General features: G+C 41.7%; 1 protein-coding gene across 1 annotated transcript; it reads right to left on the bottom strand.

The window, feature by feature from the left end:
* Positions 1-37,894: 37,894 nt before the first annotated feature.
* On the bottom strand, positions 37,895-46,186 carry LOC106090047 (paramyosin, short form). The gene is made up of 2 exons (XM_013256094.2): positions 46,047-46,186; positions 37,895-39,210 (listed from the first exon to the last, which is right to left on the bottom strand). Exon 2 carries the CDS (start codon positions 39,006-39,008, stop codon positions 38,145-38,147), a length of 864 nt encoding a protein of 287 aa, XP_013111548.2. The 5' UTR covers positions 39,009-39,210; positions 46,047-46,186; the 3' UTR covers positions 37,895-38,144.
* Between the last annotated feature and the right edge of the window lie 17,281 nt (positions 46,187-63,467).

Raw genomic sequence — 63,467 nt, 5'->3', positions numbered from 1 at the left:
GAATGTTTACATTTGCTAAATGAGAAAGGTTCTCAAAGATATGAGAACCTAAAGTGGAAATCCTTCTGACTGCCAGTGTGGGACACACACACAGAAGGTGTTCTAAAGTCTCTTCTTCTTCGATGTCCTCACAGCTTCTGCAAAAGTCGTTGCTGGCAACCTTCAGTCTTTCAGCATGTTTTCCGATTACACAGTGACCTGTCATGAAGGGCACAATGACTGAGACGTCTCTTCTAGCCAAGGACAGCAAAGCAGTAGACCTCTTCAAGTCTAGATGAGGTCACATAGTTTTGGAATGCTCACAACCCCCTCTTTGTGACCATCTATCATTCAATGCCCTTCGGGCCTAGTCCTGAAAACGTAGCTTAGATATCGCTAGAGGCAACCCACAGACTCCAGTATCCCTAGAATGTGTAGGGTAGTTCCTAGTCTCGCAAGCTCGTCCGCTTTATAATTCCCTGTGATATCTCTGTGGCCCGTCACTCAGAACAGGAGAATTTTGAACTGTTCAGGCATCTCGTTGAGAGATCTGCGTGAGGTAGTTCCTAGTCTCGCAAGCTCGTCCGCTTTACAATTCCCTGTGATATCTCTGTGGCCCGGCAACCAAAACAGGTGAATTTTGAACTGTTCAGCCATCTCTTTGAGAGATCTGCGACAATAGAGGGCGGTTTTTATGTTCAGAAATTCGTTCTCCAGAGAATTAATGGCTGCCTGGTTGTCTGAGAAGATATTTATGTCAATTGTCTTTGTGACATTATCTCCACCACTTCCTTAATTGCAAGGGTCTCCGCTTGATACACACTGCAGTGATCGGGTATTCTTTTCGATAGGACCAGTTCTAGATCTTTAGAGTACACCCCAAAGCCCATCTGGTCGTCTAGTTTGGAACCATCCCCATTAGAAGTCTATGTAACTTCTATTACCAGGGATATTGTAGTTCCAATCGGTTCTATCAGGAATAGTGATACAGTACTTTTCATCAAAAAGCGGCTCAGGTAGGGTATAAACCACACTGCCTGGAACATCGGACTTTGTATCAAGGATAACACCAAAGAGAAAGTATCCTTAGACTTACGGCAGTGGTCGCAGCAATTTATCTAGCCACAATGTCCACAGGCATTAGATGTAGCATTAAATTCAGTGCATCAGATGGTGTCGTCCTCAGTGCGGCTGTGAAGCACAAACAAACCATCCTTTGGATCCGGTTAAGTATTGAGCAGTAGGTGAACTTTTGAAGCGCCGTCCACCAGACCACAACGTCATACGGCATTATAGATCTGACAACTGCAGTATATACCCAGTGCATGACGCGCAATCTAAACCCCCAAATTTTGCCAATGGCTCTCTTGCAGGTGTATAGAGTAAGAGTTGCCTTTCTTGTCCTTTCCAAAATGTTGGATTTGACGTTCAATTTCCTGTCCAGCAAAACACCCAGATATTTTGCGCTTTCTGTAAATTCAACATTCTCTCCTCCCAAGGAGAGAGGTGCCTTGGGAGGGAGGTGCCAAAATGGGCACTACCTGCCCACTTTGCTGTGGCAGGTATTGCTTCCTGAAGTATATCTCTTAGAGTGCTGGGAAACTTTCCCCTAACCGCAATTGCCACGTAATCAGCATACGCGACCACTCTTACATCATTTTATTCCAGAGACAATAATATATTGTTAATGGCTATATTCCAAAGTAGAAGAGACAGTACACCTCCTTGAGATGCTCTGCTGACCCATCTTTGAAGATCCGCAGATCCCAAGCCTATAGTAATGCATCTTTTAGTTAGTGAGTTATTAATAAACTTTCTTAGGGAAGATTTGATGCCTAGAAACTCCAACTTCTTCATGATTGACGTCGGTTTTACATTATTAAAAGCACCTTCAATGTCAAGGAATATACAATGGTAGCAGAACCCTCTATGAAGCCGACTAGGTCCTGAAGGGCTGTTTCAGTGTATCTTCCTGCTTTCGAAATGAAAATGACCTTCGTGTCCCTCCATCCCACAGGCATATTTGTCATGCTGATACAAGCAGAGTATATCTCCCTAAGCTAGTAAAGCAGTCTATCAGACACAGCTTGTAATTCAACCGGCGATACATCATCAGGGCCTGGCGACTTAAAGGAATCGAAACTTTTTTCGCCCAAATAATTTTCTCAGCTCAGACACATTACCTCCGACGAATGCATACCAGTGACAACCTCTTCTGGCGCCAAGTTGGCTGTTGTAGAATTTCCCGGGAAATGTGTATTTAGTGTTTTCTCACTAGACATTGTCCATACATTCTCTGTCTTCTGAATATACTCCACCGTAATAGATCTCAAGGACTGAATCTTCCATAGTCTAGAGGCCTCAGATGCATCCTCCACGGAGCTACAGAATTCCACCCAGGATTTGTTCTGAGCTTTTCCCGGCTCACCCTTATATTTTCTTAGCTCAGCCTTATAGATCATAGCAGTTCGGGCTTGCTTTCGTCTGCAACCGCAAGTTGGTGCCACTAGCCGAACATAAAATAGCGTTTCAAGCGCTTCGATCTTCTGCGCTTAGTTTATAATCTCCTACACAAAGTTTCAAGGTGTTTCCCACCTCGTGATCTTTCCATCGGGCTTTTGGTCGTCCCGGTTTGCCTGTACCCTCATGTTTGACTTCACAGGACTTTGCTGAAGCTTCTTCATCCCTTCTGACAACATGATCTTGACAACGTAGCCCTTGTATTTTAATACGTCTAACTATGCTATCGTAGTCATACAGCTCATGGTTCATACGACGCCTATATTCTCTAATAACGCAAACTGGTCCATATATATTCCCAAGAATTTTTCTCTCAAAAACTCCAAACACTGCCTCGTCTGTTAAAAATACAAAATTTTCAGCTGAAGCTGAAGCACAAATTCTTTTTTTTTTGTCCATAGGCAGGTTCAGTTCAAAGATGGGCTTTATCTTGATATAGCTGCCATATAGACCGATCCGCCGATTTGGATATAGCTGTCATATAGACCGATCTCTCGATTTAAGTTTTGGGCCCATAAAAGGCGTATTTATTGTACGATGTTACCAAAATTTTAGATGGTTCGATGTGTAAGGCCCCTCGACATCCTTCTTCAATTTGGCCCAGATCGGTCCAGATTTAGTTATAGCTGCCATATAGACCGATCTCTCGATTTAAGGGTTGGAGCCTATCAAAGGCGCATTTATTGTCCGATTTTGTCAAAATTTGGGACAGTGTGTTGTGTTAGGCCCTTCGACATCCTTCTTCAATTTGGCCCAGATCGGTCCAGATTTAGTTATAGCTGCCATATAGACCGATCTCTCGATTTAGGGTTTTGGGCCCATAAAAGGCGTATTTATTGTACGATGTTACCAAAATTTGAGATGGTTCGATGTGTTAGGCCCCCCGACATCCTTCTTCAATTTAGCTCAGATCGTTCCAGATTTGGATATAGCTGCCATATAGACCGATCTCTCGATTTAAGGGTTTGAGCCCATCAAAGGCGCATTTATTGTCCGATGTCGCCGAAATTTGGGACAGTGTGTTGTGTTAGGCCTTCAACATTTTCTTTAATTTGACTCAGATCGGGCCAGATTTGGATATAGCTGCCATATAGACCGATCTCTCGATTTAAGGTTTTGGGCCAATAACAGGCGCATTTGATGTCTAATGTCGCCAAAATTTGGGACAGTGAGTTGTGTTAGGCCCTTCGATATCCTTCATCAATTTGGCCCAGATCGGTCCAGGTTTAAATATAGCTGTCATATAGACCGATCTCTCGATTTACGGGTTTGAGCCCATCAAAGGCGCATTTATTGTCTGATTTTGTCAAAATTTGGGACAGTGTGTTGTGTTAGGCCCTTCGACATCCTTCTTCAATTTGGCCCAGATCGGTCCAGATTTCGATATAGCTGCCATATAGACCGATCTCTCGATTTAAGGGTTGGAGCCTATCAAAGGCGCATTTATTGTCCGATTTTGTCAAAATTTGGGACAGTGTGTTGTGTTAGGCCCTTCGACATCCTTCTTCAATTTGGCCCAGATCGGTCCAGATTTAGTTATAGCTGCCATATAGACCGATCTCTCGATTTAGGGTTTTGGGCCCATAAAAGGCGTATTTATTGTACGATGTTACCAAAATTTGAGATGGTTCGATGTGTTAGGCCCCCCGACATCCTTCTTCAATTTAGCTCAGATCGTTCCAGATTTGGATATAGCTGCCATATAGACCAATCTCTCGATTTAAGGGTTTGAGCCCATCAAAGGCGCATTTATTGTCCGATGTCGCCGAAATTTGGGACAGTGTGTTGTGTTAGGCCTTCAACATTTTCTTTAATTTGACTCAGATCGGGCCAGATTTGGATATAACTGCCATATAGACCGATCTCTCGATTTAAGGTTTTGGGCCAATAACAGGCGCATTTGATGTCTAATGTCGCCAAAAGTTGGGACAGTGAGTTGTGTTAGGCCCTTCGATATCCTTCATCAATTTGGCCCAGATCGGTCCAGGTTTAAATATAGCTGTCATATAGACCGATCTACGGGTTTGAGCCCATCAAAGGCGCATTTATTGTCTGATTTTGTCAAAATTTGGGACAGTGTGTTGTGTTCGGCTCTTCGACATCCTTCTTCATTTTGGCCTAGATCGGTCTAGATTTAGTTATAGCTGCCATATAGACCGATCTCTCGATTTAAGGTTTTGGGCCCATAAAAGGCATATTTATTGTACGATGTTACCAAAATTTGAGATGGTTAGTTGTGTTAGGGCCCTTGACATCCTTCTTCAATTTAGCTCAGATCGGTCAAGATTTGGATATAGCTGTCATATAGACCGATTTCATGATTTAAGGTCATGGACCCACAAAAGTGCCATTTATTGCCCGATTTTGCCAAAATTTGGCACAGTGAATAAGGTTTTGAGCCCATCAAAGGCGCATTTATTGCCAGATTTTGCTAAAATTTGGCATAGTGAGTTGTATTAAGCCATTCGTCATCTGTCTGCAATATGGCCCAGATCGGTTCAGATTTGGATATAGCTGCCATTTAAACCGACCTCTCGATTTAAGGTTTTGGGCCCATATAAATCGATCTTACTTTATGGGGTCTTAGGCGAATTTTTCGATGAGCTACAAACGGAATGACGAAAATAGTAAACCCCCAGCCTTTGGCGTAAGGTTTGAAAATTGATGAATAATCCGATGTATCACCAATTTGGTATGCAGACATTTATCCTGATTGATTCTTTGGCTAATTTAAACTTTTATTCTACAATTGGTGACATCAACTAAAAAGGTGATGAGACTGTAATGAAAAGTTGTTGAGGGGAGGCCATTACTAGCATAAATAATCATAGTCCAACCACAAGTGTCTTTTATGACTTGAGAATATAAAAAAAAAACATTTTGCCATTATCTTGTCTTGGTTTTTCCATTTGACCTAAAGCATCTAAAAATGACAAAGTCGTATGGCAACAATGGACTTGAATGAGGTGTAAAATTACGAGCACTTACTTTGGAAAAAAAAAACTCCCATACCATGCCGTATCTTTGCAAATTGTGTGTAAGTTGTTCGCTAATTGTGATTATGTGTCCATATCTATCATTCTGTCGCTTTTTGCGGCACAAAACCCATTTGCCGTTGAGTGGTTTATGGTGCAGAGATTTCATGCAAAAGATTGATAAGTGCAATAATAATCTTTAAACACCACCTTAGATACACTGAAGTTTAGTTCTTAATCTTCAAGGCCATTTGCAGTAATGGTTACAAATATATGTTCCTTTTTCTCCCAGTCGACTTTTACAACATCTTTCCAATGGGTAGATTGGGTTTAGAATGTACATTTGATATAATGGAATTGAAATGAAGGTGGTTTTGGTTTAGGTTAAGCTGGCACCAGTAGGAGAGTTGTCATTGAAGTGCATTTATTGGGCAATATCGAGAAAATTGTGACAAGACAAGAAAGAATTACCCAAGCAACACTAGCAGAGAATTCGATTGGGAGTTATGTGCTTAGAGGAATCTCAGAAAATCAGAAAATAGAGATCGGACAGGAGGAGAAAAGGCAATGGGTCAAGAGGGGCCAGAATGCGATCTACTCCTCTTGCAACACCCCGCCTTTCTCTTGATCTTCAGCATATTTCGGCGGGTTTAGTTTAACGAATAAGGAAGACCTGGTATATGTGTGGCAATTTTCAAGACAGATGGTAATCTTGAAAGTCCTGAAGACAATACTGAGACAGGAGCGATATCTCACGGTCAGAATTTCATGATCAATAAGCTGAGGTCAGGAGAATCTTCAATAATTCGGAAGTTTATGATATTTTTGAGCCAACAGAAAACGACTGATGAACTGGCTAGCAAAGAATTCCTGTAAGTAAGGTAAGGTTTAAGTGGCAGTCTGCGTCTAGGTTTTCGTCCATTGTGATATCACGGGAACAGAAGAAGGAACCATCAGAATCGCTTTAAAAAGCCCAATAACTTGCGAATGTTCACATCCGCTAAAGGCTGGTACTATGTTCGTTTTTCACAGTTGAAAACACATATTTTTCACGGTTACTTTTTTGAAACACTACAAAAATCTCAATGAAAACTACAAGCGATCAGCAAGTTTTTTTGCTTCAAAATCTATTATCCAAAAAATGTAATTGCGAAAAAATGTTGGGAAAAAAGAACATAGCACCAGCCATAAATCAGACAGGTTCTCAAAGAAATGAGAACCTAAAGTGGAACTCCTTCTAATTGCTATAGCGGGACACACACACAAAAGGTGATCTATAGTCTCTTCTTCTTCGATGTCCTCACAGCTTCTGCAAAAGTCGTTGCAGGCAACTTTCAGTCTGTCAGCATGTTCTCCGATTAGATAGTGACCTGTCGTGACGGACACAATGACCGAGACGTCTGTTCTAGCCAATGACAGCAAAACAGTAGACCTCTTCAAGTCTAGATTAGGGCACATAGTTTTGGAATGCTCACTGCCCCTTCTTTGTGACCATTTATTATTCGTTGCCCTTCGGGCCTAGTCCTGAAAACTTAGCTTACATGTCGCTAAAGGCATACCCACAGATTCCATTATCCCTGGATAAGTTCCTAGGTAAGTTCCTGGATAGTTCCTAGTTTCGCAAGCTCATCCGCTTTATAATGTCCTGCGATATCTCTGTGGCCCGTCACCCAGAACAGGTGAATTTTGAACTGTTCAGACATCTGCGACAGTCGAGGGCGGCTTTTGTAAAGAGGACAAACTGACCTTTATTACCAGGAACAGGCAGGAGGAACTAGATATTACCTTTATATCGGAAGATATAAGTGGAAGAATATGACCACAGCTTCTCTGATCATCGATATAGTAGTTTCAGCCTTGGATAAAATACTGAAGTAGTGGTCGCTCGGCTAAACAGAAGAAATATTTAGTTCCACTCCCTTTAAGACACAAATTGTCTTGGTGAGCAAATACGTCCTATTTGGGGGTTGTTATGGTGGTGGGACGTCCCCTAGACAATTGGTCCCTAATGTTTATATCAGATACGTGGTCTACTTCCAAATATCCTTCATTTGAGCCCCATTTTTCCATATCCAGCAAACATGACCAGTTTGGAAGATGGTGTGGCCACTCAGTGTCTTTGCTTTGCAAATATGTATCACATTCGCGTTTTACTCTAAAATACCTCTTATTTGAGCCTCATATTGCAATGGCCAGCAAATACTTCCTATTTGGGTGGTGTTATGGAGGTCACTTTTCCTGAATATTGATATCAGATTCGTGCTTTACTTCCAAAGACCTTTCATTTGCGCTCCATATTGCTATGGTCTTAAATTTGTCTTCTTTGGGGGATGATATCAGATTCGTATTCTACACTCAAATACCTTTTATTTAAGCCCCATATTCCCATGGTCAGCAAATACGTCCTGTTTGAGGGGTGTTTTGGGGAAGGGGTGGACCCCCAGGAACGTTGTGCCAAATTTGAATATCAGATTCGTATTTTACTCGCTAATACCTTTCATTTGAGTCCCATATTGCCATGGTCGGTAAATAAGTCCGATTTAGGGGTGTTTTGGGGGCTGGGGTGGTCCCCCAAACACTTGGTCCGACAATTGAATATCAGATACGTTTTCCAATCTTCAATACCTTTCATTTGAGTCCCATATTGTCGTGATTGGTTAATATATATATTTGGTAGGTTTTGGGGTGGGGCGCCCCCTCTCTAGGTACCCCATCCGAAATTGGGATACTAAATTTTTGTTTGTAGGTAACTATAAGAGAGCACACAAAAATTCGCATAAATCGCAACACCCATCTCCGAGATCTGGCGTTTCGAAAAATTAGAGTAAGGGGGAGGGTCCGCTCCCTCTTCAGATATCAAAAAATTTAGTACCCTATTTTTACCACGGGATCATTATGCACCATCAGTGAAAATTTCATGAAAATCGATTCAGTCGTTTCTGAGTCCATAAGGAACACACAAACAAACAAACCTACAAACAAACACAAATTGATTTTTATACCCTCTACCATAAAAGGGGGTATACTAATTTCGTCATTCTGTTTGTAACTACTCGAAACATTCGTCTGAGACCCCATAAATTATAGACATTCTTGATCGTTGTGACATTTTATGTCGATCTAGCCATGTCCGTCCATCTGTCCGTCCGTCCGTCTGTCTGTCTGTTCGAAGGAGTAAAGCTAGCCGTTTGAAATGTTGCACAAATACTTCTTATTAATATAGGTCTGTTGGGATTGTAAATGGGCCATATCGCTCCATGTTTTGATATAGCTGCCATATAAACCGATCTTGGGTCTTGACTTCTTGAGCCTCTAGAGGGCGCAATTCTTATCCGACTGGAATGAAATTTTGCACGACTAGTTTCGTTATGATATCCAACAGCTGTGCCAAGTATGGTTCAAATCGGTCCATAACCTGATATAGCTGTCATATAAACCGATCTTGGGTTTTGACTTCTTGAGCCTCTAGAGGGCGCAATTCTTATCCGACTGGAATGAAATTTTGCACGACGGGTTTTGTTATGATATCCAACAACTTTGCCAAGTATGGTTCAAATCGGTCCATAACCTGATATAGCTGTCATATAAACCGATCTTGGGTCTTGATTTCTTGAGCCTCTAGAGGGCGCAATTCTTATCCGATTGGAATGAAATTTTGCACGACGTGTTTTGTTATGATATCCAACAACTGTACCAAGTATGGTTCAAATCGGTTCATAACCTGATATAGCTGTCATATAAACCGATCTTGGGTTTTGACTTCTTGAGCCTCTAGAGGGCGCAATTCTTATCTGACTGGAATGAAATTTTGCACGACGTGTTTTGTTATGATATCCAACAACTGTGCCAAGTATGGTTCAAATCGGTTCATAACCTGATATAGCTGTCATATAAACCGATCTTGGGTTTTGACTTTTTGAGCCTCTAGAGTGCGCAATTCTTATCCGATTGGAATGAAACTTTGCACGACGTGTTTTGTTATTATATCCAACAACTGTGCCAAGTATGGTTCAAATCAGTCCATAACCTGATATAGCTGTCATATAAACCGATCTTGGGTCTTGACTTCTTGACTCTCTAGAGTGCGCAATTCTTATCCCATTTGAATGAAATTTTGCACGACGTGTTTTGTTATGATATTCAACAACTGTGCCAAGTACGGTCCAAATAGGTTCATAACCTGATATAGCTGTCATATAAACCGATCTGGGATCTTGACTTCTTGAGCCTCTAGAGGTCGCAATTATTATCCGATTTGTCTGAAATTTTGTAAGACGGATCCTCTCATGACCATAGCCTGATACAGCTTGACCATAGCCTGATTGAGCCCCCAAAGGGCGCAATTCTTATTCGAATTGGCTGACATTTTACACAGGTCTCCAACATATATTTTAATTGTTTTTCTTTGGCAGCCAATTAAGTTGGACACAAACGCTCAAATACCCTTTCGCAAAGCAAAGTATGAAGGTGAACATTGCAGCTAGTGAAGTGCATATAATTTTGATTAATGCTGCAACTGTAATGCCAGATACCAATGTGGTCATTTTGGCAAAAACACGATGACTACATGCTCAGCATTGGTAACAAGTAATTGCCGCTTATAATGTAATAACTCAATATTAAAAATTCCTAAGCGTTTCTCAGACAATGCGCGAATATGGTAGTTTCTAATGCACTCAGTCTTCAGTGTATAGCCCCTCAGCAGCTTATCACATGCAAAAGTACATACCTATGAATATGGTAAAAAAAAAAATCATATATTTTTTTTCATTATTTGCAATGATTTTTTCTCTGGCAAAATTGTTTAGACTTTCGTTTAAAGACTGCATAAGCCATGATTTGCATAATAAATCATTGAGTTGCAATATTGTCGCCAAATTGATTTCAATGAAAACTACACAACTACCAGTACTGCGGACCATGGACTCTGGACTCTGCTGGACATCATTGGCATCGGTTTGGGCATCATCATTGTCATCCTGAGCCTCTCGCGTGGGTTTTAACAATGCAAACAGTTACGGTTCACAAGGGTATTTTTCGTCAAAAAAAAAAAAAAAAAAAATGCCAACAAAACCTCTATGCATATACGGTACTGGCCAACTTCTACTAACATCAAGTCCGTAGGAATGAATACCTACCATGTGTCCGCCGCCAATCTAGCTGCATGTGGTGGCTCGATTATTCGCCACATTCATTGAATGAATGAATGAATGTGAATCTCTGGCCAAATAGTATTACATTGCGCATGTGTAACATACTTATTTCATAAGAGACGAGTCTACTTTCGGGCATACAAATTTGCACAATAATACGAGGGAAGTTGATGAGGGCACAATAAGATAATACATGGCTTATAGGGGAAAATCATAGAAATCGACCAGGAAGGGAAAAAAGGCAACTTTTCGTCCATAAAACTGCAATAATTGGCGATTCAAACCGCATGTAGCGCTTTATGGTTGTTGCAGAAGCCACATTTGCATGTAGAGGTGAGCAAGCTCTCTCCAGTCCATAGGACCGATCTCCGCGGAAACATGATAGCCCTAGGTTTATCAAAGGCGCCATTAACTCGCCACCACCACCGTAGCGCAGAGGTTAACATGTTCGCCTAAGACACTGAACGCCTGGTTTTGAATTCTGGCGAGAACATCATGCAAATTTTCAGCGGTGTTTATCCCTTCCTAATGCTGGGGACATTTGGGAGGTACAGTATCATTTGGTTGTTGTTGTTGTAGCAGTTTGTTGTGTTCTATCTTTCGTCTGCTTGGGATCTGGGTTTGAGTCGAGTGGGTCTGGCTGGGCAGTTAAACAGGTGTATCGTGCGTTCCCTGGTTACAATAGGGACATAGATCTTGCACATCGGCATCAATCCTTGCTGTGTAGGAGTTGAGGCGGCTGCATCTGCCGGAACGGTTGTTGTTGTTGTTGTTGTAGCAGTTTATTGTGTACTATCTTTCGTCTGCTTGATTCTGTTGAGTGTCAAGACCCAGGAACTCCGCGACTAAGATGGGGTGCGTCCACAGGGATCTGGGTCTGAGTCGAGTGGGTCTGGCCGGGCAGTTAAACAGGTGACGTGTATCGTGCGGTCCCTGGTTACAGTCGGGACATACATCTTGCACGTCGGCATCAATCCTAGCTCTGTGGGAATTGAGGCGGCTGCATCTGCCGGAACGTAATTGAGCCAGAATCACTCTGGTTTGCCGGGGGAGGTCGATTTCTTCGGGTGCAATGGGTGGCGGTCGTTCTCCAAGGACTACATTCACCCGGTAGCCAGTTAACGCGTCTGCTACCGTGTCTGCATGAATGTTGTTCAGACCCGCTTGATATGCCGCTTGATCTAGAGGTTCTCTCTTGTAGCGCTGGACCTCACGCTCTAGATCATGTAGATCTACCTTAAGGCTTCTGGGCGGTGGGTATCTATCCACAAGATGATGATTTGGATGATTTCTGCGATAACAGCCCAAAAGGTATTGCTTAGACAGCATGTAGTTATGTCTTCGCACTGGTAGGATCTTTGTCTCCTGGTGGAGGTGGTCCACATGAGAACTAAGGAGGCAGCCCGTCGCAGTTCGGAGGGCGGCATTCTGACAGATCTGAATATTATTCCACTGCGTGTCACAAAGCTGACGTGACCACACTGGCGCTGCATAACTTACCACAGACCGGCCAATTGCTTTGTACGTGGTCAACAAGGTTTCTTTGCCGGAACGGTAATTGAGCCATAGCTACTCTGGTTTGCCGGGGAGGGCAATTTCTTCAGGTGCAATGGGAGGCAGTCGTTCTTCAAGGACTACATTCACCCGGTAGCCATTTACCGCATCTGTTACTGTGTCTGCATGAATATTGATATGCCGCTTGAGGTTCTCTCTTGTAGCGCTAAACCTCACGCTCTAGATCATGTAGATCTACCATAAGGCTTCTGGGCGGTGGATATTTATCCACAAGATGATGACATGGATGGTCTCTGCGATAACAGCGCAAAAGGTATTGCTTAGACAGCATGTAGTTATGTCTTCGCACAGGTAGGATATTTGTCTCCTGATGGAGGTGGTCCACATGTGAACTGAGGATACAGCCCGTCGCAGTTCGGAGGACGGGTACAGCGTGTCACATAGTTGACGAGACCACACTGGCGCTGCATAATTTACCACAGACCGGCCAATTGCTATGTACGTGGTCAACAAGGTTTCTTTGTCTGCACCCCAAGTGCTGCCGGCAAGTGACTTAAGGACCTTGTTTCTACTTTTGACTTTATCGCAGATTGCTGTGGCATGTGGGGAGATAGTGTAAGAGCTGTCAAATGTGATGCCAAGTATTTTGGGACACTTGATGGTCGGAATCATATCTCCCTCGACCATCACAGTCAGCTCAGTATTCACCTCAAGCATATTTGTAGTGAACAATGTGGCTGAAGATTTGATGGCAGATATCTTTAGATTTCTTGCAGCGAAATATGAGGCAAGTTCGTTGAGGTAGACGTTCAACCCATCGCAGATGTCAACAATGGGTGGGGGGCCTGATGCCATGATCATACAATCGTCCGCATATGATACGAGGGAATGGAGGATAGTTGGAAGTTAAACAGTGCCGGAGATATCACCCCACCTTGGGGAACTCGCTGTCTACGGAACTTCGACCTTATCCCTAAATTCCACAAATGACTGGCGACTACACAGATAATTCGCGACCCAGCGTTTCAGACCTGGCTAGAGGGACGTGTTGGCGATGTCTTCAAATAATTTGGCATGGCTGTCAAATGCCTTCGATAGGTCCAGTGCTACGAGGACCGTCCTATCACATGGCCTGAACTGACTGAAGCCACGGCAAATGTGTGCGGTGATGGCATGCGAAGCTGTTGTTGTGCTGTGCAGTCTTCGAAATCCATGTTGATGCTCGGCGAATGGAAACTCTCCTACGAGGCTCGGGAGGAGTAATGCCTCAAGCGTCCTTGCTACTGGTGAGAGAAGGGAGATCGATCTGTGCGACTCCCCCAAACTCCGGTCTTTTCCAGGCTTCAGTATCGGGATCACTTTGCCCATTTTCCAGACATCGGGAACTATAAGAGTGTTCAAAGACAGTTTGAGGACAGTGGTAAGGTACTCAACTTCAGGTAAATCCAGATTCTTCAACATCAATGTAGAGTTTCCGTCGGGGCCCAACGCTCCAGATAATTTGGCGTCACGGATGACATTCGTAATTTCGCCCACGGTAAATTGTGATGGCTGTCCATCAGCTTGGAGACCACGAATACGGCGAATGCCTCTCCTCCTTGCCCTGTCATTCTAGGGATGCACAATAAATTGACAGTTGAACAACCTGGCGCATCTCTTCGGATCAGTCACGGTTACTTCGCAAAAAGTGACTGAGGTCCTGGCATCCCGTCTACCGGGGTTCGAGAGTGACCTAACAGTAGACCACAGATAGCCTAAACCGGTGCCTAAGTTACATTGCTCCAAGTGTTCCAGCCACAAATTCCATCTTTGTTCGTTGACTACCCTGTTTATTTCCAGATTCAGCTCGCTGATTCTGGGGTTACTGGGGTCCATACCACGAATCCCATCACGCTCGTCTACGAGTACCGCTGCCTGTGCCGGAAAATTGGGCCGCACTTGGGGTATTCGACTGGATGGTATAAAGCGAGCGGCTGCTGCGTAAATGATGTCTCGGAATTTCCTCTCGGCCACTAGCACATCCGAGGGGGGTGGCAGTTCACTGAAGCGGCGATTGATATACTCTCTCAAACCAGCCCAATCGGCCTTCTTCTGATTGATAAACGTCCGGCGCTCAGAGGTTATGAAGTCGGGTGGTCGTTCGATGGTGAGAATTATGAGGAGGTGGTCTGACCCCAAAGGGATGGTGGCTTGCCAGGATACGTCACTCAGGAGATCGGGGAATGCAATATAAATGTCTGGCGAATTTCTGCACCTCCTCGAAATCCTAGTGGGGGCATCCTCATTCACCGTGCAAAACGTGGAGCCTTCATTCTGCTCTGCTACAACTATGCCACGCTGGTCGTTACCTAGGGGAGAATGCCATGAAGTGTGATGCGCATTAAAGTCCCCTAGAACCAGACGATTATGGCCGCTTAGTAACCCACTTATGTTGGGGCTGTAAGCTTGGCAATTAATCAGGACACAGCTACGAACCGGCGGAATGTACACGTTGTATAGCTCCATCTCAGCAGTACCGGACCTGACTATTATCTCCATGCCTTCCATGTAGGGGTCACTAGCACCAGGCGCAGACGAGATGGGACTATATTGCACGGAATGGTGTATCACGAAGGCTAATCCCCCACCTCCATTCCTTGAGCGATCCTTACGTAGCACATTTTATACGGGGCAACTGTGCAAGCTGTAGGTCTTGGTCAGCTTTGTCTCCTGGATCGCTGCGACCAATATATCTTTCCGACTTATAAAATACACAATCTCATCGATCTTGCTACGGAGTCTGTTGCAATTTAGTTGCAAAAATGATATATTTCCCGGCACTGGTCTGAGAATATTGGGGCTGGGATGATGCTGTTGCGTATATTTCCGTACAGGAGAGGTTGGGGGGGGGGGGTCACATAGACCGACGACGAGGACGCAGAAGGCGACGACGACGAAGCTTGTGACCAACTGCTGGCAATGTTCGCACAGCACCTTGCGACATAGCCAGTATGACTATACTCCCGTAGTGAAGTGAGGCCAGTGCAAGATCGGAAATGTACCCACTCCATGCACCGGTTACACCTCACCGACACCGACCGATGATGGAGGCGGTTTTGGCAAACCGAACAGAACCAAGATCCGGGGTTCTTTTCAATCCCAGCACGGACCAGAAGCTTGCGGAGAAGGCACTCCGGGATGTGCCTCTCCCATGACGAAAACAAAGACGAACACGTACACTGAGGCAGCACAGTGGTGCACAAAATGAAATTTATCTTTACGCTAGCGTTGATGCTCAATTCACATGAATTCTTATTCTCTTGGTGTAAGGGGGAGGGTCAGCCACCATCCGAAAAATTATATAACCTATGTTTCCTTTTTTTTTTTGATTCTACGGAACAAACAAACAAACAGAGTTTCATATAGTCATGATGGGTCATATGCCCATTTGGAGAGTTTTGGGGCGACCCCCTACACTTCGATCTGATTTTGTATGCCAGATTCGTAATCTACTCCCAAATACCTTTGATTTAAGCCCCATATTGATATGGACGGCCAATTTGTCTGCTTTCAGATATGTTGGGGTTAGGGCGACTTCCTGGGTATTTCGAGCCAATTTGTAATGCCATATTCGTAATCTACTCTTCAATACCCTTCATTTGATATCAATATTGTCTTTATCGGCCCACTTGTGAATTTAGGTGGTACTTTTGGGGTAACGGGGAGGGTCCGCCCCCCTTCCGATATCAATAAATTATAAAGCATATTTCTTCTTGCTGACCATTATCGTAATCTTGTCTTGATCGTCCAATGAGCCTATTTTAGGGGGTTTTGCAGTTGAGGCGGACCCCAGTTATTTGGACCCAATTTTTAATATTTTTTAATATGAAATTCGTATTCTACTCCTGAATACCTTTCATTTGAATCCCATATTGTCCAGATCGGTACACTTTTATTTTTGGATGGTATTTTTAGGGTAAGGAGGAGGTTTCCTTCCAGACCAACCCACACAATCTGTGAAAATTTCAAGATATTCGGTTCAGCCGTTTTTGAGTCTACGATGGGGGTATACTAATTTCGTCATTCTGTTTGTAACACCTCGAAATATTCGTCTGAGACCCCATAAAGTATATATATTCTTGATCGTCGTGACATTTTATGTCGATCTAGCCATGTCCGTCCGTCTGTCCGTCCGTCCGTCCGTCCGTCCGTCTGTCTGTCGAAAGCACGCTAACTTCCGAAGAAGTAAAGCTAGCCGCTTGAAATTTGGCACAAATACTTTTTACTAGTGTAGGTCGGTTGGGATTGTAAATGGGCTAAATCGGTCCATGTTTTGATATGACTGCCATATATACCGATCTTGGGTCTTGACTTCTTGAGCCTCTAGAGGGCGCAATTCTCATCCGATTTGAATGAAATTTTGCTCGTGGTGTTTCGGTATCAATTCCAACAACTGCGCTAAGTATGGTTCAAATCAGTCCATAAACTGATATAGCTGCCATATAAACCGATCTTGGGTCTTGACTTCTTGAGCCTCTAGAGTGCGCAATTCTTATCCGATTGGAATGAAATTTTGCACGACGTGTTTTGTTATGATATCCAATAACTGTGCCGAGTATGGTTCAAATTGGTCTATAACCTGATATAGCTGTCATATAAACCGATCTTGGGTCTTGACTTCTTGAGCCTCTATAGGGCGCAATTCTCGTCCGATTTGACTGAAATTTTGCACGTAGTATTTTGTTATGATATCCAATAACTTTGGTATCACTTCCAACAACTATGGGCCTCTAGAGGGCGCAATTCTCTTCCAATTTGGCAAAAATTGAAAGACAACAGATGACAGATGGTCACAAATTGGGAACTGTGAACTCTCCAAGATTAAGTAGCTCAACCAGAACTTTACTTTCCTATCCTTGGTAGGAACAGAAGTCTTGCTCATCGTATACGTTATTCAAGTAACGATTTCGAGGAAGAGAGCCCTAACCTACTCAAATCTATGAAGAGTTGTCTGAATTAGTGAACGTAAACATTAAGCTTTCTATAGCGATCTGCTTGGTTCAACGATAGAAACTAGAAGGCGTTCTCACTTCTCTGGCTCCTAAGCCACTTCGGCCCAACCTAATCACAAACAATTTTAAAGCTTATCCTAAACGTTCTTCCTTTCTCAAATGTAATTCATCTAATTGATGGCTCAATTTGTTCACTGAATGAAGCTGCTCCCCGAACAAAGAACAAAAAGAGATTGGAAGTAATTTTGTGGGCGAAATATGAATTGCAGCCATGTTTAGCAATAACGGAGTACATAAATTATGACAACTTCTTACGTATGATTTGAAACAAACTGAGTATACGTCCCACGCATTCGATAATCGATTCGTTTGCAATGTTTGATTTTCATACTTTAGTTGAGGCAATTGTTGGATTTGATTTCTGTTGGCGGTGGTGCGGGTATTACTTGCTTGCCGTTGCCTTCTGCTGGTCGTCTTTTGTTCCTTTCGGTGCCTCCATGATGCGCCACTTCGAGTCAAAAGCCGCTTAAAGTCAGCAGAGATCATAAGCGACAGAGGAGTCATGCACAAAGATGGTAGTCAAACGTTGGACAGACGGACGGACGGACGGACGGACACTAAGAGTTGGAACCCTAACAAAAGTTTTGGCCGGGGACACAGCTAAATGGCGAAACAAGCTAAGTAAACAAACAGACGGCAGTATGTAGTAATTTGCAAAATACATATTCCACTACTGACTCCATGGGGTAAAGGTATGTGCAGTTGCTATTGCCAGTGTAACATACTCTCAAATACCACGATTGTTTGTTAAAGGCGAAAGGAATTTGTGGGTCTGTCTGTCGGTCTGCCTGTGCCTTCATATAATAGGCTGATCGACGAGGGTAGGGCAAGGAGTTATGAATAAGTAAAAAGGCGTTTAGTTCGGCCGGGCCGAACTTTGGATACCCACCACCTCGGGTATGCATGTAAATCACCTTTCATCAAAATCCGGTGAAAATTACATACCTTATGTCCCATTGCAGTTATATCGAAATATGTTCCGATTTGGACCAAATAAGTACAAGTCATTGTTCAATTGTGTTTAACAAAATATTGGTGATTTTAGTAGCTACATTTGAAAATAAACCGATCTCATCCATATACGACACGGATGTCGAAAAGCCTAACATAGGTCATTGTGTCAAATTTCAGTGAAATTGGATTATAAATTCGCCTTTTATGGGGCCAAGACTTTAAATCGAGATATCGGTCTACATGGCAGCTATATCTAAATCTGGACCGATTTGGACCAAATTGAAGAAGGACGTCGAAGACCTTAACACAACTCACAGTCTCAAATTTCGGCAAAATCAGACAATAAATGAACCTTTTATGGCCCCAAAACCTAAAACCGAAAGATCGGTCTATATGGCAGCTATATCCAAATATAGACCGATCTATGCCATATTGCAGAAGAATGTTAAGGGGCTTAACTTAACTCACTGTCCAAAATTTTGACGACATCGGACAATAAATGTGCCTTTTATTGCCCCAAAACCTTAAATCGAGAGATAAGTCTATATGACACCTATATCCAAATCTGGACCGAACTGGGCCAAATTGACGAAGGATGTCAAAGAGCCTAAGACAACTCACTGTACCAAATTTCAGCAAAATGGGATAATAAATGTGGCTTTTATGGGCCTACGACTCTAAATCGGAAGATCGGTCTATATGGCAGCTATATCCAAATGTGGACCGAACTGGGCCAAATTGACGATGGATGTCGATGGGCCTAAGCCAATTCACCGTTCCAAATTTCAGCAAAATCGGATAATAAATGTGGCTTTTATGGGCCTAAGACCCTAAATCGGAGGATCGGTCTATATGGCAGCTATATCCAAATATGGACCGATCTGTGCCATATTGCAGAAGTATGTCAAGAGGCTTAACTTAACTCACTGTCCTAAATTTTGGCTACATTGGACAATAAATGTGCCTTTTATAGGCCCAAAACCTTAAATCGGAGGATCAGTCTATATGGCAGCTATATCCAAATCTGGACCGAACTAGGCCAAATTGACGAAGGATGTCGAAGGGCCTAACCCAACTCACTGTCCCAAATTTCAGCAAAATCGGATAATAAATGTGGCTTTTATGGGCCTTAGACCCTAAATGGCAGCTATATCCAAATCTGGACCGATCTGGGCCAAACTAAAGAAAGTTGTCGATGGGCCTAAGACAACTCACTGTCCCAAATTTCAGCAAAATCGGATAATAAATGTGGCCTTTATGGGCCTAAGACCCTAAATCGGCCGATCGGTCTATATGGGGGCTCCATCCTTCGGTGGTGGGTATAAAATGGTAGTATTACTGTCTCCTGATTCATGCTATTGAAGGATGCTGAGGGAAATAGAACCTCTTTTTTATACCCACCACTAGAGTATTGGGGTGTACTTATCTAGTCATTCACTTCGAAATATTGATCGCCGACCCCATAAATATTCTTGATCATCTTGACATTCGGAGTCGATCTACTCCGTCCGTCTATCGAAAGCGCGCTAACTTTCCATGCACTGAAGGTAGCCGCTTGAAATTTTGCACAAATACTTCTTATAAGTATAGGATTGTAAATGGTTCAAATTTAGATATAGCTCCCGTATAAACTGATCTCCCACTGCTTACACTTCTTGAGTGCAATTTCAACTCGATTCGGCTAAAATTTCGCCAAATCGAATTTTATGGTAAAAATTTCATACATCTATAGCTTAATGTGATAAGCCATATGCTAAGAAACAGGTGGATAAGAGGGTCCTCTGACATAAAGATAAGGAAAAAGGTGGCACAGGGCAGGGCCATGAGTCATTTTATCGCAATTTTCAAATAACGGATGCTGACTGAGGAGGCATTTGAACCCATCTGCTATGAAGACGATTTTATAATACTTCAAGGATATGGATCCGAATCAGCTATGCCGAAAGGCGAAAGGGTCTTGAAGATGGAATACGACTTGGCTAGATCTAAGAGTATGAATGTTAACCTACAGGAGGCTGAGGAAGGCTAAGGTGGATCAATTTGACACCCAATTTTTACCCAACTTTTTGACACCCAACTTTTACCCAACAAGTTCAAATACTTAGGAGTGATCTTGGACAGTAAACTGAACAGGAAGTGTCACATTAGGGAGCATACCGATAAGGCTCTCAGATGTTGGGTACAATGTAGAGGGACCGAAGAACCGAAATGGGGCGTGAATCCAAGGATAATTCGCTGGCTTTACAGGAGAGTGTTTAGACCAATACTTACTTACGCCTCAGTAGTTTGCTGGACTGCGATGGAGAAAAAGTGCAACGTTAGGTTATCCTAACAGTTCGGAGAACGTGTTGTCTGGGCATTGGCAGAGCGATAAGCACTACGCCCACTAGGGCACTGGAGACTATTCTAGATATCCCATTGACCCATTGACATACAGATTAAGTGTGAGGCAGCCTCTGTGGCTATGAGGTGTAATAGGAGAGTGGATAGAGAATAAGAGCAGGTCACACCATCGCAGTATATTAGAGGCCATGATAGGAAACATGGGAGGAATGGAAGAGGTTTCCGATCGGATACCTGAGACGACAGTTGAGGTCGATTACAAGGCACTGCTGCCAGAGGCAAAGTCGTGGATTGACGAAAACTCTGGTATTGCCATCTAGAAGTTCAGGGTACACGGATAGATCAAAGCTAGGAGACTGAGTGGGCCTGAGGCTACATTGAAAACACAGGGACTGAGATCTATTTCCGACTGTCTGACCATAATACGGTCCTGCTGGCAGAGATCCGGGGGATCACGGAATGCGTGAGGTGGTATGGTGTTGACCCGAGGAAGAGGACGACTGCGAACACCTTTAAGGACAGTAAACTGGTACATTCTCCTGTAGAGACAAAGAAGGAAATCTACACAGAAAAAAATAACTGTTAGAAAAATATAACTCTAAGAAAAACTACCAAATTTGTATGTGACTCTTTAAATTCTCGAACAATTTTAGCATTGAATCGAAGACATTATTTGATGAAGTACGTCAGTGAGTCTCTACAAGAGACTTGACAGACAAAATTGTTGAAATTTTGTTGACTTTCAACAAATTCTTTAGTTGAGGTAGTTGTTAAAAAAGGCATAGTACCATGAAGCGCACAAAACTCCCATGCCTTTCGTGAATTGCAAACCCACCACCCGAAGCAAAGCACATGTGGTGGCTGGTTGGATGGTTTTTTGCCTTGCTTATGGATATATTGTTGTTGTTGTTTTGTGTTAATATGCAAAGAGTGCCTGTCAACAACAAATTTGTACTTTGGGTCGTTAGGATACAAAATAAATTGTTGCAGGAAAATTAACAATTTTCGTAGTCGTTTTTTCGACCAAAGTTGTTGTTTTTCAAAATTATTCTTATCTGTGTAGTAACTGATACAGATAATGTGCTGAGAATATGGAAAGAAAATGTTACCAAGCTGCTAGTGTCGGACGATGGCGCCAAAGAGGATACTGAAGAACCAATCCTTGGTGATGGTATAGAATGTTAACCTCCTGGTCAGAATGAGGCCCAAGTAGCTGTGAACCGACTAAAGAACAATAAGGAGCTGACGGGTTGCCCGCTGAACTATTTAAGACCGTAGGCGACACGCTGATAGAGGAGAATAGAGGTGGTCATACCCAACGATTGGAACCTCAGCATACTATGTCCCGTACACAAGAAGGAGACAAGACGGAATGTGACAACTACAGAGGTATAAGTCGCCTCCCCATCGCTTACAAGATACTCACGAGCGTACTGTGTGAAAGATTAAAACCTAAAGACAATGAGATAATTGGGCCCTATCAATGCGGCTTTGGACCTGGTAAAACCACCATAGACCACATCTCGTTGTTGACTACGCAGCCGCTTTCAACAGCGCTATACTTCAAAGGTATTTCAAGCCATGTCTGAGTTTGGTATCCCTGCAAAATTCAAAAGACTCTGCAGGATGACACTTGCTGATACACGTTCCTCAGTAAGAATAGGAAAGAATCTCTTCGAAAAAATCTCTTCAATACCAAACGAGGTTTCAGACAAGGGGGCAGCCTATTGTGTGATCTCCTGTATATACTGCTGGAGAAGATTATACGAGATGCAGATGTGAATAGATATGACACACTTATCACAAGAGAACATAACATTGATATAGCTGAGCCTCTAGAGAACGCAATTCTCATCTAATGTGGTTGAAATTTAGCAAGAAGTGTTTTGTTATGGCTTCCAAGAACTGTGATAAGTTGTTGTTGTTGTGACCACATTTTCATGTATAGGCGGCAATCCTCGTCAAGCTTCAAAGGGCCGATCGCCGCTGGTAAGGTAGGCCATTGGTTACTTAAAGGCGCCAATAACTCGCCTTGTCACATCGAGCATCGTAGGCACTCAGTATTTGTGCAAGAGCCACTGCCACCCGACTTGTCACTGAGACTTTCCGCTCTATACCGCTAATTGTCCGCGACTGCAGTTACAGCTACTCCGGATGGAGCATTCCACTATCCGCAAACTGTGGAAGCGCACGGCAGCTCTCAGCTAAGCTTCTCGTGATAGCAATAAACATCACACATATCGGGCCTCAATGTTCCAGCTTGTGTGGTGCTCTTAGCTATCCCGTGCCGGGATAAGTATGGTTTCAATAGGCTCATAATCGGATATAGCTGCCATATAAACCGATCTGGGATCTTGACTTATTGAGCCTCTAGAGTGTGCAAGTTTTATCCGATTGGAATGAAATTTTGCACGACGTGTTTCGCTATGACTTTCAACAACTGTGCCAAGTATGGTCCAAATCGGTTCATAACCTGATATAGCTGCCATACAAACCGATCTGGGATCTTGACTTATTGAGCCTCTAGAGTGTGCAAGTTGTATCCTATTTAGCTGAAATTTGGCATGAAGTGTTTTGTTTCGACTTCCAATAACTATGTCAAGCATGGTCTAAATCGGTTTAAAACCTGATATAGCTCCTTTAGAGACAGGTCTTCAGATTTGATTTCATTGGCCTCTAGAGGGCGCGATTCTTATAAGATTTGGCTGAAATTTTGAACAATGACTTATCCTATGACCTTCTACACACGATTCAAATCTGATCTGAATCGGTTCATAACCTGATACATCTTTCATATAAACCGATCTATCAATTTTACTTATTGAGCCTTTATAGGGCCCAATTCTTAGACGATCTGGCTGAAATTTTGCTCAATGACTGCCACTATGGTCTCCAACAGCCAAACCAAGTAAATAACCTGACATTGCTTTAATAGCATGGCAATTTTTATCCGTTATCCTGTGTGTGCCCGGTGAGATGCCGGTCAAAGAACCTAACAAATGCTATAAATGGTGGAGGGTATATAAGATTCGGCCCGCTCGAACTTAGCACTCTTTTACTTGTATTCAGAATCTTGCCAGGATTCGAACACAGGCTTTGAGAGTTATGCTAACCTCAAACAGATGTCTCTAACGTTGTTTCCCATATAACGGGCATAGGTATTACATGAGAAACTTGCGATACAAAGTCACTATTTCGCTAGAACCATGGTATTGTGTAAGATTTTTTACCCTACCCACGTACTTAGCAAATCTTGATGTATTCGAACGTGTGTTTTCCTCAATGGGTCATTGTTTTGTTTTGTTGTTTTGCTTTTTTTTATGTAGTGAACGCGTTCTGCAATTTTGTATTTTTTTTTTGTCATGCCTTTCTTCATCATCCTCGAGTTGTGCCGGTTTTCCTTGTCTGCAGCCAAAGTAACGGCAAAAAAAAACTTCTGTTACGTTTAGACCATGTAAACAAATCGCGTGTACTGCACTCGTGTTCCAAATCCAATAAGGAGCGTGAGAAAATCGATCGTTCCAAAGGCAGATGTGGACATACTCAACTGAAGTTGAAGGAATCCAATGGAGATGGATAGAAGTGAATTAACTAAGCAATACGCGTTCATTGGAAATTTATTTTTGATTCTTTTTTTACTCATAGATAGAAGGCATATGGGAGGTGATATGCAGCCAAAAATTGCGAGGGTTAGGCATATTGGGTATAGTATTTACCAATTATAGTTATCAACAGTCAGTTTCGGCTTTGGGGCTCCTCCTTAAGCGTTTGCGTTGCCTAGTATTTTGTGGGCGTCTTCAAATTTGTGTCTGACCCTTGTTCCAATGGCTGAAGCATCGATCTACGATTTCCACATCATCATCATGGGCGAGTAGCAAGTGTTTATGCCCTGCACCACAACTATGGAACAGGGTATTATTACTTGGGGCAATATTTTGCCATGTATAAACTTTTCCCCAAAGAGGTGGCGCACTGCGGTATGCCGTTAGGACTCGGCTATAAAAAGGAGGCCCCTTAGGAGGAGTGCTGTGAATCGCACAGCACTCATTGATATGTGAGAAGTTTCCCCTCCGTTTCCTTATGGAATGTTCATGGGTAAATTTGCATTTGCTTGCAACGATAAGAAGGAGGCGAGCTAGATCCATTGTTTAGAACACCGATCGGCTTCGAATTAAGTTCTGATCTAGCATAGCTTGGTCCTTCAGACCGTATTTAAGTTTGTTTGTCTTTCCATGTATTTTCGTATTCAATATACGGGTCACATTTGTTGCCCGATTACAATCAGATTTTGCGCATTTAATTTTTTTGGCCCAAGGACGAACCCTTTTGTAAAAAGTCGGTTCAGATTTAGATAAAGCTCTCATATATATATTTTCTGATATGTTCTATTATGGCTGCTCTTTTCATCAAAATCGGTCCAGTTTAAGATACAGTTCTATTATGGCTGTAGTTATCGCAATTTTGGTCCGATATTCACATTAGGGTTGTGCGCAAAATTTCATCGATACAGGCTCAGAAAGTTTTTCAAAAAAAAAACCCCATAAAATTCAGAAAAATGCATGAAATCTTTTTTCTTTGAATCGATAGTTCGGTCCTTAAAATTTAATGTTTGAAGATTATTTCATGCAAATGTTGACCGTGACTGGGCCTAAAATGGTCCATCCGCTTAGTCCGATTTCCGCATACTCTTTTCAACATTTCGGTCGATATCTCACGAATAAATGCTCCAATATTGCCTTCCAATGCGTCGATTGAAGCGGGCTTGTCTGTATGGACCTGAGCTTTAACATAGCCCCACAAAAAATAGTCTAAAGGCGTTAAATCGCACGATCTAGGCGGCCAATTGACCGGTTCCGAAGGTGACAAAAAATGTCCACCGAACTCGCCTCTCAATAGGTCTCAATTAGTTCATAATTATGCGTGCTGTGTGGCATGTGGCACCGTCTTGTTGAAACCACTTGTACTGCAAGTCTAGCTCTTGCAATATGACCAAAAACAAGTAAAAAGGCGTTAAGTTCGGCCGGGCCGAACTTTGGATACCCACCACCTCGGGTATATATGTAAACCACCTTTCATCAAAATCCGGTGCAAAACTCATACCTTATGCCCCATAGCAGAAATATGTGGAGGGCTTAAGTTAACTCTTTGACCCCAAAACCTAAAACCGAGAGATCGGTCTATATGGCAGCTATATCCAAATCTGGACCGATCTGTGCGATAATGCAGAAATATGTCAAGGGGCTTAACTTAACTCACTGTCCCAAATTTCGGCGACATCGGACAATAAATGCTTTTGTTTTATGGGCCTAAGACCCCAAATCGGAGGATCCGTCTATATGGCAGCTATATGCAAGTCTGGACCGACCTGAGCCAAATTGACGGAGAATGTTAAAGGGCCTAGCACAACACACTGTCCCAAATTTCAGCCAAATCGGATGATAAATGCAGCTTTTATGGGCCTATGACCCTAAATCGGAGGATCGGTCTATATGGCAGCTATATCCAAATGTGGATCGATCTGAGCCAAATTGACGGAAGACGTCGGAGGGCCTAAGACAATTCACTGTCCCAAATTTCAGCAAAATCGGATGATAAATGCAGCTTTTATGGGTCTATGACCCTAAATCGGAGGATCGATCTATATGGCAGCTATATCCAAATCTGGATCGATCTGAGCCAAATTGACGGAGGATGTAGAAGGGCCTAACACAACTCACTGTCCAAAATTTCAGCAAAATCGGATAATAAATGTGGCTTTTATTGGCCTAAGTCCCTAAATCGGCGGATCGGTCTATATGGGGGCTATATCAAGATATAGTCCGATATAGCCCATCTTCGAACTTAACCTGCTTATGGACAAAAAAAAAGAATCTGTGCAAAGTTTCAGCTCAATATCTCAATTTTTGAAGACTGTAGCGTGATTTCAACAGACAGACGGACGGACATGTCTAGATCGTCTTAGATTTTTACGTTGATCAAGAATATATATACTTTATAGGGTCGGAAATGGATATTTCGATGTGTTGCAAACGGAATGACAAAATGAATATACCCCCATCCGTCGGTGGTGGGTATAAAAAGTTGGATATCATCTCACGGTAGCGCTCACCATTCATGGTTACATTACGATTCCCATCATCTTTGAAGAAGTACGGTCCAATGATGCCGCCAGCCTATAAACCGCACCAAACGGCGACTTTTTCTGGATGCATTGGTAGCTCTTGCAACGCAATAATAAATATCCACCATTGTAAGGCCGCTTCGGCGGCACTAAAGGTCCTCCTGATGGCACGGGGATTTGACATGGAACTATGGGTGCGTGAAGGAATGGTTCGTGGACTAAGAATTTCGGGATTTAAACTTCTCAAGGGTATGGGGAATGGGAGACACAGAGCCTGTATTCATGCAAAGAGTAGTCTAAATGTTTTTCTTCTTTCGTCGCTAAGCACTGAGGATTTAGTAGAAGCTAACCTTGAAAGAAACAAGTCTCGTTACTGGTACCCAGCCTATATATGGCACACGATTCAGAGATGCCGCCTTTAAACCTAAAGTCGTTGGTTGAAGCACTTTTTGTAGGGAAGGGAAGCCTCATTGTAGGAAGTGATGCTAATGCACAGGAACAGGCAGGAGGTACTAGATATTATCTTTGTATCGGAAGATATAAGTGGAAGAATATGCGACTGGGAAGTGTTGCATGACCACAGCTTCTCTGATCATCGTTATATTAGTTTAAGCCTTGGAGAAAATACTGCACTACCCCTCGGCTAAACAGAAGAAAGGCGAATTGGGATAAATTTCGGCACAAATTCTGTACGTCTATTCCTTGTACACTAGAAAAGGAAGTGGAAACTACGCAGGATATAGACATAGTAGTCAAGCGGATCACGAAGGCCCTGAATGACTCGCTTGTGTCTGCATGCCCTAGTGCCAAGCCAAGCGGCAAACAGCGAACGGCATGGTGGACCCCAGCGCTGGTTGATCTAAGGAAGGACTGCAGAAAACTGCAGAAAGATTCTGTCCTCGGTTCCCCTATTACGGTGGGGTATATTCAGAATTCAGAGAATGTATGGACAATGTCTAGTGAGGAAACACTAGAACTACTCGTTGATACAAATTGCCCGGGAAAAGCTCTAACGGACAACGTGGCACCAGAAGAGGTTGTCACTGATATGCATTCGTCAGAGGCAATTAGGGAAATTGTGTCTGAACTGAAAATCCTTTGGGCGATAAGAAATTTCGACCCCTTTAAGTCGCCAGGCCTTTATGATGTATCACCGGTTGAATTACAAGCTGTGTGTGATAGACTGGTTCCCTGGCTTAGGGAGATATACTCTGCTTGTATCAGAATGTCACATATACCTGTGGGATGGAGGGACACGAAGGTAATTTTTATTCCCAAAGCAGGAAAACCTTACCACACGAAGGCGAAAGATTTTCGTCCTATTAGTCTGTTATCCTTTATGCTGAAGACCGTTGAGAGGTTGATAGAAATTTCATAGGGCAAAGATCCCTGGAGATTGCTTGTCGCGGCAGCAGCATGGCAAATGTAAAGGCAAATCCACTGAAACAGCCCTTCACGACCTAGTCGACTACAAAGAGGGTTCAATCGCTGTCAAGGAATATAGAATGGTAGCATTTCTTGAAGGTGCTTTCAATAATGTAAAACCGACGTCAATTATGAAGGAGTTGGAGTTTCTAGGCATCAACTCTACCGTAAGAAAGTTTATTAATAACATGATGCATTACGGTATGCTTGGGATCTGTGGATGTAAAACGATGGGTCAGCAGAGGAACACCTCAAGGAGGTGTACTGTCTCCTCTACTTTGGAATATAGCCATTAACAGTGTAGTATTGTCTCTGGAAGAAAAAGGTGTAAAAGTGGTCGTGTATGCTGATGACGTGGCAATTGCTGTTAGGGGAAAGTTTCCCAGCACTCTTAGAGATATACTTCAGGAAGCTCTACGTGCAGCAGCAAAGTGGGCTACCGAAAGTGGTCTAAGTGTAAATCCGTACATGGCAGAAGTTGTTCTTTTCAGCAGGAGATATAAGCTGCCTACTGTGGAATCTGTGTCCTTGGGTGGAGAGAATGTTTACAAAAAGCACTAAATATCTTGGTGGACAGAAAATTGAACTTCAAATCCAACATTATGGAAAGGGCAAGGGCAAGAGAGGCAACTCTTGCCCTATACACTTGCAAGAGAGCCATTGGCAAAAGTTGGGGGTTTGAACCGCGTGTTATGTATTGGGTACCTACTGCAGTTGTCAGACCTATAATGCTATATGGTGTTGTGGTCTGGTGGACGGCGCTTCAAAAGTCCACCTACAGCTCAATACTCAACCGGATCCGCAGCCGCACTGAGGACGACACCATCTGATGCACTGAATTAAATGCTACATCTTATGCCTCTGGTCATTGTGGCTACCCAAATTGCAGCGACCACTGACGTGAGGTTTAGGGAGCTTTCTCAATGGTCATGAGGCGGCTACGGACACTGTGTTATCCTTGATACAATATCCGAAGTTCCAGGCAGTGTGGATTACACTCTACCTGAGCCGCTTTTTGATAAAAAGTACTGTACTATTACTCCTGATGGAACCGATTGGAACTACGATATCCCTAGTAACAGAAGTTACAAAGACTTCTATACGGATGGTCCGACCAGCTGGTCTTTGTGGTGTACTCTAAAGTTCTATAACTGGTCATACCGAAAAGATTACCCGATCACTGCAGTGTATATCAAGCGGAGATCCTTGCAATTAAGGAAATGCTGGAATGGCTTAGAGATAATGTCGCAACGATAATTGGCATAAATATCTTCTCAAACAGCCAGGTAGCCATTAAATCTCTGGAGAATGTATTTCTGAACACAAAAGCCGCCCTCGACTGTTGCAGATCTCTCAACGAGATGGCTGAACAGCTCTGGGTGAATTGTCGAATTTCAGCCTGAAATGGATTTTTTTTGCATTCGTTCCGCGTTTTTAGTCCGAAATAATTTGGTCTCCCCAGTCAAAAGTCGAAAATCGAGCAAATTTTCACAAATTACTAAAATTGCTGTCAAAATTTCAAATTTTTCCCTTCCTAGCCCAAATGAACTTCATGGAGGTGTAACTTGGTCAATTTTTCGAATTTCCCAAATTAGACTTCATTAATGGATTGGTGAAGAAAGTATCATTCCATAATGGTATCACTCGTTTTGAAATTCAAGCATATTTTAGTCTTTTTTATCTAATAATAAGCAAGCGGACGATTTTCAGCTTTTATCATAGGGTACCCCCTTATCAAATTTTCAAAATTTTCACATCGAGATTTTTTGTCGAATTTCAGCCTGAAATGGATTTTTTTGCATTGGTTCTGCGTTCTTAATCCAAAATGATTTGGTCTCCCCACTCAAAATTTGAAAATCGAGCAAATTTTCATAAATTACTAAAAATGCTATCAAAATTTCAAATTTTTTTCCTTCCTAGCCCAAATAAACCTCATGTAAGTGTAACTTCGTCACTTTTTCCGGGCCACAGAGATAGTACAGGGAATTGAAAAGAGGACGAGCTTGCGATATAAGGAACTACCCTACTCCATCCAGAGATACTGGAATCTTTAAGTATGCCTCCAGCGACATCTAAGCTAAGTTGCCCGAAGGACAACGAATGAGGGATGGTCACAAAGCGGGGCTGTGATGATTTTTAGTAAAATTTAGAATGAACTTTAACTTTTTTCTAAAGCAAGCTAAAAGTAACAGTTGATAACTGACAGAAGAAAGAATGCAATTACAGAGTTACAAGCTGTGAAAAAATTTGTCAACGCCGACTATATGAAAAATCCGCAATTACTTTTTGGGCAACCCAATACATACTCCGAACGTTTTGACATACGAGCGCTATTTGATTAAAAGATTCATCTCGCCCAAAAAATGGAATTAAATCGTGAACATTTTCGTGCGAATATTTTTCACAACTTTCGACGTGGATTAACTTAATTCAATTTTTGGCAATGAAGCTTCATTAATGACCAGTGTTTACCGTTGGTATGGTGAATTCAACCGAGGTCGTAGTTCACTGCAAGATGAATTTCGTGAAGGTCGTCCAAAATCAGTTGTTGTTCCAAAAACCATCGATGCTGTGCGCCAACTGATCGTGCAAGATCGTCATGTGACCTATGGTGAGATTGAGACAACCATAGGCATTAGTGGGACCAGCATACATTCAATATTGCATGAACATTTGTTGCGTCGTATGCACTAAAAATACGATCGCGGTGCTTCGAAACAAGTCTATGACATCGTCACAGGTGATGAATCGTGGATTAATGCGCATGAGACCGATTGTAAACAGCCAAATCCAACAAAAGTTGCTTGCGCACTAAGCACTTCCAAGCAAATTATCGCCCGTTTTTCGGCAACTCTGAACATGTCGCAATCGTTCCACAAGAACAACACCGAACAGTCAATTCTGAGTGGTGGTGGGAAGAAATCAGGTAAACCAACCGTCAAAGATGGATCACTCTTCACCACGACAATGCGAGCTCTCACACAACGGCTGAAACAACTGCATTTTTGAGCACTCAAAACATCGATTTGATGATGATTTGAGTCATCCGCCGTGTAGTCCTGACTTGGCACCGAATGACTTCCTTTTTAACCCCGTACCTAAAAAATAAAATCAGAGTTCAACGTTTTTCGACACCTAAAAAAGCGGTTGATGGGTTCAGAATGCATGCTTTGGAGTTACCTTAATCAGAGTGGTAAAAGTGCTTTGAAAATTGGTTCAGACGCATGCCAAAGGGTATATGATCTTAATGGAGAACATTTTGAAAAACAATAAAGGAAATTTTCGATGATTAATATTTCTCTTATCCCAAAATATAAAAGTCAACCCTCGTAAAGGTATAGTTTAAAAAAATCCGAAATTCTTGCAATATATTATTTAACAGATAGCTTAAAAATTTAGATCGATTTCGTTTCTGCCCCTTTATTACTCTTCCTTTCGCTGTGGGCAAAATTATGAGCTTGAAAATGTCATGTATAAAACCACTTAGGTATGTTGATGGTTGCATGCGAAGCTTATTGTGTTTGTTTATTGCATTTTAATCAATTACTCGCATACTGCTAGCATTTTGGTCACACATGTAAGTTGACGCCATTCGGCGGCATTTGCTATTGTCCCACCTGGCTGTTTGCTGACTTCTGACAGACTGACTGAGTGACAGACAGACGGACAGACAGACAGACAGATAGTGTGGTTGGTTCCGTCTTTGTGGTCGTGGCAAGTGCAATGTTCGTTGTTATGTTTGTAGGTGATTGAGGTCTTGCAAAAATAAACATGGATTTATCGAAAATTCAAATCTCGGTAGTGGGCCAAGAAAAACAAACAACACAAAATAACCGTCGACTTAGTAGTAATAACATGTTATGAATGAACCTTTAAGCAAAACTAATAAAAGTCATGTTTTGCTTGTATCGCTCGCTTGTTAATTCGTGGCTCTTGAGAATTTGGCAAAAACTGAGAAAAGCTGAAAAAAACCAAAAATGTTAAATAATGCTACAGAAGACAAAAACAAAAAAAAAATATATATATATAAAACAAAAACAATATCCCAATGCGATGAGAAACGGCTGCAGGTGTAAGGTTATTCAATGGGTTGGCAAAGTCTTAATTTTTAATAACGCTCAAGAGTATGTGAGTTTATGAGTATGTGAGTGCATCGTCGTTTCCTAAAAATGACTTTATAAATTATGACCAGCAATTGCCACAAAAATTCACTTTGAGCCGTGATTTCCATGGTTTTTTTTATTGTTGCATTACTCAATTGAAATTGAGTGGGACGGATTTATGCACTTGGTGGCGATCACGAAAATCTTTTGAAAGGTGTTAACATTCAAATTTTGGATCAATGCTACACAGGAAAAAATTTAAATTTTGATCAATTTGGTCAAATCAATCACAGTGTACAGCAGATGATATTGAAGCACATACCTAGTATTGTTTAACAGAATACTTAACGGCTCCTGCAAACGTTCTAAGAACCTGGAATGTTCAAACTTCTTGTATTGGAGAAGGCATTACCGCCATACAAGAAGTGCGATGCTTCGGGGAAGGCATCACAACAACACCGAGAGGTGACGCCCTATATTATAAAAGCTACCTCTTTGGTTAGTCGGAGATTGATACATCTTGTCTGCAGGTTTGCTCCGATGAATTAAACGCTAGCCACAATCCGCTTAAAGGCAAAATTCTTATAATCAGCCTAATTGGCGCCCTTGTCCCGACCAAAAAGGACAAACAGACAGAAGACATTTTCTGCAAACGCCCAGAAAAACAATTTGATCGCTGTCCCGCCTATGATTTTAAAATTGTTTCTGGGAGATTTAATGCGAAAATAGGGAAGGCAAATATCTTTGGACAAACACTTGGAAAATTTAGCCCACAGGAAAAACTTCCAATATGGGATTGAGGCTAATAGACTTCGCCGCGGCAAATAACATGGTTTCCATTATCGAAAGCTTCACACGAGGGGCGAACATCGACTAGGACCATTACCTTGTTGTAGCAAAGTTTCACACCCGTCTAAGTGTGGTGAGAAACGAACGATCTGAGACTGCACGGAAGCTGGATGGAACCATTGCAAAATCTACCCCCAAGGAACCCATCGTAAGCTGCAAACACAACAGGTGGCAACGGCAACATCCACTCGGCTAACCCAATGGCTTAAAGAAAACACTTCCTGTCTCGACCATTATCTTGTTGCAGCAAAGTTTTACACCCGTTTAAGTGTGGTGAAAAACGTACGATCTGACACTGCACGGAAGCTGGACGGAACTATTGCCAAAATATACCGCCAAGGAACCCATCGTAAGCTGCAAACACAACAGGTGGCAACGGCAAAATCCACTCGGCTAACCCAATGGCTTGAAGAAAACACTTCCTGTCTCGACCATTACCTTGTTGTAGCAAAGTTTCACACCCGTCTAAGTATGGTGAGAAACGAACGATCTGAGACTGCACGGAAGCTGGATGGAACCATTGCCAAAATCCACCCCCAAGGAACCCATCGTAAGCTGCAAACACAACAGGTGGCAACGGCAACATCCACTCGGCTAACCCAATGGCTTAAAGAAAACACTTCCTCTCTCGACCATTATCTTGTTGCAGCAAAGTTTTACACCCGTTTAAGTGTGGTGAAAAACGTACGATCTGACACTGCACGGAAGCTGGACGGAACTATTGCCAAAATATACCGCCAAGGAACCCATCGTAAGCTGCAAACACAACAGGTGGCAACGGCAAAATCCACTCGGCTAACCCAATGGCATGAAGAAAACACTTTCTGTCTCGAGCAGTGCAATGGCAAACCATTGCCCATCCCATGGGTTCTTGGGTACGCCTCCACCAAGAAACCAATAGTACGACCAAGAGGGTCAAAAAGCTAACGAAGTCAAGAATGCGGCATACAGGGTAACATTACAGTCAGTAGCAACGGTGAAGTAGAGGTATCGGGAGATATGGAGAGAGGAAAAACGTCTACTCCGCAAGAAGAAGAAGAAAAAAGAAAGCGAATCGAGATGTTCTACCAAGAATTTAATATCAAACCCATGGCTTTGGCATGGGTACATCCTCCCGCAGAGACAAAGAAACAAATCTGATAACAAATACAGATAGTGCGCTGAGGATATGTATATTTCACAGCTGTTGGTATCCGCTGATGGTGGTAAGGAGTATACCACAGAACAAGTCCCTGATGATGGCATGGTATGTGGGAGAAAAACAGGCGGAAAAACAATAAGGCAGCAGGAGATGATGGTCTGCCGGCTGAACTGTTTACGACGTAGCTGACACGCAGCATCAGCTAATCTATTCCGCAAGAATAAGAAGAAAAAAGAAAGCGAATCGAGATGTTCAGGAACCAGAATGAAGTCCGAAAATTCTACCAAGAATTTAACATCATCAACCATGGCTTTGGCATAGGTACATCCTCCCGCAGAGACAAAGAAAGAAATCTGATAACAAATACAGATAATGCGCTGAGGATATGTATATTTCACAGCTGTTGGTATCCGCTGATGGTGGTAGGGAGTATACCACAGAACAAGTCCCTGATGATGGTATAGTATGTGGGAGAAATAAGGCAGAAATAAGGCAATAAGGCAGCAGGAGATGATGGCTTACCGGCTGAACTGTTTACGACGTAGCTGACACGCTGCATCAGCTAATCTGTGCAATCTGCCTGGAAGAACGCATTCCCGATGATTGGAACCTCAGCACACTTTCTCCCGTACACCAGAAAGTATGTGTCAATTGTAGAGGAATAGACTCCTTCCCCTTTGCACACCAGAAACTACCGAACGTTCTGTGTGAAAGGTAAGGTAACGTTAGGTTGAAAAGAGGGTGCGGATATTAATCCACCCCATAGCACTATGGAAATACACCTAGGCCAGTAATCGGCTTGTTGTGCGTTCTAAATACTAAGTAAAGTAAACTCGAAAAAGAAAAGTCAGGAATTCCGTGCTACTTACAAAATTCTTAATTGTTTTCAATACCACTGCCCTAAGTTGGTTCATGCCTGGTATTGTGTGCCCACCTAAGTGCAGATGTCTGTTAGCCGCAAAAACCGGGCAATGACATAAGAAATGCTCCAACGTCTCATATCTTCTCTACATGCCCCACACATGCTATCATTTGCCTCACTGATTTTGTAAAACTGTAGTCATATGTGTCCTCTTATGATACCGAAAGCTCCACTGTCCTCTAGCTTCTTCTTTTCAGCAATAGCCTCGTCTTCTCATTATCCAGATCTCCCATAGGATTTTCGTTGTCCCACCGACCATTTCGCTTTTCCATAGGGTTGCATGAGCATTCGTCGCCCACTCCCTTAACTCGGACTGCGTCGACCCGAAAGGCTTCGGGTAAACCAAGTTTATTGAGGGTAGTCCTCTGGCCTTTACCGCCAAATCGTCTGCGATTTCCTTTGCCCTTACTCCGTTATGGCCCGGCACCCAAACGATGCGGATTTTGTCATCCTCAGAGAAGGCGTTAATCAAAGCAAGACTGTTCGTGACCTTACCGTCCTGATTGTTATTGCCCTTATGGCAATTTTATTGTCCGGAAAGATGTTCACACTCGACGTCCCCACTGTACGCATTCCGTGATCGCCCGGATATCCGCCTGCAGGACCGTATTATGGTCAGGCAGTCTAAAACAGATCTCAGTCCCTTGGGTTCTCAATGTAGACCTCCAGGCCTGGATTTAGCTCTGATCCATACGTGTAACATGATCTTCCAGATGGCAATACTAGGGTTCCGTCAATCCAAGACTGTGCCGTTGGCAGCAGTGCCTCGCACTCGACTTCAAAGTTCATCTCAGGTATCCGATCGGAAACCTCTTCCCTTCCTTACAGGTTTCCTATCACCGCCTGGATTATACCGCAATGGTATGAACTGCTCCCATCCTCAATCCATTCTGCCATCGCCTTAAGTCTCATAGCCGCAGTGGCTACCTCATACTTAATATGTATGTCAATGGGTCAGATATCTAGAATAGTCTCCCGTACCCTAGTGGGCGTGGTCCTCATCGCTCCACCTATGACAAGACAATATGTTCTCTGAACCAGTTGTTCTTCATATTTGCATACCCTACACCACCACTGTGGTACAGGGTATTTTAAGTTTGTGCATTTGTTTGCAACGCAAGAAGGGGAAGAGCTAGACCCATTGATAAGTATACCGATCGACCCAGAATCACTTTCTGATTCGATTTAGCCAAGTCCGTATGTCCGTCCGTCTGTGAGTCCATGTATTCTTGTAATCAAGGCACAGGTCGTATTTGTTGTCCAATCGTCACAAAATTTTTCACATACATCTTTTTTGGCTAAAGGACAAACGCTATCGATTTTGGGAAAAATTGGATCAGATTTGGATATAGCTCCCATATATATGTATCGCCCGATTTGCACTTAAATGGTCGTAGTTACCACAATTTTCAACCGATCTGCATGCAATTTGGCACGGATTGTTTTGTTATTCATTTTAACATATGTGCGAAATTTCATAAATATCTGTTCAGATTTAGATATAGCTCCCATATATATGTATCGCCCGATTTGCACTTAAATGGCCGTAGTATCAAACATTTTCGACAGATCTGCATAAAATTTGGCACGGATTGTTTTGTTACTGATCTTAAAATGTCTGCGAAATTTCATTTAAATCGGTTCAGATTTAGATATAGCTTCCATATATATGTTTCGTCCGATTTCCACTTAAATGGCCATAGTAACTACAATTTTGCACCGATCTGCACAAAATTAGGCACGGATTGTTTTGTTACCGATTTTAACATATATACGAAATTTCATCAAAATCGGTTCAGATTTAGATATAGCTCCCATATATATGTATCGCCCGATTTGCACTTAAATGGCCATAGTATCAAACATTTTCGACTGATCTGCACAAAATTAGGCACGGATTGTTTTGTTACCGACTTTAACATATCTACGAAATTTCATAAAAATCGGTTCAGATTTAGATATAGCTCCCATATATATGTATCGCCCGATTTGCACTTAAATGGTCGTAGTTACCACAATTTTCAACCGATCTGCACAAAATTAGGCACGGATTGTTTTGTTACCGATTTTAACATATATACGAAATTTCATCAAAATCGGTTCAGATTTAGATATAGCTCTCATATGTATGTAACGCCCGATTTGCACTTTTATGGCCGTAGTATTAAAAATTTTCGACTGATCGGCATAAAATTTGGCACGGATTGTTTTGTTACTGATTTTAACGTATCTGCGAGATTACATCAAAATCGGTTTATATTTGGATATAGCTCCCATATATATTTATCGCCTGATTTGCAGTAAAAACAATTTTCAAACGATCTGTCCGAAAAAAAATTCGGTTCAGATTTAGATATAGCTTCCATATACATATAATTATTGCCCTAATTTGAAGGCCACCTTAGCGCAGAGGTTAGCATGTCCGCCTATGATGCTTAACGTCTGGGTTCGAATCCTGGCGAGACCATCGGAAAAAAACTTGGAGCGATGGTTTTCCCCTCCTAATGCTGGCAACATTTGTGAGGTACTATGCCATGTAAAACTTCTCTCCAAAGAGGTGTCGTACTGCGGCACGCCGTTCGGCCTGGACTATAAAAAGGAGGCTCTTATCATTGAGCTTAAACTTCAATCGGACTGCACTCATTGATATGTGAGAAGTTTGCCCCTGTTCCTTAGTGCAATGTTTATGGGCAAAATTTGCATTTGCATTGCCCGATTTTATAATTGTAGGGTAGGTGTAGGGTATTATATAGTCGGCTCCGCCCGACTTTAGCCTTTCCTTACTGGTTTTACTCCCATTTTGGACTTTGTGGTCAAAGTGTGTAACATTCTTGTTCAAAGTCTTAAAATTGGCATTTCTCTTTATTTTGTGGCAAATGGAAAAATATGTGCGCTACGTATTAGCAACAAATATCGAAATTTCGAACTTAAATATAAAACACATCCACATGTTAATTGTACTATAATTTAATAAAGCTAACCCAGAATCAAACTGTTACAGATGTACGTGAAGGCATTTTGGGACTCAACACACTTTGGCAGAAATCTTAGACATCGTTAGACCCATGGAAAACAAGTGGCCATTTGAAGAAGCTAGTGATGGTAATGAAGACGCGAATTGTTGCGCATCAGTTTGCGACACAACCAACATCTGTCATTGAGGCTGCATTTATAGAAATCACATTCGATTCTACCATCCATTTTGCGAAGTATACGCTTCGATTCTTTCAGCGAAGAGGTGACCTGTTTGAATAGTTTGCTGGTACGGCGGTCATCTATTAGTTGCATATACGGAGCATAAGGCATACGCTGAGGACCTTCCGGGGTGCCAGAGCGAACACGTGATGTTGCCCTACTTGTGCGATCGGCAATGGCATCGAAGACCTCAACTTGTGTTGGCTCCACTGGTGGCAGTACCCTGGAATATATGCCACGCACTTGACGCTCAACCTCACGCGGCAACTCATTATTTCTCAACTCCAATTTGCTAATGCGCTCAATTATTTGCTGGGTATCTTCCTTGATTTGATTTTCCAGCTGACGTTGATTTAGATAACGTATGCGCTTTTGTGCCTGCTCGGACACCTTGTCGGGATGAGTGTGTCGGGTGACATGAGAAGGGTCATAAATGGGCAGTTCATCGAATGGCGTACGATGTTTTAGGTGCAGATCTGTTATAATGTCCTCAGTTCTGTCTTCAATTTCATGCTCCACTTTGAGGGTCTTGACAGCATTATGCTGATTCAAGGTGGTGTTTGATTTATAATGTCTTGACCCCACCTCATTGGACCAAGGAGTGTGCGAGGGGGCCCCATGCAAATGTTGCGTTTTGACATCCAAATAATCGAGCACAGGTTGATGAAAATTAACCGTATAGCCGGGAGTATCGTAATCACTGTGCGACTCGCAACGCACATGTCTCACATATGGAGTGCGAAGACTATAGGTGAGAGACATAATGGGGAACTAGGAAGAACCGATTAGCTAAGGAAGCGATTTGCTTAAACGATTTTGTGCAATAGATGCCAACAATTTTTATTTTGCTTGCTGTTCGTTGTACCCCCTTGATTGGCAGTGCCCAAATGTATTTGGCTTCTTTATGCCCACCGACAATGTAGCCTGTGAATCACTTGATTGAATTGTTGGTATTTTTGTTGATCTAAAAAAAAGAAACAAAACAATTCGATTATTTTAGAGAATGCACTGCACAAGGTCAATATTAAAAAATTTATTTTTATTTTAAACAAAATAGGTGGTCAGTAACATATAGAAACTACTTAAAATTGGTTTACTGCGGAAATGGAGAGCAATGCCGCTCATTTTTTACATACCCTCCACGAGGGATCGCATTTGCCGAGTTCTTCTCCCGACATCTCTTCTTAGGCAAAAAAGGATATAAGAAAAGATTTGCTCTGCTATTATTATATTATTACATGTTGGAGGCCTGTGTACAATGTCAGCCAATTCGAATAAGAATTGCGCCCATTGGGGGCTCAAGAAGTAAAATAGAGAGATCGATTTATATGGGAGCTGTATCGGGCTATAGACCGATTCAGATCATAATAAACACGTTTGTTGATGGTCATGAGAGGATCCGTAGAACATAATTTCAGGCAAATCGGATAATAATTGCGACCTCTAGAGGCTCAAGAAGTCAAGACCCAAGATCGGTTTATATGACAGCTATATCAGGTTATGGACCGATTTGAACCATACTTAGCACAGTTGTTGAACATCATAACAAAACACGTCGTGCAAAATTTCATTCCAATCGGATAAGAATTGCGCACTCTAGAGGCTCAAGAAGTCAAGACCCAAGATCGGTTTATATGGCAGCTATATCAAAACATGGACCGATTTAAACCATACTTGGCACATTTATTGGATATCATAACAAAACACGTCGTGCAAAATTTCATTCCAATCGGATAAGAATTGCGCACTCTAGAGGCTCAAGAAGTCAAGACCCAAGATCGGTTGATATGGCAGCTATATCAGGTTATGAACCGATTTACGCCATACTTGGCACAGTTGTTGGACATCATAACAAAACACGTCGTGCAAAATTTCATTCCAATCGGATAAGAATTGCGCACTATAGAGGCTCAAGAAGTCAAGACCCAAGATCGGTTTATATGGCAGCTATATCAAAACATGGACCGATTTGAACCATACTTGGCACATTTATTGGATATCATAACAAAACACGTCTTGCAAAATTTAATTCCAATCGGATAAAAATTGCGTACTCTAGAGGCTCAAGAAGTCAAGACCCAAGATCGGTTTATATGGCAGCTATATCAAAACATGGACCGATATGGCCCATTTACAATACCAACAGACCTATACTAATAAGAAGTATTTGTGCAAAATTTCAAGCGGCTAGCTTTACTCCTTCGAAAGTTAGCGTGCTTTCGACAGACAGACAGACAGACGGACGGACAGACAGACGGACATGGCTAGAAATGTCGCGACGATCAAGAATATATATACTGTATGGGGTCTCAGATGAATATTTCGAGTAGTTACAAACAGAATGACGAAATTAGTATACCCCCCATCTTATGGTGGAGGGTATAAAAAGGCATTAAGTTCGGCCGGGCCGAACTTCGGATACCCACCATCTCGGGTATAAATGTAAACCCCCTTTCGTCACAATCCGGTGAAAATTGGATAACTTATGCACCCCAAATCGGCACGGACATTGAGCGGTGTAATACATATAAGTCACTGTTGAACTTTATTTCAACAAAATCGGGTAATAAATAAAGCTTTTATGAGCTTCAGACCCCTAATCGGTACATCGGTCGGACTATATCTAAATACAGTCCGATCTTTACCATATTTGGGTCGGATGGCGGTCGGTGGCCTTGAACTACTAACTGTTTCAAATTTCAGCGAAATCGGATAAAAAATAAAGCTTTTATACGCTTCAGACCCTTTATCGGGAGATCGGTCTATATGGCAGCTATATCTAAATATGCTCTGATCCGAACCATATTTGGGACGGATGTCGGGAGACCTAAAACTACCCACTGTTTCAAATTTCAGCGAAACCGGGTAATAATTTGAGTTTTTATGGGCTTCAGACCCCTTATCGACAGATCGCTATATATGGCAGCTATATATAAAAACAGTCCGATATGGACCATATTAGGGTCAGATATCGGGAAGCTTAAAACTATTCACTGTTTCAAATTTCAGCGAAATCGGATAAAAAATAAAGCATTTATGGGCATTAGACCCTTTATTGGCAAATCGGTCTATATGGCAGCTTTATCTAAATGTAGTTCAATCTGAACCATATTTACGTCGAACTATTCACTGTTCAAAATTTTAGCGAAATCGGGTAATAAATAAAGCTTTTATGGTCTTCCGACTGCTTATCGGGAGATCGGTCCATATGGCAGCTATATCTCAATAGAGTCCGATGTAATCCATATTTAGGTCAGATATCAGGAGGCTGTCTGGGCTTCAAACCCCTTAATTGGCAGATCGGTCTATATGGCAGCTATATCTGAATAAAGTCCGACCTGAACTATATTTGGGTGGGGAGGTCTTAAGCTACTCACTGTTTCAAATTTCAGCGAAATCTTCTTGTCGCTCGGTACATATTGCCTACATGTAATTGTATTCCAGATTTCAGAGCTGTAGCTCAATTCGTAAAGAAGGTGCCATATTGTACGTTTTAGTACCAAAATGTGCGAATATCAACAAAATCTTCTAGTCATCTGGCAGTATATACTGCCAAAATGTGGCTGTATCCCAAATTTCAGATCTGTAGCTCAATCTATAAAGAAAGTACTTAATAGGTCCAATTACATACAGCACTTAAGTACTTTTTATTCCACTCCTGGTACGATTTCAACATTTCATATTTGGTACAACTTATCGTATATTTGTCAAGACATCGATAATTTTTAGCAATTTGTTCTAATTTTACCCTTCTCCGTCGTACTAAACGTACGTTTTTTCCGTTGCCATTACTATTTTTCATATTTTCTCTACCTAACCCCTTTATTTCGCAACGAAATTCATTAAAGCCAAATTTCACAGTTCTAGCTCTACCCGTTCGCCCTATGCAAAGTTCACCTATTTCGTACCTTTTTTGATACTTTTTTGTTTCTAAATGTCCAAAAATTCTTTTATCCCTCCTATCCCAATTTAGGTTGCTATAGTGTACCTAAATTCCAAAATTCAAAGCTCTAACTCAATAAACAAATAAGGTACCAAAAGGTACCAAAAAATACCAATTGCTGTACTGAACGTACTATTTTTCCCACTTCCGGTACTATTTTGGGAATTTTTTTTCACCAAATCTTTTTTATTTTGAGGCGCTCTTTAATTTGAGCCCAAAATCAGTATTTAAGCCCCAACCGTTCGCGCTGGGTAAAAAGTCACCATTTCGGACTTTCATTACAATTTTGTGGGGCTCGGGCCCACCCCCCTGACTACGTCCCTGATGGCAACTACATCCAATTCTGAACCGATTTCTTCCAATTTCAATACACTTCGCCTCTAGGCCATAAAAAATACCTGTGCTTAATTTGAAGGTGATCGGATGAAAATTGCGCCCTGAACATTGTACTCAAATTATCATGGACAGACAGACAGTCGGGCATAGCTAAATCGAATCAGAACGTAATTCGGAGCCTCTCGGTATGCTTATCAATGGGTCAAGCTATTTTACTTGTGGGTGTTACAAACAAATGCACTAAGTTATAATACCACCTGTACCACAGTAGTGGTGTAGGGTATACACATTTTCAGCGGTGGTTATCCCCTCCTATTGCTGGCGACATTTGTGAGATATTATGTCATGTAAAAACTTCTCCCCAAAGGGGTGTTGCACTACGGCACACTGTTCGGACTCGACTATAAATATGAGGTTCCTTATCGTTGAGCTACAACTTGAATCGATAAGCACTCAATGATATGTAAGAGCTTAGCCCCTGTTCGTTGGCAAATTTGCATTTGCACACTTTGGTCTAGGAGGCCCCTGTAACGCAGTGGTAAGCATGTCCGCCTATGACGCTGAACGCTTGGGTTCGAATCCTGGCGAGAACATCAGAAAAAATTTTCAGCGGTGGTTATCCCCTCCTAATACCATCGACATTTGTGAGGTACAGTACCATTAAGTACGGCAGCCCCGTATAAACTTCTCCACAAAGAGGTATCTCATTGCGGCACGCCGTTTGGACTCGACTATAAAAAGGAGGCTAGATGATAAGTGAGAAGTTTGCGCCTGTTGGTTAAATGAATGTTCATGGGCAAATTTGCATTTGCCCATTACCCTTACCCTAATTTTCCTTAACGCCAGATCTCGGAGATGGGTGGTGGAGTACCTTAAAAAAAAAAATTTGGTAACCAAATTTCGGACGGGTACCTAGGGGGGCTGCCCCACCCTAAAACCTACCAAACCCATATTGAGACCAATCACGACAATATGGGACTCAAATGAAAGGTATTGAGGATAAAATAAACGAATCTGATATCCAATTGTCGAACCAAGTGCTAGGGGGACCACCCCAAAACACCCCTAAATCGGATATATTTACCGACCATGGCAATATGGGACTCAAATGAAAAGTATTTGCGAGTAGAATACGAATCTGATATCCAAATGTGCGACCACGTTTCTGGGGGTCCACCCCTTCCCCAAAACACCCCCCAAACAGGACTTATTTACTGACCATGGTAATATTGGGCTTAAATAAAAGGTATTTGAGTGTAGAATTAGAATCTGATATCCAAATATGAGATCAAGTGTTTGGGGGGCCGCCTCTCCCCAAAAACCTCCCCCAAAGGGGACACATTTACGACCATAGCCACATGGGCTCAAATTAAAGGTCTTTGGGAGTAAAGCACAAATCTGATATCAATATTTGGGAAAAGTGTCTATGGGGCCACCCCACAATACCACCCAAATAGTAAGTAATTGCTGACTTTTGCAATATGAGGCTCAAAAAAGAGGGTTTTTAGAGTAGAACACGAATCCGATATATATTGCCAAGGCCAACTCACTGAGTGGCCGATCGTCCCTCAAAACACCCTCCAAGCCGGTCATGTTTGCCGACTATAAAAATATGGGGCTTAAATTAAAGGTATTTGGGAGTAGACCTCGTATCTGATATCAACATTAGGGGCCACCATAACCACCCCCCCAATAGGACGTATTTGCTCACCGAGATAATTTGGGTCTAAAAGAGAGTGGAAGTTAATATTCATATTTTTTGGGGCCAATACCCCAAACCAGACATATTTGCTGACTTTTGCAATAAGGAGTTTAAATGAGATTAGAAAACGAATTTGATACCCAATTTTGAGGCCAATGGCAATATGGGGTTCAAATTAATGATATATAGATATATGAGAATAGAGCACGTTGCTGATATATTTTCCGGGCTTAGTAATTGGGGGTGATCCCCCCACTCCCAAAAACACCCCTAAATCGGGCATATTTACCGACCATGTCAATGTGGAGCTTAAATGAAAGGTATTGGGGGTAGAGCAAGAATTGATACCCATTTTCGGGACCAATTTTCTGGGGGTCTACCTACCCCTTTCCCAAAATACCCCACAAGCAGCAATTTTTTACTGACCATCACAATATGGGACTCAAATAAACGTATTTGGGAGTAGAATTGGAGTTTGATATCCAAATGTATTTAGGGCATCACCCCTTTCCCAAAACACCCCCAAAAGGTTTAAATAAATGGTTTTTGAAAGAAGAGCACGATGCTGATATTTTTTCAGGGCCAAGTGCCTGGGGGACCAACTCACCCCCGAAAACACCCCTAAATCAAATATCATGAGAGTAGCGGGCTGAAATGAAGTATTTTAAGAATGGAGTTCACCTTACATCCAAACTTAAATTCGTAGACCAATAAAGATCATATGGGATTCATATAAAGACACTTATATTGTTAAACTTTTAGTCAAGTTAGAATGGTATTTCACTAAAGATCTTCAATTGTCGATAATAAACATTCCAAGGAAACTTTTGTTCCATATAAAGTAAAAGAAGGCGCAGCGGAGCGGGCTCGATTCTCTCGAAATTTTGCAGTAAGGATTTTTTTATGACTCCCAACATTTAAGGTGAGTTTCATTAAAATCGGTTCAGATTTGGATATAGCTCCCATATATATGTTCGTCCGATTTGCACTAATACTGCAATAAAATGGTCATTTGTTAACCGATTTTCTCGAAATTTGGCAGCAAGGATTTTTTTATGACTCCCAACATTAAATGTGAGTTTCATTAATATCGGTTCAGATTTGGATATAGCTCCCAATTATATGTTCGTCCGATTTGCAGTAATACTCCAATAAAATGGTCATTTGTTGCTCGATTTTCTCGAAATTTGGCAGCAAGGATTTTTTATGACTCCCGACATCAAAGGTGAGTTTCATTAAAATCAGTTCAAATTTGGATATAGCTCCCATATATATGTTCGTCCGATTTACAGTATTACTCCAATAAAATAGTCATTTGTAAACCGATTCTCTCGAAATTTGGCAGGAAGGAGTTTTTAATGACTCTCGATATACTGCTGAATTTTATGGGAATTGGCCCAGATTTAGATATAGCCCCAAGAGCCACTGCAAGCGTATTGTTTGACCAATCTTGCCAAAATTTTCCACAACGCTTTCCTCGACGATTTGTAATGATGTTGTCATTTGTCATATTTGCTCGCCAAAGTCCATCTAAATTGGTTCAGAATTGGATATAGCTCCCATAATGTATTTGTAGGGTAGGTGTAGGGTATTATACAGTCGGCACCGCCCGACTTTTGCCCCTTGCTTACTGGCTTTATATTAACTTTTAACTACGAACACTTTTCCGCAGATCGCCATTACTCCCAATAATAATTTAGTTCGCATCATTTGATATGTAATTTTTATTTTTTTACACCATTGCTTTGATGCAAAATATATATTTAGGTTTTTTTTTGTTTATATTTACAATTTTACTGTAACTTCAGCAAAGGCTTACATATTATTTTTTTGAGTTGTTTTCAGCAATTTTTTTTTTGGTAAATATATTCACTCCTGCAGTATTTCTTTGCTATACCTCCTGCAGTCTGAACAATAAAAACGAGACTGGCAGGTCACACAACGATTGCTGTGTCGCAATTATTTTGAAATGACAACTTTCTTTTGTCTGTTTTCGTGAACAGACAACAAGAGGTAATCGATAAAGAGGAAACGCAAGTGTTCTGTCTTAAAAAAAAAAGCGTGATAATTGCATTTGGTAAACATCGATTAAATAAAGCCCACTGATGATCGTATAAAAGGAAAATACCCTACATGCAACAAGAACATGATTTTAAAGGCATTGTGCTGTTGTGAGCAGCTTTTCTTATGCTGATTCTGATTCTTCAAACAGTCTGAAATCTGGTTAATTTAAAATATTTTAATATCGATTGTTGTACAATCGTAGCGATGGATCAAAGCCTTTGGCGGAAATTACAAAACCAGACTTTACTCTAGGCTTGGAGTCAAAGTCGGAGAATTTACCCAAGGCCGGACATCAAACGGATTCCGACTTTGATTCCGAACCTCGGGTAAAATTGTGGGTAAAGTCGATCGAAGGCTTTGGTATTGGCTTTGTCTTTGGCTACTGCCATATACAATTTATATTAAAACTAGCTGGACAGGGCCCGTTCCGCCGCGCCTTCTTTCACTCTCTTATTTTATATGAGTCCTATACTGGCACGGTCAGGGAAAAATGTTCTGTTTGGGGGTTTTGGTACGGCCTTTCGGTTATTTCACCCTAATGTGGATATCATATTAGTGCTCTACTCCCAAAAAACTTTCATTTGAGCATTATGTTGCTATGGTCGGTAAATAAATCCGGTATGGGAGTATATCTAGGGGTGAGGTGGACTGTCACATATCCAATTTGTTCTCTAGTCTCAAATATCTTTAATTTAAGCCCCATATTGGCATTCTTGGTTTATATTTGCATTTAGCGGGCTTTGGAGGTGACGCGGCCTCTCTAGGTATCCCACCCTATAAAAGGATACCAAATTTCTGATTTTGAGTTATTATAAACAAGTAAAAGCGAGCTAAGCTCGGCCAGGCCGAATCTTATATACCCTCCATCATGGATCAGGATTACAAGAAAAGATTTGTTCTGCTATTAGAGCGATATTAAGATATGGTCCGGTTCGGACCACAATTGAATTATATGTTGGAGACCTGTGTAAAATGTCAGCCAATTCGTATATGAATTGCGCCCTTTGGGGGCTCAAGAAGTAAAATAGAGATATCGATTTATATGGGAGCTGTATCAGGCTATAGACCGATTCAGACCATAATAAGCACGTATGTTGATGGTCAACATACGTTGTACAAAATTTCAGGCAAATCGGATAAGAATTGCGCCCTCTAGAGGCTCAAGAAGTCAAGATCCCAGATCGGTTTATATGGCAGCTATATCGGGTTATGAACCGATTTGGACCTTATTTGGCAAAGTTATTGAAAGTCATAATGAAATACGTCATGCAAAATTTCAGCCAAATCGGATAGGAATTGCGCCCTCTAGAAGCTCAAGAAGTCAAGTCCCCAGATGGGTTTATATGACAGCTATATCAGGTTATGTACCATTGAACCATACTTGGCACCCTCTAGTGGCTCAAGAAGTCAAGATTCAAGAACGGTTTATATGGCAGCTACATGAGGTAATTGACCGATTTTAACCTAACTAAGCACAGTTGTTGGAAGTCATAGCGAAACCCGTCTTGCAAAATTTCATTCCAATCGGATAAGAATTGCGCCCTCAAGAGGCTCATGAAGTCAAGACCCAAGATCGGCTTATATGGCAGCTATATAAGGTTATGGACCGATTGGAACCATACTCAGCTCAAGAAGTTTAGATTCAAGAAGGTTTATATAGCAGCTATATAAGGTTATGGACCGATTTGAACCAAACTTGGCACAGTTGTTGGATGTCATGACAAAACACGTCGTGCAAAATTTCATTCCAATCGGATAAGAATTGCGCCCTCTAGAGGCTCCAGAAGGCAAAACCCAAGATTAGTTTATATGGCAGCTATATCAAAACATGGACCGATATGGCCCATTTACAATCCCAACCGACCTGCTCTAACAAGAAGTATTTGTTCAAAATTTCAAGCGGCTATCTTTGCACCTTCGAAAGTTAGCGTGCTTTCGACAGACAAACGGACGGACAGACGGACGGACGGACATGGGTAAATCGACATAAAATGTCACGACGATCAAGAATATACATGCTTTATGGGGTCTCATATGAATATTTCGAGTAGTTACAAACAGAATGACGAAATTGGTACACCCCCATCCTATGGTGGAGAGTATAAAAAACTAAATTTTAAATTGCCACACCCATCTTCGAGATCTGGAGTTTTTGAAAATAAGGTAATCAAAAATCACATGGGAGCCCGCCCATTATAGTTTGGATGTTAGATCTACTTCATGCTCTTGGTTTTGGTGGATTTGGTGGATTGAAGTAGCCAACCCCTTTGTCCCAAAAGTGGAAAGTGGATATCAGATTCATACTCTACTCTCAAAAATCACATTTGAGCTACATATTGCTATTGTCGGTATATATGTGTGATTAAGGGGGAGTTAAGGTGAGGCGTCCCTGAAACACTTGACCATAAAACAGATATCAGATTTGAGCCCCTTATTGTCATAATCCACAAATATGTCCATATTAAGGGTTATCTAGGGTGGGGCGGCCACCCACGCTAATTTCTTTTATTTGAGCCTCAATAGCCATTGGTGTAGGGGGAGTTTTTGGGGTCGTCTCACCCCTCACAAGTGTTTGGCCTCAAAATTGGATATCAAATTCGTCCTCCTGCGTCGGTCCCAATTTCAGGGTAAAAAGTGTACTCTACTACCAAAAATTTTTTATTGCTATTCTATCCTGATCGGCCTTCATTATATTATAACTTAGTGAACTTATTTATAACACCCAAAAGGAAGAGAGATAGACCCATTGATAAGTATACCGATCGACTCAGAATCACTTTCTGATTTGATGTAGATATGTATGCCTTTCTGTTCGTCTGTCTGTCCGTCTGCCCAGGTTGATTTGTGTACAAAGTACAGGTCACAATTTTCATCCGATCGTCTTCAAATTTGGTATGGGCATGTTTTTCCGCCTAGAGACGAAGCCTATTTAAAGTGGAAAAATCAGTTCAGATTTGGATATAGCTCCCATATATATGTCGCCCGATTTGCAGTAATAATACAATAAAATAATAAAATGGTCATTTGTTAAACGATTCTCTTGAAATTTTGTTAGAACGGGGTTTCATTTAACTCTCGACATTACTGGTGAATTTCATGGAAATCGGTCCAGATTTAGATATAGCTCTCATATATATATATATATATCGCCCGATTTTCACTCCTAGACCCACTGCAAGCGCATTTATTGACCAATCTTGCCAAAATTTTGTATAACGCTTTTCTCGACGACTTCCACAATGTCTATGAAGTTTGCTTGAAATCGGTTCAGATTTAGATATAGCTCCCATATACATGTTCGTCCGATTTTAAGAAATATTGCAATAAAGCGCTCATTTCTTAACCGATTCTCTTGAAATTCTGTTCGAAAGGGGTTTCTTTTAACTCTCGACATTACTGGTGAATTTCATGGAAATCGGTCCAGATTTAGATATAGCTCTCATATATATGTATCGCCCGATTTTCACTCCTAGACCCACTGCAAGCGCATGTATTGACCAATCTTGCCAAAATTTTGTATAACGCTTTTCTCGACGACTTCCACAATGTCTATGAAGTTTGCTTGAAATCGTTTCAGATTTGGATATAGCTTCCATATATATGTTCGTCCAATTTGGAGTAATATTGCAATTATGTGGTCCTTTGTTAATCGATTCTTTCGAAATTTGGCAAGACGGATTTTCTCTTGATTCTCGATATTACTAACGAATTTCATAGAAATCGGTTCAGATTTGGACATTGCTCTCATATATATATCGCCCGTTTGCGCAACACTTTCCTAGACGACTACCACAGTATCTGGGAAGTTTGGTCGTAATCGGTTCACATTTAGGCATAGCTCCCATATATATGTTCGTCCGATTTCGAGAAATATTGCCATAAAGCGCTCATTTTTTAACCGATTCTCTTGAAATTTTGTTAGAACGGGGTTTCTTTTAACTCTCAACATTACTGGTGAATTTCATGGAAATCGGTCCAGATTTAGATATAGCTCTCATATATATATATCGCCCGATTTTCACTCCCAGACCCACTGCAAGCGCATTTATTGACCAATCTTGCCAAAATTTTGTATAACGCTTTTCTCGATGACTTCCACAATGTCTATGAAGTTTGCTTGAATTCGGTTCAGATTTAGATATAGCTCCCATATATAAGTTCGTCCGATTTTAAGAAATATTGCCATAAAGCGCTCATTTCTTAACCGATTCTCTCGGAATTTGGCAGGAAGGAATTTCTTATGAGTCTGAACATCAATGGTGAATTTCATGGAAATCGGTCAAGATTTAGATATAGCTCTCATATATATATAAATATATCGCCCGATTTACACTTGTAGACCCATGGCAAGCGCATTTTTTGACCAAACTTGACAAAATTTTGCACAACCTATTTCTAGACGAGTACCACTTTATCTGCGAAGTTTGCTCGAAATCGGTTTGGTTTTTGATACTATAGGGGGAGGGGGATTGTACTCTGACACATCCTCTCATTTGAGTAGAACATATTTTCGGTCGTTCTACATGACAGTTTGGTGTTGTTTGGGTCGCTTCTCCCGATGCTAAGACCCAAAAGACAATTTATTTCAGTCCTTTGTTGTCGCGATACACATGTCCTGTTGAACGGCAGGATGGCTAGACGTGACCCAGGTACGTGAATCCTTATATCAAGATTAGATTCTAACTCTACTGACGAAAGACCTTTCTTATAATTCACATATTATCCCGCTCGTACAACACGTCCTATTGAAGGGTTTTAGTGGGTGGGCCGGTTCCAGATTGTATTACAGATATGTATACCTCCCAAAGGTCTTTCATTTGATACCCATTTTGTGACTTTGGATATTTATGCCCGTTTAAGGGACCAAATTCTTACAACAGATGTGTATTCAACTTCCAAACACCTTTCATTTGATATCCATATTGTCCCAATTAGTAAATAATAACTGCAGGGCGGTTTTAAGGGGTGGGAAGGCGCCTCAGATACCAAGGAGTACATTTTTATATCAGATTCTTATTCTACTTTTCAATAATTTTCATTTGGTATCAATATTGTCCCAATTGGTAAATATGCCCTGAGGAGGGTTTTTGGTGGGGAGGTCTCTCAGACTTTAATAAATAAATTTGTATGTCCGATTTTTACTCTACTTATAAATACCATTCATTTGATACCCATATTGCCAAAAGCGGTGAAAAAGGCCTGTTGAGGGTGCGGGACCCCCGAACTTTTTCGGCGAAATTTGTATACCAATTTCATACTCTATTCTTACATACCTTTCGTTTTATACCCATATTGTCCCAAGCGGTCAACATGTCATTGCGGGGGGGTTTTGGAGTGTGGGGGGAAAGCCCTTCAGACACCAAGGAATACATTTTTGTGTTAGAATTATACTTTTATTTGATAACCATATTGCCCAAAGCGGTGGAAAAGGGGCGTTTTTTTGGGGCTGCGGGGCCCCCGAACTCTTTTGGCGAAATTTGTTTACCAATTCCATACTCTACTCTTACATTCCTTTCGTTTGATACCCATATTGTCCCAAGTGGTCAACATGTCAGTGCGGGAGGGTTTTGGGGGGTGGGGGGAAGCCTCTCAGACACCAAGGAATACATTTTGATGTCAGATTTATATTCTATTTTTAAATACCATTCATTTGATACCCATATTGCCAAAAGCGGTGAAAGAGGCCTGTTGGTAGGTTTTTTAGTGGTGGAGGCCCCCTCGCCCTCCCCCAGCCCCAATACTTTGGGCGAAATTTGTCTACCAAGTTCGTACTCTACTCTTAAATACCTTTCATTTGATACCCATATTGTCTCATTCGGTACACATGTCCGCCCGGGTGGGTTTTGGGATGGGGCGTCCCCCTAGGTTATTTGATCCAAACATTTTATATCAATTTCGTGTTTTGGAGGTGCCATAAGGTTGCATATAAAAATCGGTGCACGCATCTCCGAGATCTGTTTTTTTTTGAAAATTAGGGTATGGGGAAGGGAATATAATAGATTAAATACTCCTACTCCGGCTGACTCCGCAGCCTTGGGTCAAGTGTTGAAAATTTCCACAAAATAAACTGCATAATTTTTTATTTCTGGATTTGTTAACTCTACTAATAGGGTATACACAGTTCTCCGCTGCTTCATTTACAATTTACCGCACTTGCTATTGTGCGCCAAATCAAATCGATCAATGAACTTTCAGTTTCATTGATTTCCGATACTATTTTAAGCATGTCACTAAATTTTCTTACACAATGCACTCGTGAGTGTATTTACGATATATTAAACAATCAAATTCTTTGCCAATGTCAATGCTATTATTGTTTTTTATGTCCATCTTAGTTTTTTGCACACTTTCATCGTTTGCGAGTAATAGTATTGAATGTGGCATGAGAATGTGGCATCGAAAAATTCATGCACACGAAGTCAAAGAAAGCATTTTTTCAGCAGGTGGAAACATTTCATATTGCAAATATGGTCTAAGGTGGGCAAAATTTTGTGTTTTAATCAACCACAAAGGGAGAGCACCATTGATTGCTTGAGGGGTTAGCGTACATTTACCAATACAAAAAGACCGAACTTGTCATGACTATTAGAAGTCAAAACTATTAGTAGCGTGCTAAGTTCGGCCGGGCCGGGAATCTTGAGAACCTACCACCATTGATTCTGCTAAAAATTTATACATAACAATTTTAACAGGCAAAAAACTTGAAGGGAGAAAAGTTCGGCAGAGCCGGGCTGGGATTCGGACCTGGGCACACGGAACAACAGCGACAGCCGTTGCCGTTGTCTAGTGTTCGAAGCCATCAATACAACTTTCAACAGTTGCACTAAATCATGTGCTACCATGGAAGTGGTGTAATTGTTGCAGACAAAAAATCTGTCATTATACGAACGCATGCATTGGGCAAAGTACAGCTAATAGACAGGGTTGTCGAACGTGGTTAATGGGGTATTTGTATAATAGAGGTGCTTTCGCAATAAATACGATATGAATGCAATATATTAACGCACGGCCCTTGAAGCTGTCACGCCTAATATGGTTGAAAAGTCTTCTCAACAGAGACGAAACGGTTTCCATAGTGGTTGGTATGTGTTGCGATCTCTGGCTTTCCTATTCCATTTGCAAAGAAAAATCTCCGATTATTCAGCTCGTCTCGAAAGAGAAAATAACGAAAATTACGAAATTTAATGATCTTCGCCCCATGTTAGGTTAGGTAAGAGTGCCAGTCCTTTACAGACTCACTTAGACAATTTTAAGTCCACTATGATACCACAGCAACGACAGCCAAAGGCTTCTGACGGGAATCGAACCCACGAGCCCTGCATTGGTAATCCAAGCACGCTAAAAAACTCGGCTACCGGGGCGCTTGGCCATCTTCGCTCTAATAGGCAAAAAAAGAAAAAAATTAAATGAAAAAATTCGGCAAAGCTGGGCTGGGATTCGGACCTGGGCACACGGAACAACAGCGAGAGCCGTTGCCGTTGTCTAGTGTTCGAAGCCATCAATACAACTTCCAACAGATGCACTAAATCATGTGCTACCATGGAAGTGGTGTAATTGTTGCAGGCAACAAATCTGTCATTATACGAACTCATGCATTGGGCAAGGTACAGCTAATAGAGAGGGTTGTCGAACGTGGTTGATGGGGTATTTGTATAATAAAGGTGCTTTCGCAATAAAATACGATATGAATGCAACATATTAACGCACGGCCCTTGAAGCCATCACACCTAATATGGTGGGAAAGCCTGCTAACCAAAGTCGAAACGTAGTTCGAAAGAAAATCATCTCGAAAGAGAAACAAACACAAAATTTATATAGTTGAAGGACATAATTATATTATAGGATGATCGAGAAAGCGGTTTATATGAGAGCCATATCAGGTTATAGACTGCTTCAAACCGTAATTGGCCCAGTTTTTGGAAGACGCAACAGAACACCGCATGCAAAGTTTCAGCCAAATCGGAACCAATTACGACTTCCAAGGGCTCAAGAAGTCAAATCGGGAAATCGGTTTGTATGGGAGCTATACCAGAATATAGACCTATTCGGACCGGACTTGGCACAGTTGTTGGAAGTCATAACAAAACACTACATGCAAAATTTCAGTCAAATCGGACAAACGATGCGGTTTGTAAGTGCTCAAGAAGTCAAATCGGGCGATCGGTTTATATGGAAGCTATATCAGGATATAAACCGATTTGGACCGTACTTGGCACAGTTGTTGGAAGTCATAACAAAACACCGCATGAAAAATTGCAGCCAAATCGGACAAAAAATCTAGGGTTTCAAGAAGTCAAATCGGGCGATCGGTTTATATGGGAGCTATATCAGGTTTTAGACCGATTTGGACCGTACATAGCGTAGTTGTTGGAAGTCATAACAAAACACTACGTGCAAAATTTCAGCCAAATCGGACAAAAGTTGCAGCTTGTAAGGGCTCAAGAAGTCAAATCGGGAAATCGGTTTATATGGGAGCTATACCAGGTTAAAGACCTATTCGGATCGTACTTGGCACAGTTGTTGGAAGTCATAACAAAACACTACATGCAAAATTTTAGTCAAATCGGACAAACGATGCGTCTTGTAAGTGCTCAAGAAGTGAAATCGGGCGATCGGTTTATATGGGAGCTATATCAGGTTTTAGACCGATTTGGACCGTACTTGGTACAGATATTGGAAGTCCTAAGAGAACACCGCATGAAAAATTGCAGCCAAATCGGGGTACGGCTTCTAGGGGTTCAAGACGTAAAACCGGGAGATCGGTTTATATGGGAGCTATATCAGGTTATAGACCGATTCGGACCGTACTTGGCGTAGTTGTTGGAAGTCATAACAAAACACTACATGCAAAATTTCAGTCAAATCGGACAAACGATGCGGCTTGTAAGTGCTCAAGAAGTCAAATCGGGCGATCGGTTTATATGGGAGCTATATCAGGTTTTAGACCGATTTGGACCGTACTTGACACAGCTATTGTAAGTCATAACAGAACACCACATGCAAAATTTCAGCCAAATCGGAAAATTGCAGCTTGTTAGGGCTCAAGAAGTCAAATCGGGAGATCGGTTTATATGGGAGCTATATCTAAATCTGAACCGATATAGCCCATTTGCAATCCCCAAGGACCTACATCGATATTTAATATATGTGCAAAATTTCAAGTGGCTTACTTTACGCGTTGAACTCTTTCGTGATGTAGACAAACGGACAGACGGACATGGCTAGATCGACTTAGAACGTCGAGACGATCAAGGCTAAATATACTTTATGGGGTCTTAGACGCATATTTCGAGATGTTACAAAACGGAATGACTAGATTAGTATACCCCCATCTTATGGTGGTGGGCATAAAAAGATTAAATACTGTTCATATTCTGGGCCACTGTGTGAGCAAGCCCAATCAATCAAATCGAATTAATTCGCCCCACCACCGCCACCACCCCAAATGCCATTTGACATTGATGCCGTTTACAATTACATTGTACATTGGGTTAACTTGCCACCACTACCACTTAACCATTTGTGGTTATCTACTGTATTTATGTAAATCATAAAAAATCACAATGTACACATTCGGAGCGACCTGAATGTGATCAAAAGGAGCAGCTAGGCTCTGCGTTATAATTGAAAATGACTTAAGCTGCAAAAAATACAAGACCTGTTCGTTAACCCAAATTAACAGCTGCCAATAAGAGGCTAACAAATCTAATCCATAAAAATCGTAATAAAGCAAAACGGGAAAAAATCGATAGGAAAATTGCGAAAATTTGATAAAATGGAGAATTCGAATGTGCAGCGTAAATCCAATGTTAGGCATTCAAATAAGAATTTATTGAGCAAAATAATCTTGAGATCCAAGTAAAAACAAAAGAAGGAATAGAAACACCTTTTGTTGGTACATAGACCCATCATGGCAATAAGGGATTTAAATTTAGAGAACAAAACTGTTTCTAACACCCAAAAGGAAGAGGATAGACCCATTGATAAGTATACCAATCGACTCAGAATCACTTTCTGATTCGATTCTATGTCCATTTGTCTGTCTGTTTGTCTGTCCATCTCACTGTCCGCCTGTCCATCTTAATTTGTGTACAAACTACAGGTCGGAATTTTCATCCGGTCGTCTTCAAATTTGGTATGGGCATGTTTTTCGGCCTAGAGACAAAGCCTATTGAAATTGGAAAAAATCGGTTCAGATTTGGATATAGCTCACATATATATGTTCGTCCGATTTGCTGTAATAATGCAATAAAATGGTCATTTGTTACCCGATTCTCTCGAAATTTGGCAGGAAGGATTTTCTTTTGACTCTTGACATTACTGGTGAATTTCATGGAAATCGGTTCAGGTTTAGATATTGCTCTCATATATATATATCGCCCGACTTTCACTCCCAGAGCCACTGCAAGCACATTTATTGACCAATCTTGCCAAAATTTTGTACAACACTTTCCTGGACGATTGTCACCGTATCTGAAAAGTTTGGTCGAAATGGGTTCAGATTTGGATATAGCTCCCATATATATGTTCCTCCGATTTGGAGTAATATTGCAATTATGTGGTCATTTGTTAACCGATTCTTTCGAAATTTAGCAGGAAGGTGTTTCTCTTGACTCTTGATATTACTAGGGAATTCCATAGAAATCGGTTTAGATTCCGATATAGCTCTCATATAAATATATCGCCCGATTTTAACTTCTAGAGTCACAGCAAGCGCATTTATTGACCAATTTCGCTAAAATTTTGCACAACACTTTCCTGGACGATTGCAACAGTATCTGAGAAGTTTGGTCGAAATCGGTTCAGATTTAGGCATAGCTTCCATATATATGTTCGTCCGATTTTGAGAAATATTGCAATAAAGCGCTCATTTGTTAATTGATTCTCTCGAAATTTGGCAGGAAGGATTTTCTAATGACTCTGGACATCACTGGGGAATTTCATAGAAATCGGCCCAGATTTGGATATAGCTGTCATGTATGTATATCGCCCAATTTCTACTTCTAGAGCCATTGCAAGCGCATTTTTTGACCAATCTTGCCAAAATTTTTCACAACACTTTTCTCGATGAATACCACATTTCGAAATATGGCAGGAAGGATTTTCTTATGACTCTGGACATTACTGACGAATTTCATATAAATCGGCTCAGATTTAGATATAGATTTCATATATGTACATCGCCCAATTTTTAAATCTAGAGCCACTGCAAGCGCATTTTTTGATCAATCTTGCGCTTTTCTCGACGAATACCACATTATCTGAGAAGTTTGCTCCCACTTTGTGTAGGGTATTATAAAGTCGGCACCGCCCGACTTGTGCCTTTCCTTACTGGTTTTTCTTTGTGCAACCGAAGATTGTGTGTAAAATTAAACCATGTTAGAAGAATTTAAGTGGCTGCTTTGTGTCCATGCCAATGCCAGCTATCTTAGATGAACTGACAAAATTGTGTGGCAGCAGTATGTCTGATCGGATTGAATTTGGCAAGAATTATGTGGTGAACGTGTTATGACTTTCGGCTAGATCAATTTGATTTGTAATGAATGCCGTTTAGCTAATACCACAGCCTTAAGATATGGAAATGGGAATGGTAGCTTTGCAAAACTTTATCGATTGATTTATTGGTTTGAATAAAAGAAGGAAATAAATATTTGTATTGATTGAAGTAAAAGCGTGCTAAGTTCGGCTGGACCGAATCTTGGGAACCCAACACCATAAATTCTGCTAAAATATGGGAGCCATATCAGGTAATGGACCGATTTGGACCGTCATTGGCACAGTTGTTGGATGTCATAACATAACACTATGTGCAAAATTTCAGCCAAATTGGTAGAAATTTGAGTCTTCCAGGAGCTCAAGAAGTTAAATCGGGAGATCGGTTTATATGAGAGCTATGTCAGATTATACACAGATTTGGACCGTACTTGGCACAGTTGTCGAAAGTTTTAACAGAACACTACAAGCAAAATTTCAGCAAAATCGGACAAAAATTACAACTTGTAAGGGCTCAAGAGATCAAATCGGGAGATTGGATTATATGGGAGATATATCCAAATCGGAACCGATATATCCCATGTGCAATCCCCCATGACCTACGATAATGGTAAGTATCTGTGCAAAATGTCAAGCGGCTATTTCAACGCGTTCGACCGCAATTGTGATTTCAACAGACGGACGGACGGACATGGCTAGTTCGACTCAGATTGTCGAGACGATCAAGAATATATATATTTTACTAGCTGACCCGGTCCCGCTCCGCTGCGCATTCTTTTACTTTATACGGAACAAAAGTTTACTTGTTTAGCAATATAAGTGCCTTTATCTGAATCCCATATGATCTTTATTGGTCTACGAATTTAAGTTTGGATGTAAGATGTACTCCATTCTTAAAATACTTCATTTCAGCCCGATATTCTCATGGATGTAAGATGTACTCCATTCTTGCAATACTTCATTTCAGCCCGATATTCTCATGATGTCTGATTTAGTAGTGTTTTCGGCGGAGAGGTGGTCCCCCAGATACTTGGCCCTGAAAAAATATCAACATCGTGCTCTTCTCTCAAATACCATTTATTTAAACCCCATATTGCCATTGGCTTAAGAGGAGTTTACAGGATGAGGCGTCCCCCAAACACATGGCCCCAAAATAGGTTATCAAATTCGTTTTCTTATTTTAAATACCTTTCATTTGAGCCACATATTGGCATTGTCGAAAAATGTTTTCCCTTTGGGGGTGTTTTGGGAAAGGGGTGGTGCCCTAAATAAAGGGTGATTTTTTTGAGGTTAGGATTTTCATGCATTAGTATTTGACAGATCACGTGGGATTTCAGACATGGTGTCAAAGAGAAAGATGCTCAGTATGCTTTGACATTTCATCATGAATAGACTTACTAACGAGCAACGCTTGCAAATCATTGAATTTTATTACCAAAATCAGTGTTCGGTTCGAAATGTGTTCATTCACCGTAACGTTGCGTCCAACAGCATCTTTGAAAAAATACGGTCCAATGATTCCACCAGCGTACAAACCACACCAAACAGTGCATTTTTCGGGATGCATGGGCAGTTCTTGAACGGCTTCTGGTTGCTCTTCACTCCAAATGCGGCAATTTTGCTTATTTACGTAGCCATTCAACCAGAAATGAGCCTCATCGCTGAACAAAATTTGTCAAAATTTGAACACATTTCGAACCGAACACTGATTTTGGTAATAAAATTCAATGATTTGCAAGCGTTGCTCGTTAGTAAGTCTATTCATGATGAAATGTCAAAGCATACTGAGCATCTTTCTCTTTGACACCATGTCTGAAATCCCACGTGATCTGTCAAATACTAATGCATGAAAATCCTAACCTCAAAAAAATCACAATTTACATGGTCCTACATTTGGATATCAAATTCGTATTCTACTCCCAAATACCTTTATTTGAGCCCCATATTGCGATGGTCAGTAAAAAATAGCTGTTTGTGATGTATTTTGGGAAAGGGGTAGGTAGACCCCCAGAAAATTGGTCCCGAAAATGAGTATCAATTCTTGCTCTACTCCCCAATACCTTTCATTTAAGCTCCACATTGACATGGTCGATAAATATGCCCGATTTAGGGAGGCTGTAGTGGTTTTTTGGGGATTGGGGTGGTCCCCCAAACACTAAGCCTGGAAAATATATCAGCAACATGTTATATTATCATATAACTATATATCATTTATTTGAACCCCATATTGAGATTGGCCTCAAAATTTGGATACCAAATTCGTTTTCTAATTTCATTTAAACTCCTCGTTGCAAAAGTCAGCAAATATGTCCGGTTTGGGGTATTGGCCCTAAAAACTATGAGTATTTAGTTCCACTCTCTTTAAGACCCAAATTGTCTTGGTGAGCAAATACGTCCCATTTGGGGGTTGTTATGGTGGTGGGACGTCCGCTAGTCAGTTGGCCCTAATGTTGATATCAGATTCGTGTTCCACTTTAAAAACCCTCTTATTTGAGCCTCATATTGCAATAGTCAGAAAATACTTACTACTCAATACCTTTCATTTGAGTCCCATATTGCCATGGTAGGTAAATATGTCCGATTTTGGGGTGTTTTAGGGCTTGGGGTAGTCCCCCTAGCGCTTGGTCCGACAATTGGATATCAGATACGTTTTCTTATCCTAAATACCTTTAATTTGAGTCCCATATTGTCGTGATTGGTCTAAATATGGGTTTGGTAGGTTTTAGGTTGGGACAGCCCCCCTAGGTACCCCATCCGAAATTTGGATACCAAATATGAGAGCACACAAAATTTCGCTTAAATCGCACGACCCATCTCCGAGATCTGGCGTTTCTGAAAATTATGGTAAGGGGGAGGGTCAGCCCCCCCCTTTAGATATCAAAAAATTTAGATAAAAATTTTAAAAACGGACGTTTTGTTAATTCGGTCCTCATGAATTTTTCTGTAACTCGTAATAGGTCATTATTTTTGGAAAACAATTTTAAGTCACTCAAGGATAGAAACGATAGTGTTTCCAGTGAAGCGGCAGATCTAGAGCCCGGGAGTAGGCTTAGAATGGACTCCAAAGACCCAACAGTTGCGGTGGTGTTATCAGGCCGTAGCATGATGTCTGCTACTGAAACCTCAAGTAGCAGTGGCTGCTCCAGGCTCCACGCACGCTCCCCTAGCCGACAGACGACTGGTCAGCAGGGGCTTTTGACGAAAACATTTGGTTCGAGTCTTAAGGACAAGGCCTAACCTATTCCTTCTTCGCATGCCTATAATTTGCCTAAGCCATCGGCCTTTACCGGCTGACCAACAGCCTCATTAAGAGGTTGAAATAATAGAAGGCGCAAAGCTCTCAGGTTTATTGAGAGGCTTGGTGCGAATGATCCTAAGACTCTCAGTAATAGGGAGAGCGACTCCCTAAATTGGGCCCGGGGATTCGCTGCACAGGCTACCCCAAAGACGACACTTTTGGATTCGGAAACTGCACCGCAGTCAGCCAAAAAGCTGCGGTCACCTGGATGGCATCCCGTGCCAAAAATAACTAGGGTGAACAATAGTAAGATGGGTCCAAGAACCTTTGCTAATGTCGCTAGGGACAGTTTGGTTATGACAGTTGTTGACAAGGGAGAAGAAGAGGGAACAATTGGAGTGGGATAGTCAATGGACTGTCATCAGTATACTCCGATGTTCTTGGGGAATTTCCTGATTCTCCTCCAGTTTGTGACAATGCAGGCTGGTATCGGGGCCGATACAAATTAATTGCTTTGGAGATCAACGCTCAGTTGAGATGTATCATTGCGCCCAAAAGAAGATTGCTGACTGGCGATATTCTCTCTGGATCAATGGCGCACACTTGGATACCAAGGATTCCCTCAGATCTCGAGTCCACACTTGGAAGGCTATTGGGATTTAATACCAATCTTTCAAACACCTAGTGAAAGATTGGTAGATTGCATGAGGCTGGTGGTAACCGGAGACATGCAGTATTCGTACTAAACTTCGGCTGTCGCAGACCTCAACAAGTCTAAAGGAATTGTATCCTATGGATTCAACAAGTTGTAACTGAAGGTCTATAGAAGCGGTGGGTTTGAGGAATCAGGAGACGACTCAGCAGTTGTTGCTGAACACTTGCCTGAGGAACTATCGACCACATCGCTAAAGTCTGGCTGATTGCAGGAGAATGAAAACCCCTGCCACGATCGAAACAGGAGAGGAAGGCATCGAAACGGTACCCGACAAGCCCTGTGTGGGTAGGTCATCCAGTTGGACTGGGCTCAAGGTGTGCGCCAGCATGGAAGGACGAAACTCAAAAAGTACTTCGACAGCAGCAGCTAGTGAAGCATCTAAGGATAAATCGTCTACACCTCAAGTATCCAGTGTCCTGAGGAAGAGTGGTTGCACTACTTATTCACCCTGCCCCTGGATGCGTACGTTAGCTCATCATGAAAAGTTCTAACGAATCTTGTGAGGATGAACTCCTAGCGGAATCAGAAGACGAGGCTAACGCAACAGTGGTGAAAGTTCTGAATCCTGACTATGGTCCGGTTTCGGCGGAAAAATCTCCACCATTGTAAGGCCGCTTCGCCGGCACTAAAAGTCCTACTGATGGCAGGGGTATTTGACGTGGTTGTTATCTAATAACCATGGGTGTTTGGAGGAATGGTTCGTGGACTAAGAATTCCGGGATTTATACTACTCAAGGGTACGGGGAATAGGAGACAGAGAGCCTGTATTCTTACAAAGAGTAGTCAATTGAAGATTTAGTAGTAGCCAACCTTGATAGAAACAAGTCTCATTACTGACTGGCTTCCCTATATATGGCGCACGATTCAGATGCACATCACCAGATATGGGAAAGTTTAGAAGTCAACGCAAGGGGTGAGCTGCTTATCGAGTATATTAGAAGTTGCAACGGTGATTTGTAATAAAGGCGATAAACCGATCTTTATTACCAGGAACAGGCAGGAGGTACTAGATATAACCTTTGTATCGGAAGATATAAGTGGAAGAATATGCAACTAGGAAGAGTTGGATGACCAGAGCTTCGCTGATCATCGTTATATTAGTTTCAGCCTTGGATAAAATACTGCAGTAGTGGTTCCTCCTCTAAACAGAAGAAAGGCGGATTGGGATAAATTTCGGCACAAATTCTGCACGTCTATCCTTTCTAGACCAAAAAAGGAGGATATAGACATTATGGTCAAGCGGATCTAAGTGAGTCAGGTTGCAATAATAGCCGAGATGACATGGCGAGTTATTGGCGCCTTCAAATAACTAATGGCCAACATCAGTGTCTGTTCCTAGGTTAGGGACGGCTGGAGGCGAATGTCGGATTGTGGAGCAAGCGGCTCGGCACAACGAGGGATACATGTGCGATCCCACAAAACCCACGCAGTTGGGGCGCTGAGCCAGTATCCCGCCCCGGAAAACAATAAGAATCACTATGAGAAACAAAGGAATAGTAACAAGTAAAAGCGTGCTAAGTTCGGCCGGGCGGAATCTTTTATACCCTCCACCATGGATCGCATTTGTCGAGTTCTTTTCCCGGCATCTCTTCTTAGGCAAAAAAAAGGATATAAGAAAAGATTTGCTCTGCTATTAGAGCGTTATTAAGATATGGTCCGGTTTGGACCACAATTAAATTATATTTATGTTGGAGGCCTGTGTAAAATGTCAGCCAATTCGAATAAGAATT

This window comes from Stomoxys calcitrans, chromosome 1 (genome assembly GCF_963082655.1).
Source record: "Stomoxys calcitrans chromosome 1, idStoCalc2.1, whole genome shotgun sequence".
In the NCBI taxonomy this organism is placed as follows: Eukaryota; Metazoa; Arthropoda; class Insecta; order Diptera; family Muscidae; genus Stomoxys; species Stomoxys calcitrans.
Note: the sequence above shows the minus strand (reverse complement) of the source record. Positions and strands in the feature narration are given on the sequence as shown.

Excerpts from the sequence above, each read along its gene's own strand:
- LOC106090047 (XM_013256094.2), bottom strand. The coding sequence starts at position 39,008 with ATGTCTCTCACCTATAGTCTTCGCACTCCATATGTGAGACATGTGCGT.